At 35.7% G+C, this 72,089-nt stretch overlaps 1 protein-coding gene, 1 long non-coding RNA gene and 1 pseudogene across 9 annotated transcripts; all 3 read right to left on the bottom strand.

The window, feature by feature from the left end:
* Nucleotides 1–10,251: 10,251 nt before the first annotated feature.
* LOC18424461 (actin-related protein 3 pseudogene) lies at nucleotides 10,252–11,625 on the bottom strand (annotated as a pseudogene).
* Nucleotides 11,626–14,622: 2,997 nt separating this feature from the next.
* LOC18424460 (general transcription and DNA repair factor IIH helicase/translocase subunit XPB1) lies at nucleotides 14,623–56,955 on the bottom strand. Of its 8 annotated transcripts, none has more exons than XM_088846525.1 (22): nucleotides 56,845–56,955; nucleotides 56,701–56,739; nucleotides 56,543–56,586; nucleotides 56,305–56,374; nucleotides 56,030–56,198; nucleotides 55,674–55,896; nucleotides 55,511–55,570; nucleotides 52,703–52,849; nucleotides 52,486–52,566; nucleotides 46,010–46,097; nucleotides 42,367–42,704; nucleotides 42,018–42,093; nucleotides 41,727–41,920; nucleotides 37,174–37,337; nucleotides 36,996–37,068; nucleotides 27,667–27,780; nucleotides 25,443–25,523; nucleotides 25,289–25,348; nucleotides 15,969–16,052; nucleotides 15,736–15,878; nucleotides 15,502–15,635; nucleotides 14,623–15,395 (listed from the first exon to the last, which is right to left on the bottom strand). In XM_088846525.1, the coding sequence occupies exons 2-21, from the start codon at nucleotides 56,711–56,713 to the stop codon at nucleotides 15,539–15,541; spliced, it is 2,319 nt and encodes a 772-aa protein (XP_088702651.1). In that variant the 5' UTR covers nucleotides 56,714–56,739; nucleotides 56,845–56,955; the 3' UTR covers nucleotides 14,623–15,395; nucleotides 15,502–15,538. The 8 variants fall into 8 exon arrangements, with proteins under 8 accessions (XP_088702651.1, XP_088702650.1, XP_020517155.1 ...); XM_088846524.1 differs by having other exon boundaries at nucleotides 14,623–15,377; XM_020661496.2 differs by lacking the exon at nucleotides 56,845–56,955 and having other exon boundaries at nucleotides 14,623–15,419; nucleotides 56,701–56,766.
* LOC148780414 (uncharacterized) lies at nucleotides 47,199–47,678 on the bottom strand. The gene is made up of 2 exons (XR_016040560.1): nucleotides 47,568–47,678; nucleotides 47,199–47,474 (listed from the first exon to the last, which is right to left on the bottom strand). It is a non-coding gene; the product is annotated as an uncharacterized LOC148780414 (long non-coding RNA).
* Nucleotides 56,956–72,089: the final 15,134 nt, after the last annotated feature.

Below are 72,089 nucleotides of genomic sequence, written 5' to 3'. Positions count from 1 at the left end.
GCAGGGGCAGCTGACATCAAATGTTTGAAGCAATGCTCGCAGACTTGGGCTCCCAGCAAAAGAGAAGAGAACCCCTACTCTATCTTTGTCCTTTTCCAAACTATCGATAACGTTTTGAAAATATCAAAATCAACATAACTCGGATATTTCAAAATTGCAGAAATATTGATGGAGATCAAGAGCAGGATGATTCAAATTTTTTATTTTATTTTTAAAATTTCATAGATGTGAGGTATATTTTTTATTTTTATTAAGGTTAATTTTTTAAGAAATTGTAACTAGGGTTATTCCCCTTTCAGTACGGACTTTGGACCATGACACACGATAAAGTATAACGTTCTAAGAACTCAAAATTGATTTTCTTTATCAAATTAATCACAAAGTGCATCAAGGTTAAAGTGAAATTTTCGAGCCATAAAAATTCCCTTTACTAGGTCTTTGGCCCATGGAAACGAGTATATAATTTGGTCTAATGTATGGGCCTTGCAAGATGGAGAACATGGAAGAAAAATAAAGACAATAAAATTTAAGTGGCCAATATCTCAATTAATATTTCTATCAATTTTCACTTCATTAAGGTAGCACTTCAAAAAATCTCTTAAAATACCCAAGTTGTTAGAATAAGTGGGAGTATAATGAAGAATGGAGAGAGAAGTAGAGAGAATACAATATTTACATGGTTCGGGCCGAAGCTTTACGTCCATGGATCCAAAGCCCAACTGGCTACATCTTCACTATTTTAGATAGATATTTATATCAACAAGTAACTCTATATATATAGAGGAAAATCACATAATTACAAGAGATATAGAGGACAATCAAACAGATACAAAGACTAGAGCAAATTTCCAAGCCGAAAAACAAGGCAGAATGGACAACTTAGTGGTTAAAAACCAAGCTAACTTAATAAGTTACATTCTTTTTACATAACAATTACAAGCATTTCTAGGCTTGTATAACCACTGTAAATAAACTCAAATACCAACCCCTTATGGGGCAATTACATATAAAGCAAGATTAGCTTATGAATTACACTTTCATAGCACAAATTACATAAATTATGTCCCAAAGCTTAAATACATCATGCAACTAATCTAAACAAAATTTTAAAGAATAATATCAACTAAAAAGGAAATTAAAATGCCAAATTAAAATAGGGAAGCCATGTTTCGAACCCCTTATGTCAGGGCCAGGGCCCTATAAGGACTTAATATTATCCCTTCAGATTGTACAAAAGTGGTTCAATCTTACAAGAGTGTCTAATCCAAATGGAAAAAAATTACACACCTTAAAATCACTTCTTAAGATCTCAACACACTGGCATTATTATCCAAAACATAATGCAAAAATTTTGAATCAAATCGGATAAAGAACAAGAGAGTTATGGCCAAACTACACACAATGATCCCTCGAACCACCAAACAATCTTGTATGGAAAGATTATGAATCCCCATAGGTAAAAATGTGATGAAAAAGTTTTGAAAATAGAGTGACACTCTGAGACTAAATTATTTGATGGGTTTGAAGCAAAATAATTAAATAATATTATATATGATCATGGATTCCCATGCATATAGACTATAACTCATGAAGGACCACACTATAAATAAGCATGATGAAAAAGACGATCAAATGGGGATGATAAATGCATACTATGGACTTAAGCATAAGAAATAAGGGCTATCATCAATATCACTATTATTGGAACTCTAAAAGCTCTCACTCTTCAACTTTCTCTCACAAAACCTTAGAAGAAGGAAGAGAGCAACAATTTTTCAAAATGGTTCAAGAGTTGAGCTAGTTAAAGTTTGAGATTTTATAATGTGCTTATAACATGGGTGTAATTTTGGATTCAATCAGCACCCTTGATGCACTAATCCAAAAGCACAAAAGAAGCTAATGTACCTAGCCACCCATCCACATCCAACCACTAGGATAAAGGGATGGGATTTCACACCATTATCACTCACCCTAACCCTAAGTTATGCCACTTTACCATTTTGTCCTTGGCCCATGTTTTTGTTCCAATTGTATCCAATATGGCATTACAAAAATACCCTTAGTTTTTTTAATAATGTATTAGAGTAGATAACCATAAAGACTAAAGGGCAAAGAAATTGGCAAAGCTCACACATGTTGAGATATTCTTCTTTACTAAAGCCAATCACTTTGTAGATCTAAAATTTCAAACCAATCAATTTAAAGATAATGTCTCATTCACACATGTGTGTGAAGATATTTTTCAACTCAAATTTGAAAATGTATTTTCTATTTAATATCAAATAAATAAATTAATTGAACTTCACATATACCATGCATGACTCATATGTGAGTTAATTAAGACATGTGATAAAAAAGAGGCCTTAATTTATAACATTATATAACAAAATATAATAATATATAACAAGACACCATAACACAACCCCTTATAAAATAAGCAACCAAATGCCAATCTAGTCCCCCACCTAGGGATCAGTGCCCAGCTGGAGATGATCCTAGAGTGAGGTGTGGGGTGCCATGTGGCAGCCCTATGGCAACTCGAATACTACATGGCACTACCAGGTTAGGACTGAAGTGGAATTTGTGCCAAACAATATGAAAACCCTTATTTGTTTAGCAAATAAAATTTCAAAAAATTCTCTAAAATTCACAATAAATATTTAAAGTATTTTTTAGAAATTATTAGGTTTTTCTCATCATTATAAAATCGGACGAAAGGTATAGTAAGATCTTAGGCTAATAACTATAGGTATCAATGTACTCCCTTAGGCTAGTCCCGAATGATGTTCCATCGAGTCTCAGATCGACCCAATAAACTTAAGGGACACATAATTGGCCATATCAAAGCCGCTGAGCTAGAACTTCCGATCATTCGGCTCTCAATGGATTACAGGTGTACCGCTGTGGGACATGATCCAACTTAATTACAGTGATCCTCTCAAAACACATGTACACTGGCTCTTCCAAACTCGGATAATGCATTTGGAAGAGTGGCTTCCGAACGAAATGAAAATGTACATATTATGCAATGGTCTCGTGTCAAGATACGGACTTATGTCCTATAAGTCTTGACCATTCCATACAAGACGAATACTTAATAAGTACTTGGGTTTTATTTTTCTCATTTGGATTCTTCAAGCCCTGGCCGATTGCAGCTAAACACGAGGCTAACCTATAAAATCGTGACTAGGAGGTGATCCTTACACCTCCTTGAGAAATTGTTTTCTCAACACGTGAATTCTCGATGCCTCATGCGTACTCAGGGTAAAAGATTCTAGACTCCATTTCGCAAGACGTCAAGATTTCAATCTCTCAATAGCTCCCACTGAATGAGAGACTACTGGAATTTAGGCCTTGATAGGCCATATTTTCGACATTCTCCCACTTAGCCTTTTGGAGCCTGAATTCGTATATATCTTTGTCGCTCTCTCTAATTATCGTTCACAATAAATCAAAGCATGCATTTTTATCCATGGACTTATTATTCATAAGCAATAGACAAAGTAATAACAACTATGTCAACCTCCTTAAACTCATCCCATGCACATGCCTCATAAAATCATTTGCCCCCAAGCCTTTGGTTAATGGATTTGCATAAATAGCCTCAACTGAAATGTAACCAACTTCTACCTCACCAGCTGTTATCTCTTCTTTTACTCTATGATACTGAGCTTTAATGTGCCTTGACTTGGTGTGAAACCTTGGTTCAACTACCATTACTATTGTAGCTTGATTGTCACACATGATTGTAATCGTTCCATGTTTTAGAGGGTTGAAGTTAAGATGATTCAAGTACTTCTTAATCCAAATGGCTTCTAAAGTTGCGGAACTTAAAGGCATATACTCGGCTTCTATGGTAGATAGGGCTACAGTGTCGTACTTCTTGGTCTGCCAAGAAATGGCACGTCCCTCATAAAGAAATAGATAACCCGAAGTGGATATCGAGTCATTCGGGTCTCCTTGATAGTCGGAGTCTGTGTATCTCAAAACTTTAAGCTTACTCACATTGCCATAGGTTAATCCATAATCAAATGTTCCTTTCAAATACCTCATGATTCTTTTCACGGCTTTCCAATGTTCTAATCCAGGATCACTTGGGAATCAACCAATCAAGCTTTGACCAAAAGCTAGATCGGGTCTAGTTCCTATGGTTAAATACATTAGTGATCCTACAGCTCTTCGATATGGGATCCTTTCCATCTCATTTCTCTCAAGATCATTGTTTGGTTTCATATTGACATTAAATTTTCCTCTCATTTCCATAGGTGTATCTATAGGCTTGGATTCACTCATACCAAATCTCTCAAGAACTTTCTTGCAATATGTAGATTGAGATAATTGAATAGTACGGGCTGCTCTATCTCTTATAATATAAATCCCTAACACATATGAAGCCTCTCTCATATCTTTCATATCAAAATTACTTGATAGAATTGCCTTTGTATCCCTTATATGATATAGGGTGCTACTAGCTATTAGAATGTCATCCACATATAAAGTCATAAAAGTAATGTCAGTCCCATTGGTCTTATGGTATACACAATGGTCATCCTCATTTGGTTTAAATCCATATCTAATCAGGGTTTGGTGGAACTTAAAGAACCATCTTTTTGAAACTTGTTTGAGACCATAAAGTGATTTGTTAAGTTTGTACACGAACTTTTCCTTTCCTTTCACAACAAAACCCTCGGGTTGGTTCATGTATATATCATCTTCTAGGTCACCATTTAAGAAGGCAGATTTCACATCCATTTGATGCATTTCTAGGTCAAGGTAGGCTGCTATGTATATGATCATCCTAATTGAAGGCATTTTGGCAACAGATGAGTAGGTGTCAAAATAATCTACCCCTTCACTTTGAGTAAAACCTTTTGCTACAAGTCTGGCCTTGTATTTTTCAATACATCCTTCGAAGTTAAGTTTCTTTTTGAATATCCACTTACATCCAATGGATCTAAGGTTAGGTGGTAATCGGACTAACTCTCATACATGGTTCTTTATGATTGAATTTATCTCATCTTGCATGGCTTCCTTCCATAACTTATTATCCAGAGAAGACATAGCATGTAGGTAAAAATAAGGTTCATCATCGGGTTCTACACTAATCCTCTCATAGTCCTCCCCAAGGTAAGTGAAAAAGGTAGGTGGTCTCTTCATTATCTCACTTCGCCTAAATGGCATGGTTTCAATTTCTTTGTTAGGATGAAGCTTATAGAAGTCTACTCTTTTTTGGATTGATTCTCTCTCAAGGAATTCATCTTCAAGGAAATGGGCATCAAGGCTTTCAATCACTTACGATTCAAGAGGTTATAAAACCTAAAACCCTTCCCATTTGATTTCCACCCATATAAAGATTATGGGTACCGGGTTTGACATCATAAAACCTTCTAAAGCCCTTCATAGAATTTGTCATATGGATAGTAGCCCCCGAGTCAAGAACCCATACATCTGCCTCCTCATTAGCAATCAAAGTCTCATAGACCACGCAAATTCTCTATTTCCTTGGTCCTCCACCGGTATTAGCTTGAGGCTTACCGGTATTGGGCTTAGGAGCAAAATGAAGGTTTTGTGGAGGAGGAAGATACCTACAAAACTTTTGGGTATGCCTGTATTTCTTACATCTAAAGCATTGCACCTTCAAATAATCTTGGCTTGAGGGCCAAACCGACCTCCCACCTACCATCATGGGTGTGGGTGGTGGTTTAGGCCTAAAAGGCATGGAGCTAGCATGATTTGGTGGGTAGGTATGGGTTTTAGGAAGGTAAGGGCTAAATGGATAAGGGGAGTAGGATTTTCCCTTTTGCATCTCCTTCCCTTTCAATTTGCCTTTTCCCTTTCTTTTCTTGTTTTTAGCATTATCATTCTCACTCATTCCCACATTACATGTATTCACCATAGAAGAGTTAGGAAGAGAAGAAGAGATAGGAGTAATGAGTAAGGGAGTAGACGAAGATGAGGGTTGGTGAGATTTTACCATATGGACCATAGAAGATGGTCCATCCATTGTTATCCTTCTTTGTTCTTCCCCTTCCATGAAAAATGCAATCTCCTCCACTGTTGTAGGCGCATCTTTGGTCATCAAATTGGCAATAAAGGTCTCCCATGAGGGAGAGATTGAAAGCACAAACATCGTCTTTTGTGTCACCTCATCATATGAGTGACCGGCTCTTTTATTCTCTCTTATATAACTCTTGAACTCTTTTAGATGATCGCCCACTTTGGTGTGATCATCTATTTTACAACACATGAGATTCCTCATTCTAATGATCCTTTGAGCTTCATTCAGTGTATCGTATTTCTTTTCCATGCTCTCCATAATATCTTTGACACATATGGAATTCTCGTACTTCTTAACAAAGGAATCACTCATGGTTGCAAAAATAATATTCATGGCACTTTGGTTTTTGTTATGCCATATCTTATATGCATCCTTAACAACTTGAGGAGCATTGATTGTGGGCGGATTAGGTTGTCTAGAAGTCAATAATGGCAATCGACTATCTTCATGAAACCCATAACCAATTTTCCTCCTCCTTAAGCAATTCGGTGAGTATTGAACGGGCTGTTATGGGTTCCTATTTGACACTCTATAATTCCTCTAAAGACCCTAAAAGAGGATGTAAATGAGCCTAGCTCTGATACCAATTGAAAGTAGATACAAAGACTAAAACAAATTTTCAAACCGAAAAACAAGGCAAAATGGACACCTTCAACAAGCCACTTGCTAAAAACCAAGCTAAGTTAATAAGTTACAATCCTTTTACATAACAATTACAACCATTTCTAGCCTTGTATAACTATTGTAAATAAACTCCAAAATCAACCCCTTATGAGGTAATTACAAATAAAGCAAGACTAGCTTATGAATTACACTTTCATAGTACAAATTACATAAACTATGTCCCAAAGCTTAAATACATCATGTAACTAATCTAAACAAAATTCTAAAGAATAAAATCAACTAAACAAAGAATTAGAATGGCAAATTAAAGTAGGGAAGCCATGTTTTGAACCCCTTGTGCCAGGGCCATGCAATCGGGTCCTGTAAGGACTTAGTTTTGTCCCTTCGGATTGTACAAAAGTAGTTCAATCTTACAAGAGTGTCTAATCTAAATGGGAAGAAATTACACACCTTAAAATCACTTCTTAATATCTCAACACACTGACATTATCATCCAAAACATAATGCGAAAGGTTTGAATCGAATCGGATAAAGAACAAAATAGCTACGCCCAAACTACGCACGGTGGCCCTCGGACCACTAAAACAGTCTTGTATGGAAAGATTATGAACTCCCATAGGTAAAAACACCATAAAAAAGTTCTGAAAATAGAGTGACACTCTGCGACTAAATTATTTGATGGGTTTGAAGCAAAGTAATTGAAGGATACTATGCATGATCATGGATTCTCATGCATATATGCAATAACTCATAAAGGACCACACTATGAATAAGCATGATGAAAAAGATGATCAAATGGGGATTCTAAGATCAATGAAACTTTTCTAAATTAAAAACTCCAACAACTATAGATGCCAAGGATATGATCTTATGAGAAAAGAAAATTCAATGGAGTTTACCTTGATAAATGCACACTATGGACTTAAGCATATGAAAGGAGGACCACCATCAAAATCACCATTATTTGAACTCTAAAAGCTCTATCTTTTCGATTTTCTCTCACAAAACCTTAGAAGAAGGAGGGGAGCAATAATTTTTCAAAATGATTCAAGAGTTGAGATAGTTAAGGTTTGAGATCTCATGATGTGCTTTTATAACATGGGTGTAACTTTAGATTCAATCAATACCCTTGATGCACTAATCCAAATGCATATGAGAGGCTAATGTACCTAGCTACCTATCTCCATCCAACCACTAGGATGAAGGGATGAGATTTCACACCATTATCACTCACCTTAACCCTAATTTATGCCACTTTACCATTTTGTCCTTGGCTTATGTTTTTATTCTAATTGTATCCAATATGGCCTTTCAAACATACCCTTAGTTTTTTTAATAATGTATTAGAGTAGATAACCACAAAGGCTAAAGAGCAAAGAAGTAATTGGCAAAGCTCACACATGTGGAGATATTCTTCTTTATCAAAGCCAATCACTTTGTAGATCTAAAATTTCAAAACAATTAATTTAAAGACAATGTCCCCTTCACACATGTGTGTGAAGATACTTTTCAACTCAAATTTGAAAATGTATTTTCTCTTTAATATCAAATAAATTAATTAATTAAACTTCATACATGCCATGCATGACCCATGTGTGAGGTAATTAAGACATGTGATAAAAAATGGGCCTTAATTTATAACATTATATAATAAAATATAACAATATATAACAAGACACCATAACACAACCTTTTATAAAACAAGCAACCAAATGCCAATCTAGTCCCCCGCCTAGGGATCAGTACCCAGTTGGGCGATGATCCTAGAGTGAGGTGTGGGGTGCCATGTGGCAGCCCTATGGCCACTCGGACGCCACATGGCACTACTATGTCAGGACTAAAGTGAAATTTGAGCCAAACAATAAGAAAACCTTTTTTTTTTAGCAAATAAAATTCTGAAAAATTGTCGAAAATTCATAATAAATAATTAAAGTATTTTTTAGCAATTATTAGGTTTTTCTCATCATTATAAAATTGAAAAAAAGGTATAGTGAGATCTCAGGCTAATAACTATAAGAATCAGAGCACTCTATTGGGCTAGTCCCGAATGATGTTCCGCCAAGTCTCAGGTCGACCCAATAGACCTATGTTCCACAGTCTAAAGCAATGACACATAATTGACCATATCAAAGCCGTTGATAAAACAAGCAACCAAATGCCAATCTAGTCCCCTGCCTAGGGATCAGTACCCAGTTGGGCGATGATCCTAGAGTGAGGTGTGGGGTGCCATGTGGCAGCCCTATGGCCACTCGGACGCCACATGACCCTACTAGGTCAGGACTAAAGTGAAATTTGAGCCAAACAATAAGAAAACCTTTTTTTTTTTAGCAAATAAAATTTTGAAAAATTCTCGAAAATTCATAATAAATAATTAAAGTATTTTTTAGCAATTATTAGGTTTTTCTCATCATTATAAAATCGAAAAAAAGGTATAGTGAGATCTCAGGCTAATAACTATAAGAATCAGAGCACTCCATTGGGCTAGTCCCGAATGATGTTCCGCCGAGTCTCAGGTCGACCCAATAGACCTATGTTCCACAGTCTAAAGCAATGACACATAATTGACCATATCAAAGCCGTTGTGCCAGAACTTCAGATCATTCAGCTCTCAATGGATTACAAGTGTACCCCTGTGGGACATGATCCAACTCAATTACAGGAATCCTTTCAAAGCACATGTGCACTGACTCTTCCAAACTCGGATAATGCATTTGGAAGAGTGGCTTCCCATATGAAATAAAAATGTACATGACATATAATGGTCTCGTGTCATAATACGGACTTATGTCCCACAAGTCTTGACCATTCCATACATGGCGAATACTCAATAAGTACTTGAGTTCTATTTTTCTCATTTGGATTCTCCAAGCCATGGCCGATTGCAACTACACATGATGCTAACCTATAAAATCTTAACTAGGAGGTGTCCCTCACACCTCCTTGATAAATTTATTTCTCAACACGTGAACTCTCGATGCCTCATACGTACTCGGGGTAAAAGAATTTGGGCTCCATTTCGTAAGACGCCAAGATTTCAATATCTCAATAGCTCCCACTGAATGAGAGACTACTGAAATTTAAGCCTTGATAGGCCATATTTCCAACAGCTCTATCACCAAACTAATTTGATAACCAAGTAACCCGTACATCCATAATGATGTATATCAATATGTACCTGAGATATCCATATCCTAACACTCCCCGTTAAACTCAAGATGCTTTGACACAAAGCAGCTGGAATTTGAACAATATTAAATTGTCAAAAACGAGTAGTGATCGTCAGATTGGTTGAACAACATAAACGAGTAGTGATCGTCAGATTGCTTGAACAACATAAACGAGTAGTGATCTTCAGATTGATCAGATTGCTTGAACAACAGGCACACATTGCAGTGGCGGATCAACAAGCCTCAGGAACATCTAGGATCGAGTAATGAAAAACTCGTTCAATAGATAGGATCGAATAACGAAAAGAAATTCGATCATCTCACAGGATGAAGCAACGAAAAACTTCATCATCCAACATGATTGAATAACGAAAAACTCAATAATTGAAATATAGGCATCTAGAACAAATAGGATCGAGTAAACTCCATCATCACTCAAGATAGAGTAACGAAAAACTCCATCATCAAATAGGATCAAGTAACAGAAAACTTTATCATCAACCAGGATCGATAAATTCGATCGTTGCACAAGATGGAGTAATGGAAAACTCCATCATCAAACAGGATTAAGCAATGGAAAACTTGATCATCAACCAAAATCGAGAAATTTGATCATCAAATAACAGGCACTTGGAAGAGCCAACAGGAATTTGCGGATCATCAACTAAGATCGAGAAATTCGATCATCAAACAGGAGGCACTTGGAAGAGCCAACAGGAATCAGCAGTTACATTAGAGATGTTGACTTCATCTCTACTCATCTCATCTCCATATCTCTTATGCTTTCCCCCTCGAGTTCGGTGTTGATGCGAAAAACGCTCAACTTGCAAAATACATTTTTTTTTTTTTTTGAATCAATAGGAATAAATCTATGATGATTGAAGAAGGATCTATTGAGGAGCGGCCTCAGAGAAAGTGCTCAAGGCTTAAACCATACCAGTGATGGCTCCACCACCACCAAACACTGCCCTTTTTTTTTTTTCCAAGCATAGTCTTTATGGACACCTCTATTTTGATATAATATGGTCCCTATGGACCACGTCTTTCCCCCCTTTTTATTTCTCCAAGAAAAGATTTACTTTCTCTCTCTTCTGGTTTTCTACTTTTTCCCTCTTCTGGTTTCATACTCTCTCTCTCTACTTCTCTAGAGATGGAGCTTCGTTTGGCCAGAACCTGTAGTGATAAACTCCCCCAAGCCAAACTGCAAACCGCTGGATGGGATGGCTTACAACGTTGACTTCAATTGCCTGAGATTTTGTGTCTCCGCCAAGTTGAGCATCAGATGCAGCAACGCAAGCATCAACAATCTCCTTTATATCTCGCTGCACCCTTCTATGGAAGTCTTTAAACATTGTAGACCCTCCAGATAATACTATGTTATTGTATAAAGCCCTCCTTGTATCAATGGGAGATGATTGGATGCACTTGTCCATAGTAGAAGGTAAAAAGGGGTGACGAAATCATTGCTATAGATCTTCAATGGTGTATCTTAGGGCTAAAAAATACCTCGGGACCCAAAAAAACATTCATAGCCAATGTCACATGACTATGGTACTCAAGTCTTTGTTTTTTTGATTCCAGTCCACTGCTTAATGTACTTGACGGTTCTTTGTCATGTTTGCCAAACTCTTTGACAATGTCAGAAAAAGTATAACAATACATCTTTTTAATGTTCTGTGCAACTTCCAAGGAGTTGTCTGGTGGGATATGCTCTCCTTCTTTCCGCAAGAGTTGCTGAATGAAGAGAGTAACATCTTTCCAGGCAATTGGAATAGATTTGATATAGAGTCATAAAAAAATTCCATCGGGACAGAATCTTGCTTTAATACCATGTTAAAATTTGTGGGAGTATAATAGAGATTGGAGAGAGAAGTAGAGAAAACACAATATTTACGTGGTTCAAGCCGAAATTTTACGTCACGGATTCAAAGCCCAACTGGCTACATCTTCATTATTTTTTATAGATGTTTACATCAACAAGTATCTCTCTATATATAAGACAATCACACAATTACATAAGATAAATATAGTATGATAACTTGATGACAGAGGTAAATAGTAAGAAGCCTTATCGTCAAACTAACTTGATGACCAAGTAACACATTATCCATAATGATGTATATCAATATGAATCTGAGATATCCATATCCTAACACAAGTTACCCTCCTCAGAGTTGAAAACCATGAACAAAAAGGGGCACTTCTACTTTCCCTCAACACGTTGTTTGGTTTGGTCCTCCTAAATGACAAAATTACTAAAAATATCTCTACTTGTTCAGAGTTTTCAACTCTGAACATCTACAATTTGGCTATTTTTGAGGTATTGTGAAGAGATACATGAGTAAAATAAAAAATAAAATAAACCCTCCAATTATAATTGGAACGTTTCGGCCTTACGATATTCTTTTAAGAAGTCATTGCCCCTTAAATGATGTTTTCCTAAAAATTTGTTGAATAAATATGTTAATGGTTATTGAATACATAATGAAGATGAGCATCAAATAGACGTCAACAAAATACTTTTTAAATTTGTTATCTTTCCCTATGTGCTAAACAAGTATACGGCTAAAATGGTCATATATTCATGTACGAACCATTTGTGTGGTGCCACACTAGTCACCAAAAAAAAAAAAAAACAATCAGAGCCAAGTCTATTATTTTAGAGAAATTATCATTTACGGGATTGAAATCCCTTCCAAAATCATTAAAGGGGGTCAAGTTATCTTAATTGATATTTGAGGGGCTCTTCTTTCATTTCAGTTTCACATAGGTATCTCTTACAAAAAAAACCTTGAAAGATTCTCAAATTCCCTTTGCTCGTGGTTTACAAACTTGAACAATTAAGGGCATTTCAATAATTTGACCTCCAAAAAGATCCCAATTAAATAACAAAAATATCTTTACTTGTTCAACATCATAAATAAATAACACATTGTTCAATGTTACAATTAAGAAATAATAAGTACTTACATCATTTGATATAATGTGTTTCTTATTTGTAACTCTAACCAAGGAATTGTATTTTAACTATTAGGTTGGGGCATATTGGGTGACAAATTACTCAAATGCCTTTGTTGTTCAAGCTTCCAAATCATGAACAATGCCAAATATTGAGAATTTCTAAAATTTCTTAAGAGAAAGTACCTATGTAAAATGAAAATGAAAAGGGGATGCTTCTAATGTTAGTTGAAATCGTTTGACCCCTTTAATGAATTTGTAATCAACAAAAAGTTTAAACCTGAAATGGCAAAAACTTTTACCAACTATAAGGTTTTCATGCATATTTAGCAAAATTTAATTCGAATAACAGTCGCCCTTGGAACTTTCATCAAACTACGCATTGTCCTTGCAACCTGAGGAAGCTTCGAAATTACAATTGTATCTTGGCTTGCATCCAAATCCTAAAATGATTTTAAATACCCATACAAAAAACATATAATTGTGTAAGAATATATTAAATACTTTTCTGCCAAGGTTTCAGATCACCTATGTACCATGATTTCACCAATGCCCGATTATAGCACGCCAGATTTGTTAAAAACTACAAATGTACAAGCCTTTAGCCTCTGGTATGTTACCAAACATAACACATCAGACACCAATTTTAAACCGTAAGATTTTTTGTAACAGCAACAATCTCTCGCGTTGGAATATATTTCCAAAAGAAATTAAAAAAAATGACGAACATAAAACCAATTTGTCAAACAAAATAAAAAAGCTTCTTAGAGACGAACACATGAAAACATATAACATGAGAATTTACGACGTATAGAAGGGAAACTTTTGTAAATATCTCTTTTTTGCAGGATGAAAATGTCCCATTTTTTCATGGTTTACTCTCGTCCTTTTTTTGGGTTTTTTTTTTTTTAATTTCCCTAAAAACTGTGAAGTTCCAAACTGGTTTTATTTTGGAGCGACATTTCTGTTTGGAACCCACATTTTTGGAAACTACGCAGTTTGAAACTTCAAGTTCCCAGCCCTTTTTTCACTCAAAACACATGCCGAACTTTATTTAAAATTCACTGAAACTTTAGCTGCCCAGGAACAAGATGTTCAAACCGCTTATTCCCTCAAAAAATACACATTTGTTCTCGATTCAGGACTTCGTTCGATTTAGGTTCCAAGCTGCTTGATTTTCAAAAAGTTGTTCAAAAGTTCGAAGTATCTAACCCAGGGCGTCTATGAAAAATGCTAGAAGTAAAAAAAGAAGACATGATTGAATATAGTTTATGAGAAGCACACGAATCAAATCTATCTACAGGTACCAAACTCTTCCTTAAGGTTGGCAATAGGTCGTAAACCTGAAATGTTACAGCACGGACGTACAAACCCATATAGAAGCACGCAAATCAAATCTATCTACAGGCACCAAGCTCTTTTGTAAGGTTGGCAATGGATTGTTAACCCAAAAAAACTACATGGGTGACAAAATGCAGCATGAGAGTTGGGCTACAGCCAGGTAAGAACAGGCCCTGCCCCGTTCTTTTTTAATTTTTGTTAAGAGTCCATTTGGCACCTCAAGCCCAGAAAAGGCCTAGGTCAGAGCTCCTTCGGTCCAGTCTTGGCCAGGCTAAGCTCAGACAGCCCATTGCCAATCCTACCTTTCTGCAGCTAGTCCTGCTTAAGAAACACATACAACCATAAGCCATAAAAGATGCATATGCAGTGAAGCGTTATGCTTGGAGCAATTGCCTTAAATCAGCCATTGAACCAGACGAATTGCTTACACTCATCCACTACATCATAGTCATCATAGTGTCAACACACAGCATACACCCCAAATCTTCCAACAAAATAGCTTTTTCGAAAGGCTTACAATATGTTAATCACGTTTTAAGCTATTGCTATAAATATGGGTTTCTCACAGAGGCTTCCAAAATGCCACTACAACATTACAATTTAAGTTGTGTATACGACAGAATCCCTACACTTTCTGGAGCACACACAAAGAGAAGGCACATGAAGTGTCATCTTTTAATAACTCAACGCCATATTCGAAAAGAAAGTCCATGGGATAATAATCAAATACTTGAAGCAGTCTAAGGCAACTTTGGCTAAAACAGCCACCACCCCTCAGTGATGCTGGCCTCTATGATTCCTAAGCTAGGTAGAGTTGTGGGGGTAAAGAAAGTAGCAGAGGGAGGGAGGAGATGCACAAAAGAACCCACCTATAACCCCTCACGCCCTTTTTGCTGCTGAAGAGAGGTGAGGAAGTCAGAACACTAACCGAGTTCCCTTGACCAGTGAAGCGAGGGGGCAGGCATGCACATAAAGGAAGAAGGCGAGAGAGAGAAAGAGATGTGGCGAGGGGCAATAGCAACTCCTATACATACTCTTACACATCAGGCTCCTCATAATTTAGCCTCTCTTTCCACTCTTTTGGGTCCCTCTCTAACCATTGAGATAGATCAATCGATGCATCGCATAGGTACTGAATAGTATGTGAACATATGCGCATGCATGTGCCTGTGTGGTGGATTTCCATGTCCACTTGATTTCACAAGAAACTCATTTTCTGTCCCATACACCTGAAATCCATAAAATGGCTGAAACGGAAAATAAGTACTGCCCTGTCCCAATTTTCAGAATCATATTAGATACAAAATTGTAAAAGATGTGAAAAGTCAACAAATCCAAAGATGTGAAGATTACCTGCTTAGTTTACCAGTTGATCAAGCGTAGTAGTAGCTTAACCAAACCGTTTCTTAAACAGTACATGTCGCTTATTAGGATCTTTTGGCTTGCCTTTGCCTTGGACCTGCCCTGGCTGTTTGCCATGCCCAGTTCTGCAAAATGAGGTGTGCCTCAGTGTTGTTTACATTTTACTTAATTTGCCTCTCATAATAATGAAATCAAAGAATAATAAATGCATGGAGTATGTGGTACCTGTATTCCATGTACACCCTCCCATTTGCACCGGACATAGCACTCATCGATCCAACAGATCGTCGAGCCTTTTGGAGAGCTATGTCGTCTGTATCTTCTTCTAGCTGCTCTAAACCAACAGCATCATCCCCTGCACTAAGCACCTGCAACATAATGTCTTTTTTAAAGTCCAATTTTATAGACAGATCGAAGAAGAGTTTAGAAAGTGGTAACTAGCCAGAATGAGAAAGCACCTTAGTGAGGAGTGCAAGTTGATCTTCAAGATGGTAGTAACCGAGTTCAGCTCCTGAACAAGGTGGAGGTAAGCTTGTGATTATCTGTTGACAATTTTGACAATACCTTAGTAAGCCTTCAACGAAACATTACAGGGTTCTTGGATAGTCAAGTTGTATCACTGTTGGAAAAACCGGGTGATCTAACCGCTAACCGCCCGGCTAGATCGAAACTGGCCGGTTCCGGTTTTGGGCAGTTTTGATGATGGACCGATATTTAAAAAAAAAATTAAAAAAAATGTATATAAATTCCCAAAAATAAGGAATTTGGTTTGTAATGTATTTTTTAATATTTTTTACATTATGGTAAAGATTAAAAATTGTTTTGGTCATTAATACTCACTTTAATATTTTCTTATCCTTTTTAGAAAACATTTTGGTCATTAAAATCCATTTTTTTTATTAACTTTCAACCTCATTTGAATGTGTTTTGTTTTAATCATTCTTTATATACTTTTCATATTTTAGTAGTTCTTTTTTTTTTTGTATCTTTTTTATTTTTTCAACACTTTTTTTATCACCTGGGACTTGCCCAGTTAGAACGGTTGAATTAGCCGGTTTACCAGTTAGGCTGGTTAAACCGCTTACGGTCCTTTGTCCGGTTAATCGTTTCGGTTCAATTTTGCGAACACTGAGTTGTATATGAGGTGCATCAGTACAAGGATCTGTCTGTTTCCTTAATTTTTTTGAAACCGTTTTCTGTTTTTCTTAATTTCCATAAAATATTCGTTGTAAGAACTATTATTCTTGAGCAATGCAGCATACTGAAACAGCCACAAGCATGTGGCGCCAATTTCAAATAGATTCCATGAATCACGGTTCAAACCCTCTAGTTGATGCTATACAATTTTACCAATCAGTGTTCAAAGACAGTCAAGTCACCTCAGACTTGGCTAAGTAAGTTAGCCTCAGCACCCTGCCGAGGTGAGTTCATGTGCAAACCTCGCCCTTCTTAAAATCTCTTAAAAAATTACAAATTTTATTGAACAATTAATTTTATAATATAGAAATATGTTTCTATATGATTTTTAGGGTTTTTTATGATGATTTTCAAACTTCTCTATTTATTTATTTTTTATGATATATTTGCGAACCCTCTAGTTGATTCATACCTTAAAAATATTTTTTTAGGGTTTTTTATCTTTTTACTTTTTTTTTGAAATATTTCAAGGTATAAATCAATTTTGCAATAATCCATCTTTTATAAAGTTATCTTTTATAGACTTTTAATGAATTCTATTACTTATTTTAGTTTTAAATGATTATTTATTATTTTGGTAATTTTTTTATCTTTGTTTTGGATTTTTGGGCCTATTTGGTACTGTACAAACCGAGTAACTTAGGGAAAGGTTTGGCTATGTAGAATTCCATGGTATAAATTCAAAAATTTATTTATTACTAACTGGAATTTCTATTTACAATTGCCACAATACAATATAGAAGTAGAAAAAATAAATCTACTGCAATCTACGGTCTTTTACTTTTATTGCCAAAATAAAACTTTATTTAAGGCTGAGTTCAAAACTTCAAATTTAAATTCTAATATAAATAGGATTTCTGGAACTAACTACAATCAAGAACTTCTAATATAAAATTAATAAGGAAATGTACGCAATGAGACCATTTATTTTTTATACAAGAAAGTCACAATCATTATTGACCATTGGATTTGAAATTGGGCACAATGTCTGAAATAAAAACTTTCAAATGTTGTGACATATCTATTGGATTTCACAACCAATGGCTAAAAATGATTGTAACCTCCTTGTACTAAAAATAAATGGTCTCATAGTATATAATCCCAATTAATAAATTAGGTTACGAAGACCTACTAAACTTTCCCTAAGGTCACCCCTTAGGACTAAGTGCGCCCCACAACCGATTACCACATCGATGGCACACCTCTTGAACCTTTGCATGCTGAATTCTATAGACTGGGAAGCTCCTTAGGAAATACCCTCCAGAGAACTGGGGTTTGAGAGCATGACATAGGTCTAGGGTTTTTCTAAAACCTCTTAGAGGATGCCATTATGTAGAACCACCCTGCAACAATGTGGTTTGAGCCAATGCACCATATACTATTTAGTTGCCTATTAGATCTATTAACCAATATGTCATTTACTACGTATTTACAAAAAGAATGGTTTATATTGTATATAACTTAATTTTTTTTCATTTTCTTTTAAAAAAAGAGTTGGTCAAATAATATTATTTAAATTATGGCAAAGATTAAAAAAAATTGTGGTCATTAATACTCACTTTTATATTTTCCCATCATTTTCAAAAAAATTTAAAAATATTCCTAGGCACAAATCGATTAGTTAAAATCCATTTTTTTCAATAATTTTCAACTTCATTTGAGTGTATTTTGTTTTAATCACATTCTTTATATGCTTTTCATATTTTAGTAGATTTTTGTATCTTTTTTATTTTTTTCAACACTATTTGATCGTTTGAGACTTGCCCGGTTAGAGCAGTTGCATCGGCCAGTTTACCGGTTAGACCCGTTAAATCGCTTCCGGGCCCATGTCTAGTTAACCGTTCCAGTTTGATTTTGCAAACACTGAATAAAATAAAGGATTTCATATTCACCACGTGTACATACAAGTGCTAACACTCTCTGCTCACTGTTATTGTTGGATTTATGACCTTTCAAGGTCTTAAAGCTTAAATTCTCTCGCTCAGTGGGAGTGAGCGAGAGAAGATGATCCTAGGTCCTCGACGCATTGGGGCCTAGAATCATATACACTAAGTACATGACGCAATGAGAGACATCGATGAGAGAGACAGATTACTTGAAGAGGTGTGAAGGTCACCTCTGAGTTAGGGCTATAACTAGAGTATGCCTCATGTGCAGTGTGTTGGCCAAGGGTAAGAGAACCAAAAAGAGAACATATAACCTTAGTATCTCCATTAGTAATGGCCTTGTGTAGGATGGTCATGACTTAAGGGACTTGAGTCCATACCCTGACACGAGACTACCCTATGGCATGTGCACTAACAGTTGCACGAGAAGACACCCTTCTAATGTACTAAGAACAGGTAGTGGCACATGTAGATTGAGAGGACCCCTGTATGTGAGCACTCCCACGTCCCTAGGACTGCATCTGTAATCCACTGTGAACCGGGAGTTGGAAAGCTTGATTGAGGTGATATTGATGAAGCCGAATCATGTGTCCCTGCAATAGACTGTGGAGCATAGGCTCGTTGGGTCGTTTCAAGACAAGTGGACCGCAATTCTGGACTAGCCAAGGGAAGTACTCCAATTCTTGGATTCAGCCTAGAGATCTCATTTACTAATTGTCTGATTTTATTATGATAAGAAAATGAGTATATCTGATGGAGAATCATTCAGAGAATTTTTTAGAACTTTTGAGAATTGTATGAAATTTTTCAGAGCCAAAAAATAGGGTTTTATAAATTGTTTGGGGCAAATTCTTAAGGACTAGTGAGGTTGTCCACATGACACCCAAGTGGCCATAGGGTGGCCACTTGGCACCCCATAGACCAATCTTACTGCTGACCCCTGCATGACATCAAAACAAGGGGGTTTGTCCTTAGTTGGAATTTGGTGAATTATTCATTTAAGTTATAAGGTTTTTAATACAAGCATGTTTTTTTTTTTTAACTTGTTTTTAATACAAGTATGTTTTATAATATGTGTTGTTTTATTTATCCCATAGAGTTTTTGCCACACATGTGAGAAGGAACACATATGCCCAAAGTTAAGTAATTATGAAATTATGATTTAAACCCTCAATGTTAAATGGAAATCCCTTGATCCACCTTTTTAGATTGGCTTGATTCTATTGACTAAGCCCATGTGAATTCCATGAAATGGCATTGTGATTGGCTTGTCTATGAGATATTATCCTAGTTAGAATATCTTTTCTAATTACCATAAGGGCATGCTCCTACTCCTGTGGTGTTTTAATATTTTCGTAAAGTCTTATAGATAATTATTGAATGAGTAAATGACATATGAGGAAACTTTTTATAGGACAATGACAATTTTGTAAAATGGCTTCATCTAGAATTTTATAGAGTGAAAATGGTGTGCAAATCACATCTATTGATCTTGATGACTAGGCATGAATACGTAGCTAGGATCGTAGCCCTCTCATGTGCCATAGATGAATAGCACCGAGAGCTTAAATTCATTCACTCACTAATCTCTCACTGCCACAACTCTATATAAACCCTTACTCACCCCCATTCTCAACACACTTGTGAGCCATCTTAGAAAGAGAGAGAGAGCAACCTACACACCCCTCTTATTGAGTTATTTCCTTTCCTCCATTAAGCTTCTTCCACTTTCCTTTGGTGTAGCATCATGACGATGGTGGTCCAAAGTGCCTAGTCCTCATGATTTAAGGTAATCATCTCTACCATTTCCTTCCTATTTTGAGCTTGTCTAGTCTTTGGATCATTCTATTAGCCACATTTTCTTCAAGCTTTGAGAACTTGTTTTTTTTTTTTTTTTAAGATTCTGAACACTCTATTCATGAGAATCAATTAGTATTTTGTGATCATTTGAGTATCATTTGCTGAAGTGTGGTTTTGGAGAAAATTGTTTGAGAAATTGCCCTATAATACATTACTACATGGTCATTCATGTGCTCTATATGAGCTGTTTTTATTTGGCTTCACCAAATGTTTTATGCTTTAAAAGTTGGATCTTTTCTCTCCTTTTGAATAAATGACCATTAGCTTCCCATTTGTGTGAGTGAGAAAGCCCTTGTGACTTGAGTCCTCCGTTATCCATGAAACAAAACTAAGTCCCTAAAAGATTCGTTTTGTGATCTAGGCACAAAGGGTTTAATCATTGACTTCCCTTGCATACTTTTCACTCTTTTTACTGTGAGTTTGAGTTTGTAAAAGTTTCAAGCCGGTGAGAATTGAGTATGATGTGTTGATGTGATGTATTTGTTGATGACAAAGTTATGTGTGCAGTCCATGTGAAAGTCTATGCGTAAAGTAACATAATTTGTAATTTCATGCATAAAGTGTTTAAGCAAATGACTTGGAGATTCCATTAGGTTTTAATTTTTATTTTTTAAATGATATTTGGTTAATTATTGTTGTACTTTTGAGGGTGTAACAGTGAGCAAAGAGTATTTTCACTTGTATATGCATGTGTTAATTGTAAAATTTTAATTCCATTTCCAAGTTAAGTGCCGTCAAAAAAACCCTATTCTCTATATCACTTCAGTTACACCCTCAAAAGTACAATCACAATTACTTAAATAACACTTGAAAAACAAAAATTACAATTCAGTGGATCTCTAAGTCCTTTACTCGAACACTTTGCACATGAAAATGCAAACTACATCAATTTTCACGTAGACTTACACATGGATTGCACACCTAATTTCCCATCAACATATACATCACAAAAACAGATCATACTCAATTCTTTATGGCATAAAACTTTCACAAACTCAAACTTACAGCAAAACGAGTGCAAATTTACGCAAGGAAAACTAATGGTCAAACCCCTTGTGCTCAGATCACATAGCAAATCTTTTAGGGATTTAGTTTTGTTCTCATCGATGATAGCTTGGATGCCTCAAGTCACAAGGGCCAACATCACTCACACAAATGGAAAGCTTATGCTAACTGATCTACCGCTCGACTATGCTAAAAAATGAGAGATTGATGAACTTTTGAAGGACAAAACAGTGTGGTAAAGCCAAAGTCCAAATGGCTCACATAGAGCACATGAATATGACCAAGGAAATAGTGTATATTGGTGCAATTTCTCAAATACTTTACTCAAAACCTATACTCCAACAAATGATACTCAAATGGAAATACTCACTGATTTTTATAAAAGAGATGCTCAAAAATCTCGGAAAAACCAAGTGCATGAATCATGGAGAAAATGGTGACCAATGGATAGATCTAAGGACTAGACCATGCATATTAGGTAGCATATATGCACGATTCAAAAAGGTAATGAAGGATCAACAAATACTCAAGAAAATATGATGAAGATATTACTGTAATTGAAGATTTACAGCAAGCAAAGTATAAGAAAGGCTCAAAATAGGAAGGAAAATGGTGGAGATCCTTACCTTTGATCATGGAGGATTAGACACTTTAGAACATAGCATCCACCACCCTAGTTATGGCTTCACAAAGGAAAGAGGGAAGGAGCTCCGAGGAAGAGGGAAGAGGTCAAAGTGGGCAGAGAGGCCTACTCTCTCTCTCTCTCTCTCTCTCTCAAGTTGTGTAGAGAATGGGGGTGAACAAGGGTTAGAGTTGTGAAATTACCCAAAAAGAAAAAAAAAAAAAGGGTTAAGAGTTGCGAGAATGTGATATGTGAATGAATAAATTAATCCCTTAATGCTATTCATCTATGGCACATGAAAGAGCTATAATACTAGTCACACATCCATGTCTAGCCATCAAGATCAATGAATGTGATTTGCACAGTAATCTTGATGTGATTTGCACACCATTATCATTCTGTAAAACCCTAGATCAAGTCATTTTACCATATTTTCCTCGTCTTCTAAAAAGTTTCTGCATATGTCATTTGCTCATTCCAATATACTCCATAAGCCTTTATAGAGCAAAAGGGTAAGGGCAATGCCCTTATGGTAATTTGGAAAATCTATTTTCGAAATTATTCAAACTAGGATAATTCCCATAAATAAGCCAATTACAATGTGTCATTTCATGGAATTCACATAGGATTTACATGGGCTTAATCAATAGGATCATGCCACCTAAAAAGATGGATCAAGAGAGTATTTCCATTAAATACATAGGGATTAGATCAAAATATCATAGCTAGCCCTCAACGCTAGGCTCATGTGATCCAACAACACACATGTGTGGTAAAAATCCATAGGACAAGTAAAACAATTAAGTTACAAAATACAATTTTATTTAAAACCTTATAACTTAAGTGAACAAAACACAATATTTTAAATGAGGACCACCCCGTTGAATTTGACATCATGCTGATGTCAGCATGATGGTAGGGTCATGAGTGCCACGTCCTATGGCCACTTGGGTGCCACATGGGGCCCCCCACTAGTAGTCCTTTGGAATTTGCACCAAATAAATTTTCAATCTTCATTTCTTGCTACGAAAAATTCTGAAAAAAATTCTCTAAACTATTTTCCACCCAAATGCTCATTTCTCATTATAATAAAATCGAACAATAATGAGCTCTCTAGGCTAAAATCAAACTATCGGAGTACTCCACTGGGCAAGTCCGGAACGATGGTTTACTTATCTCTGAATGACCCAACAAATCCATGCTCCACAGTTTTTGACAGGGACACATAATCCAACTTCATCAAAGTAACCCCAATCAAGGTCCCAACATCCCCGGATCGCAGTGGATTATAGGTACACCCTTGAGGGTATAGGGGTGCTCATATACAGAGGTCCTCTCAAGGCATACTCTAAATATAGCCCTGACTCATAAATGACCCTCACACTTCCACAAGTAATCTCCCTCTCTCTCATCGATATTTCTCATTGCCTCATGTATTCGGAGTACTGATTCTGAGGCCCCAATGCATCAAACACCCAGGATCATCTTTTCACTCACGCCCCCAGAGCGAGAGAATCTTAGCTTTAAGGCCTTGAAAGGCTATAAATCCATCAGGAACGAGATTAAAATAATGTGGAATCGTGATTCCTAACTTCCAAGAATCAATATATGAAGTGATTCCCTAACAAAAATGTAGAATCGCAATTCCGAACTGGAATCGCTACTAAGGTGGACGATTCCACGAACTATAGTTCAAGGTAAGATAACATCTATTTTTGCAATTGTGATAACCAACACACAGGAGCCTTGTTTGGAATCTATCATATTTCTAGAACTCAAAATGTGATTTTCCATATTATTAAAAGTGCTGTCCAACTTGATTAAAAGCTTATTCCTACTGCACCAGGTGAACTTTCCAAAGAATGATGATGTCAACAATCATTTACAGAATAAAGCTTCTGCTCCTTCACAAACTATATATCCAAAGTTTTAAAAAACACATCAGTGACCTGGATTGCCCCTCTGGATTTCTGGTCCAGTTCGGCAAATCCAAGATCTGCCGGTTCAACGATCGGACAGGCCGGTTCAACGACAAAAAAATAATAACAAAAAAGGTGGAGCCGGTTCGTACCGATTCTCTAACAGGCTGTCCGATAACCGGTGGGGCCCACTTGGAATTGGCCGGTTTATGGGGGAAACCAGTCTATTCCCAATATTTTACAGGATTTAGATTGGACCAACCAATTCCCGATCAGAAACGGCCGGTTTCGATCTGGATCACCGATTTGTTAAACCTTGGTTATATCCATACATGCTGCAAGCTTGTTGTAAGACAAACAGGGGTGTCGAAGCATAGGTGTTTGCTTCAATAGGTAACATCATAAATTCACGTATCAAATGGATTTCAAATGGCTTCAACTTTAGTTACCACCAATTCCCTGGCAAAGTCTCTAGGAGTAGGGCATAAATGGGTGGATAGATAATTCCTGGAAGTTTCTAATTGTGAGCAAGATTCCGATTACTTTTTTGTAGACTTTATAACAAATAGGAAGCATCACAATATTGTTGCTTATTATAACAAAACAAGTACTCAAGTTTCTTCTAATTGTGAGAAAGATTCTGACTACTTTTTTGTAGATTTTATAACAAACAGGAAGCATCACAATATCGTTGCTTATTTATAGCAAAACAAGCACTCATTAACAACCACATCCTATCAGTTGACTTGTAGGAATTCTGCAAACAAAAGTAGATTTCCTAAATATTCAATTTTAAGCCTACATTAAAGACAGACTTGTGAAGGACTAAAGGAAAACAGATGCCACAATTGGTTTCTTTGCAAATCATTGGCAGTCTATCAAAGAAACATACCAATCAATTTAACCAACGTTCAGATATTTCTGGACTCCTTAAGGTGCAAAGTAAACCAAAACCATGCTTTTTCTCACAAACTTTAATATTTTGGAAGCACACTTTGGAGTCAAACCACAGTTTTCTATATGAAAGATTCTAATGAATACATTTGCCTTATATGGAATACAGAGCAAAATAAGGCATACTTAGAACAAAAACAAAGGTTCAAATTAATCAACGAATGAGCATAAAAATCTCCTATATAAGAAAAAGAGCTTTCAAAATGAACAAATAATCAGAATGTATTTGCCAGGCACGAAGTTTATTCATGGAAAAAACTTTCACCATCTTACTAATCTGATTAAGCAGAGACCCAACTCTATTTAGTTCAATCAGGAAAAGCCAGGGACTGCACCTTAAAGCTATAACCTTGATCAATCAAGAATTGTTGCCTTTTAGTTGAGTAATACATCTCCTGCAACCACCAGAAGAATAAGTACATGCCCAAATAACATAAAGATAAGTTTGTTATAAAAAAACTGGGAAAAGAAAAATAGAGTATATCGTACCTGTGTATCAGTGGATACCAACGAATAGAAAAAAGCATTGTATTCTTCTTTACCCCCAGCCATTCTATCTTGAAGTCGGCCCTATGACCACAATCAAATCACCAATACACTTGGTCCATAAAAAGTGTAAAATGGCTCATACAGTTCAAAGTTGTGAGTTGCAGATATTATCACAAAAGGCACAACAACATATCAACTGTAGCTTTCGATATACCAGCTGGTAATGATTAACAACACTGGCACATTCTGGACAGATTAAGAAGACATGTGAATTGTATGCAATATGTATGATCTGTTTATTCATCTTTCATAAACATTTAGACATGTTTGAAGTTTTTAAATAGTTTTATAGCTGTCCACGAAATATCATATTCGTCATTTCATGCATGCTAAACATGAATACAAGATGTAATAACCCAAATTCAATCGATGATACATTTCTTTCTAACACATTTCCTCACTTGAACACCATAGCAGCGTTTGAGAGTTTCTCAATCATAACATAGTCCCCATAAATTGAGAATTTGTACAGTAAGTGTTTCTTCTTACAGGTGCAAAATACAACTCTGGGAAACCACATGAATTTCTCTCTCTACTTAATGGTAATTGTGCATTTACTATCAAGTCCATTATACTGTATACTCAGACAAACAAATGAAGACGAATGAAAATATAGGCCTGTATAGTGCTCATTCCAAACCCCATAACATGGTATTAGATAGGCTGAACCTAAAATAATAAGGACTACCCCTCAAACTAAAGATCGATAAAAGAATGATTTGGGCTTAAAAATGTACTGCAGTAGGTCACAGGTATGTCCAACCTGTTCCATCTATCCAACCAACTTAACAAACTTGGAGCCACGATCCCCATCAATGGTGTGCAGAAAGTTTGGACATATTTCTTTGTGTGGTCTGTTTACCCTAAGCAAAATGCCACTTCCACACAACCTAGTTCTTGATAACAGCTGTTCTTACCTTCTTCACTGCTAGACGAAGAAATACCTATGTCAAAGTGTTATGATAAATATACAAAGTTATCTCATTTCTCAAAGATATTTACAGAATGTCTAGTGTTGATTCTGTGAATTTTTTTTAGATGCCTCCTAAAAAAGCACATGTAATTTGTTACTAGAACTATGAATGTACGTTGAAACATCCAAATATCCAAGAGAAAGGATGAATGGACCCCACATGTATGTTCAATTCGGTGGTTAGAAAGAATCATCGAGGAATGACTGAGTCTCATCCAAGTATTGTAAAGCCTCTAGAGAATCTATTAATTTACAATCATTTATTTTTTGGGGTAAAGACCAGGCAAGGTTTTCTTGAGACGCAGTAAAGTCAAATCTAGTACACTTAAGTCGGTGCTAAACCAGTTCCAATCTAACTTGTTTTTAAACATGGTCTTATTATATGCTCTACTTCTTTGCTTTAACATCTTCTAGTTAATTTCCTCAAAAAAACATCTTCTAATTAATGAATGGAAGCATTAAGAAGTTTGGTGTTTGTTGTTATCTTTGCATGCCAATTGGTGAATAGCAGCACTATCAAATAAAATATAGCATTATTTCATAAGCTATATTAAACTTCCAAATCTAAAACCCTATTCAATAATAAAGGGACAAATAAAATATAGCATCATTTTCATAAGCTATATCAAACTTCCAATCTAAAAACCAATTCAATAATAATAGAACAAAGATGCTTGTTTTCATACATCACACATTAAGGTATAGTGCTCGTTTCTAAGTTCTTTTTTCTAACCAGAAATGAGTTTTCTAGAAAATTAACAGGAATGAATGCTCTCTGCTGGATAAGTAATAACATATCCACTAAAATATCATCTCAATTGCATATCCATAAACTGATTAATTCTTTTTCTTGACTTCAGGGTTAGGTAATGGTTGTGTAAACATGAGGATATTACAGCATGTAAACCCAAATTGATCCAGGACTCGATCCAAGAAAAGAAATGATGAATTCCTCATAGGTTTGCTCCAACCAACTCATGTGACTTACACACACTGGAAGAACTAACCGTGAGATGCTCAGGATTAGGATAACAAGTCTTGCGTTCACAAATCAAAGATCAGTGATAACTACTTGCTCAAGCAGGGGAGTACAATTTCAGCACCCACATACCCCTCTTGATATTCATTTGCTCAATCCCCAGAAAAAAAAAGTTGTACTTCAACCACAATTCGGAATATTAAATTACGTACTTTTGCCCTGAGGATACGACCAAGACGTTGGGCTTCTTGCCGCCGAGAACCAGCATGAGATGAGATCTGTATAATCACATTGGCCTCAGGAATATCAATTGAATTATCACCGACCTGTCAAGAAGAAAAAACCTTTAAACTATGAAACCACCTAATTTAAGTACCACTGGGGAAAAAAAAAGTGTGATCTTGTCATAGATACTGAGGCATGACACGCCTAAAGGACTTTAGGCGACATCTTAAATTCCAATGAGTAGAGAGAACTTCAAGTTTATCCAGGTAAACAAAATAAGTTCATGTATCCAATTGGATATATCCTAGTAGAAAAGTTAACTCATAATTCTCGCAATACATCAAAATAGATGCAACTCAAGTTCCCATCATGTTGTATGGAGAAGCTCCAAGAAATAGTACAACCTTGGACTCTGAATCAGTCCTTAGATCAAATCATGGATCAGAAAAGTAGAAAGTCATGGCTGTTATAACTGCAGCTGGCCTGGCAGTTAGTTATTGTAATGGTGACTGGCATATTATTTAAAATGCCCATGATGACAGACAGACAGTTTAAAATGCCCGCTATGAATAAATTTTGCGAAGCAATGGCCAGTTAAGTACGTTTAAAATGTTGAAATGCTATACCCATTATAATACCCAGTACTTCTGTTACTTCTATAAAGGAACTATTACATCTACTAGAATAGAAGGGACTTTCCATCAGTTATAACACCATTATTGTTTAAAAATAAATAAGGATTAGTTAATGGGTACAGTTAGCATAGTCCCATGGGACAAAAACATATATGTTCTCATGGAGTGAAGACCATGTTTGGGGAATTTGGACCTGAGATTTTGGAGTTCATCTTTGATTCACCATGTGGACATTGGCCCTCCTCCCCCAACGCTATCCACATCTCACCCCCCGGTTTTCCCAAAATCAAACAAAAACAACATAAAAAAAAACCTTTTCTTCTTTAAAACCAAATCCCCAACCCTCCAAAATGAAAATAAGAAACCAAGAAAGAAAAAATTGAGTTTTTATACCCGATCATCCATCAAATGGCCAGTCAAGAATTGCTCTTGCAGGGGAATCAATTTGGAGAATTTTTTGAATGCCAAAATCGATTGTCTTTTAAGAAAGAAATGATTTTTAAAGATGAACAAAACAGTTGCAGAGTTTTGGGCCAAACAAAAATCCCCTAAAATGCTGCTTTGGCCACCACGAGAACAAACATATAGTATGGTATAATGGTACCATAAAATATTTTTCCTTAATAAAAGAATATAATAACATTATATGCAATATTTTCCAAGCAATGTCCAATACAAGCTTATTTTTAATTTTTATTTATCTTTATTTTCAGTTATAATGATAAGCTTTTGCCTGTTATAACCGTATTAAGGGACTTTTTAATGCATTACATTGACTGAAGGATTAATCTACTGGCGAGGAAACCAAATTTAATAATCAAGAGCAAGAAAACAAAGTACTATCAAAGACACCAAGAACTTGCATAGGTTACTACACAAGATTTTTCACCAAGGGTTGAGACATGTATATAGTATGTGCCTATGTGGCATCGCATAATGTGCCAAAAGCTCTAGTGTAATTATTCATGCATTATCTGTTTATTAGTCATAATGGGTCCATACATACTAGTACATAGGGGGTTTCAGTGACTTAAAAGTCAGCCCATCTTGGCCCTAAGGGACACCATGAAGCTGGCTGAGGCCACAGGTACCCTGCCTTCATGAAATAGGCTATCCTGTGTAGGGCCTCTCTAGGAGCCCAAGATGGGTGCCCCTGACAGGCTGCACGAGGGTAGAAATAGGTCCCTTAGGGGAGGACAGAAAAAGTCATTCTCCCCAAAGAAATTACTTTTGTTTAAGAAAATTATTTGAGGGGTTGGGTCCCAATTAATTGGGAAACGGCTATGATGATAATGACGATGATTTGAGGGGTTGGGTTTTTTTTTGGTTTTTTTGTTTTCTTTTGCATTGGGATGGGGGGTGGGGTGTGTTGGATGTTTAAAGAAAACCCCATCAAAGACAAGATTTGAAATTTTTCCGAGATTAAAATTACGTCGGCTTCTCTCATTAACTTGCAAAATAAAAACCGATTGAATGTGAGACTCAACTAGATTTTAGAGAATGTATTTTTTAGATCAAAGCTCATCAATTCCAGCCATCTGTGATTAGTTTTCTTCATTTTAATCATGGGTTTGTGGATGTTCATACTTTTCAATGTCAGATGATTTTTTTGTTCTTTTTTTAATATTGGGTTTTGGTTTTGTGTTTACTTTTCCAAGTTAAGGTTTGGGTTTTTTGGCATTTTCAAGAGTGGGCTTGGGTATGGGATTTTTGACATTGCTTTTGGATTGGGTTTTAGTTTTCATGATTTTTCCTAGCTTCGAATTTCAATTTTGCACCTTTGGGTTCAGTAAATATTTTCTAGAATGAGTTTAAGCTTCTTGATGACTTTTTTCAAGATAAGGTTTCAGTTTAGCCATTTTTTCAATATTGGGCTTTGGTTTTAAGTTTCTTTTTTTTCTTCTTTTTTTTGTAGTTTCATATTTCAGTTTTTGACATTTTTGTACATTTATTTTTGTATGAGTTTCAGTTCCTTGATGACTTTTTCAATATTGGACTTTGGTTTTGTGTATTGTTTTGAGCTTTGGTTTGGGTTTGCTGACTTTATTCAATAATGAGTTTTAGTTTTGTGACTTTCTTTTCAAGTTTGGGTTTGCTCTTGTGATTTTTTTTTTATTTTTTTATTTTTGATGTTGTTAACATTGTATTGATGGAAAAGAGAGATTAAAAAAGGGGCCAACTGGCAAGAACACAAAATGTCACCGAGACTGGTGACCAAAAGAAAAGAAGAACACGACAAAGTAAAAAGCCACCTAGCGCAGTAGGGGCGGAACAAGACCTGACCCAAGAACACCAAAAGCCACAAACTTATGGTTAACCCAAAATTAGACCTGAAGCTGCTCACAAATTTAAAACGGTTACCCCAAAATTAGACTAAAAGTCACAAACTTGTGAAAAAAATAAATTCAACTAGGGGTTTTGATTTGTTGAATTTTTTCAAGGTTGCGTTTCAATTTATTGCATCTATCATGTATTCATGATTGACTTTTGGATTTATGATTTTTCAGATTTGGGGATTAGTTTACTTCTTTTGATAGGCAGGCGACAATGTCATCTGCTAGTTCAAATAAACAAGCTCATCGGGGTTGAAAATATCCTAATGCAAACAATAAGGGAGCAATAAAATTTGTGCCAAATAGTTAAATAGTCAACATACATTGAGTAAAGAAACATTTCGATGGATTTAAAGGTGATGCAGCCACATGCAAGATTGTAGTGATCGATGTTAGGAGGTACACGTTGGCCCATTTGGATGTGGACTAAAGGAAGACAAGAAGAAAAAATATGAGGAGCTGTCAGGTCAGTGTATGTGTTTGGGGAGAAAGAAGATGACAACTATAGTGGTGAATATGCAGATCCTATGGTGGGTTCAACTTGAGTCAGTAGGCAAGACCGCAAGAGGGGGTTTGGACAGAAGAAACTTCACACAAAGGGGGCATATGGATTGTTATGTTATCGTTGATCCCAAGGTTGATGAGAGACAAGAAGCGGACTGCTACAGAGAATCATCCAAGGAGGATAAGGATTGGGTATACCAATAAATAGACCAATGGATCGCATTTATTTCATTCTCGCTTGCTTGAAGAGCTTTCAAGGCATCTTGGAAGCAACAGTAACTTGAGTTAAGAGGCCCTCCACCTTACGAGTTCAGAGAGCCCTTGCTTAAGGAGGGGGTGAAGCTCACAAATGAGTATCTAAAGACATACGGATGCAAGGGTGAAGCACAGGGTGAAGCAAAGAAAAAGTCGCAAGGGAGAAAACCAAATAATATATTGATTGGAATATTAAAGAGGAAGCCTACAGGCCTACACTAGTTAAACTAGAAGTAGCTTCTCAAAACTCAATTATCTATTACAAATTCTCTACATAGACCCTTATGCTTAGAGACAAAGAAATCCTAATCTTGAAGTCTTAATTGAAATAAAACTTGCAATGACATATTTGCATCTAATAAAATAAAATATTCCATAAGCAATCTACATTTTTAAACAACTCCAAAAATCCTAAACACAAAAAATCCTAGAATGCCTAAAATAACTTAAAAACCCTAAAAATACGCCATAATTAAAATTAAAATATACATCCTTTAAATCAAACAAAAATTAAGACTAAGAATAGTTTTCTCCTGTATTAGACTCCCCTAGTTGGAGAAAACTCATACATCGAGTTTTGAAGTAGGCTAAGATGAGTTTTGCATTAGTCCCACAACCTTCATCAATCAGAAAATTATGCTTCGAATCGTTGGACCTGTGAGCCGTTAGCCCAATCAATAGAAATAATTATGCATTGAGGTTGGGGCATTGAAATCATTGACACGCACATAAAAACTTTCGAGAACACCTTGAGGAGAGGGTCAGTTTATGATGACACAGTTTGTTCAGCTACATAAGCTTTTTGGATTTCCTTCAATTTAGTCACTTAAACCTGTCGATATTGATTTGGTTCTGCCTAGAACAAATCAAGGGTGCATGTTCGAGATGAACACTAGTTTGGATGGCCGAACCAACAACTTCACCTATTGGTTCTACTTGGAGCCTTTCATCCTTTTCATCGACAAAATCTTGTTCCTCATTGTAGATCAGCTCCAACAAGATCTAATCTCCATCTGAGCATGTGTCGGAGATTGGTAGCAAATATCAATCTACAGCATGCTGATTTTGGAAACAACTTGATGAAAATAAAGATTCTCTATGATCGGTCTCCTCAATATCACGAACCAAATTACACTCACAAGCAACAAGATTACCTTTGGTTGTGAGTCAATTTATGCTCATTAAAATCAAGAATGTCCACCTTCAAATCGAAAACCCTAGAGTGATATATTTACATCTAATAAAATAAAATATTCCATAAGCAATCTACATTTTTAAACAACTCCAAAAATCCTAAACACAAAAATCCTAGAATGCCTAAAATAATTTAAAAACCCTAAAAATACGCCATAATTAAAATTAAAATATACATCCTTTAAATCAAACAAAAATTAAGACTAAGAATAGTTTTCTCTTGTATTAGACTCCCCTAGTTGGAGAAAACTCATACATCGAGTTTTGAAGTAGGCTAAGATGAGTTTTGCATTAGTCCTACAACCTTCATCAATCAGAAAATTATGCTTCGAATCGTTGGACCTGTGGGCCGTTAGCCCAATCAATACAAATAATTATGCAGTGAGGTTGGGGCATTGAAATCATTGACACGCACATAAAAACTTTCGAGAACACCTCGAGGAGAGGGTCACTTTATGATGATAGAGTTTGTTCAGCTACATAAGCTTTTTGGATTTCCTTCAATTTAGTCACTTAAACCTGTCGATATTGATTTGGTTCTGCCTAGAACAAATCAAGGGTGCATGTTCGAGATGAGCACTAGTTTGGATGGCCGAACCAACAACTTCACCTATTGGTTCTACTTGGAGCCTTTCATCCTTTTCATCGACAAAATCTTGTTCCTCATTGGAGATCAGCTCCAACAAGATCTAATCTCCATCTGAACATGTGTCAAAGATTGGTGGCAAATATCAATCTACAGCATGCTGATTTTGGAAACAACTTGATGAAAATAAAGATTCTCTATGATCGGTCTCCTCAATATCACGAACCAAATTACACTCACAAGCAACAAGATTACCTTTGGCTGTGAGTCAATTTATGCTCATTAAAATCAAGAATGTCCACCTTCAAATCGAAAACCCTAGAGTGATTACCCACCCGCCCCCCCCCCACCCCCCCCCCCTGGTCTAGATCTTCTATCACTTTCCTCTTGACTCAACTCCTCACGCATAGCACGGCAGTGAAAGGGATTATAGTTGACATCTTCTAGGGCAGAAAGATCACCATCTTACCTAAAAGTGAGTGAGTTGTTATGCAAGCTGATAAACCTGCCTTATGAGATTTCAATCTCTTTATCTTTGGCATTTTAGGGTAGGATGTATAAGAGCTCCTCTTCCACGTCCCTAATTGCTACCATGGATTCGTTGAAGTCACAAACCCTGTGCAGAAAATCAGCAAACCCTAGGCTGAAATCGGCAAGTTCTAGGCTTGATAAAAAATTTCCGCCCTTGCTTATCACAAATCCTTTGCTCTAATACCAATTGATGCAAAAAACAATTTACAAGGAAGAAAATCAAATAATCTATTGATTTAAAAATTAGAGAGGAAGCCTACAAGTCAGGTTTCTATGGCTCTGGACTGGTTAAATCACAAATAACTTCTCAAAACTCAACCCTCGACTTTAAATTTTCTACATAGACCACTATTTATAACGTAAGACCTTACTAAGAGACCACGAAATCCTAATTGTAATTGAACAGAAGTCCTAGTTAAAATAAATTTGTAATGACATTTTTAACCCTAATAAAACAAAATATTCCATAAGAACTACTTTTCTAAACGATTCCTAAAATCCTATAAATTTGAAAAACCCTAGAATCCCCAAAAAACCTAAAAAACCTAAAGGTAAAGCCTAATATTAAAGTTTGGCCCTTTTGCATCCTCTAAAAAACTACAACCCGGTGTGGGGCCCACACCTCATTGTGGAAGGGGACTCTAAGAATGTCCTCTCCTGGGCTAGCTATCCTAGCCCTCCACCGTGGTACTTTATTCCTATATTTGATGAGATACATAACATTTGCAAGGCTATGGACGTCTCCAGGATGCATACTTGGAGGACGTCCAACGACACCGCAGATCGGCTGGCGCAAGAGGAAGCTAGAAGGAAGGGACAAGAAGTGCAACCTGGGTCCACCTTTTTTGACGCAGGACTAGGGGCATACAACCTCCACGTCTCAGCCTGATTTTTTGCACAGCAGTCTCATTTTAGCACAGGAGTTTTTTTGAAAGCTTTTTGTATATCTTTGTACAAGGGCGATCTATAAGTCCTCTTTCCTGTTTTTTAACTACACTGTAAAACCCAGCTACCGGGCATTGTTATAAGCCACTGTACAAATCTGGTCATATGATTTTTTACCGAGTCCCCAGCTGTGGGTGACTTCAGAACTCTATTTTTGTAATCTCTTACAATATTAATACAAGTTAACCTTTCCTCAAAAAAAAAAAAATTAAAATTCAAATGTAAGTCCTTTATATTTAAACAAAAATTTGAAATAGCAATACTTTTGTCCTTTATCACAAGGTCACCATGATGATTGATTCATGGATCAATAGGAGGAGAAAAGTATTATGAACATTCTGATGAAATGTCTAACAGGTAAAATATATTTGAAGTCGTTGATGCATTAATAGAAACATACAATGCAGTGTCCATTTTCAGCATAGCGGACCTGTGTAGAGGAGGTAGGGGAGCAACCTATCATTCGGGTGGTCAAAGGCACGACGATAGCCAATATGGCAGCTGCCACAGTACAAAAGGAGAAGAGGCCGCATACTTGTTGGACAGCCTATATGGCGCATTGTATTGACCTCATCCCTAAGGCGATTAGTAAGTTAGAAAATTGCAGGACAACAAAGAAAGCAAAGGTCTTCACTGTTTGCATACATCAGAAAACACAAGTCCTTGCCATGAAGAGGAAGTTCACAGCGAAGAGGAATTGGTGAGGCTAGAGAGTGACGAGGTTTGCCACTTTCTACCTGACACTTCAGTTTATCGGGGCCTAGAAAGGCAAGTTCAGGGTCATGTTTGTTTCGGAACAATGGACCAATAGAATGTTGGCCAAACATACAAAAGAGAAGCGGATGTCGCTGTTGTTTTGCACCCTCGATTTTGGAAATGGGGCAGTCTACTAGCTCCAAGTATTCGAATTTGAACCTTCCAAGTGTTCCGCTTGGTGGATAGTGAGAAGATACACCTACGGGTGGGTCGTTTCACAAGCAATGGAGTTTGTCAAGGAAGAGATAGCAAGGAAATCTGGGTATGATGAGGAAATGTAATCAAAGCATTGATCAGCAGCTCGACAAACAGCGGCGCAGACCATCAAGGTGCATTGCAAACATTTAGGCCAGCGCCTCAGTTTTGAGGTGCCCTAGGCTTACATATATGTATACATGTATACATAATATACTAATGCATGTAGAACTAATTACTATAATGCATCCAATAATTCATATAACATTAAGTACGTACAGTGCATGTAATAATATTGAAGTATGTGTCTACGTGTAATTTAACAAAAGGACTAACTTTTGTTGCCCGATCTCCGATCCTCGATGTTTTGGATGAATATCGACCCTTTGATCTCCTAAAATCTCCGATTTAAACATGTCTTAATATTTCACAATGAATCCAATCCAAAAAATAGTGGATTTGAAATGATTTCTCCAAGTTCATAGCTTTGTGTATCTTAAAAAGAGTTAAAAAATATGATTTTATTTTTTATGTTTTTCTCACCAAAAATGGAGTTATTAAGCAATCTAGTGTTTGGAATAACACCCCCGATGTCTTTCCCCCTCCCCCCACCCCTATCTTAAAGGGGAGTGAAAGACCAAATTGCCCACGGCAGGCATTTTCTCACTTGCAAAGAAAAATGAATATTCATATAATAATAACTTTCAGAAAGGCTTAAGAGAGAACTTTTTGCTTTTGGAATTTTTTATAGACTTTTTCAACACAGTTGTTTCTGCCTCAACAGAAATTGGTCTTTCCTTAACATAAATCATGCGCATACACATTCCCTAAACACATAAATCGGATTCTTTCAGAAAATGAATCTAAGTAGTACAAACCAGGAATATCACCATAAATGAACTGCTATTAAATCAACAGTTCGCAACTTCAAGATGATTTTGCCTATGTAACTTTACATTACCAAGTCCTGAAACAATTGGAAAGATAAGAGTGCAAAAAAAAGTCACTACAAAGTCACATATCTGCTAGTTGCTCGCTGTCCTAACTAGTTTGCTAGTACAATTCTTTGAAAGTACAGGAGAAAAGCACTATCAGTCAGTGTTCAATACATATTTAGCAGGGAAATTAGGTCTAGGACTCAGGTAAAAGATCCAACATGGGGTTTCAAGGGCAAATCAGTTTCTCATTCATATTTCAATGAGGACATAGCATTCAAGAGATAAATAAAGAGAAATTCTGACCACAAAAAGTAGAAAAAAAAAACACAACCCATACATGTGACAGGAAAAACGTGTTAAGATCTGGATTGTCAGTAAATGCAAAAGATAATAAGAATGCCTGATAAAAAAAGTTACAGTTACAAATAAACACAAAGACCTTACCTTTGACAGGAAAACAGTGTTAACATCTGGACTGCTTTTAAATGCTGAAAGAATTCTTGTCCTTTCTGTGTGGCTGATGAAAAAGAAAAAGCAAACACATTTCTTACCACTGCAAACACTCAAAAAATACAGCACTAGTAGTTACTTCAAACAAAAGCCCCTGTAGCCCTGAGTTAACCTGGTAGCACCATAGATCATGGGTTTACGAAGCTTCATCGCGTACTCAGTTAATGCAAACAAATTGTCAGCAAAAACAATTATTTTATCTCCACGCTGTTGCTCATGGAAACGAATCAGAAATTCACATGCTCTAAATTTGTTGGGATTCATCACATACAATGCCTGGAACAGCAACAAATAATTAAACGACATAAGAATAACCAAGCACAAGAAAAACTTTCATCAGGTGAAAAGAGGTATACCATGTTAAGGAACAAGATCTAGAAGGGATGGAAAAGGATCTCCTATACCATGCAAATCCAGACCAAAAAACACCAATGTCACTGAATTGCTATTCCACTGCCAATAGTTGTAACATTTTCAGTATAGATATTATTAGAAATTGGAACATCACATCCATTTTATCTAATACATAGTTGTGGGAAACACCTGAGATTCCAAATCGTTTCACGAATTGACAATTGTGGAATCATGTCTAGCTAGAAGGTTCCTGCTTTTGGAATCAACGTCCGTACAAGGGGGAATGGCGGGAAACGAGATTCCTACTTTATAGGAATCGAGATTCAAACCAAGTGGAATCGAGATCCCTACATATATGAAATCAAGATTCTGTCCTCTTTGGAATTGAGTTTCTGACCTAAGTGGCATCGATCAATATGGAATAGAGATTCTTTAATACATGGAATTGAAATTACGATAAATTTAGAATCGAGTTTCTGATTCGATGCTTCACTTAGGTTTTAAATGTTTATTTTATAGTTCATGACCCTATGTTTGGTTTCTAATTTGATGGAGAGAGTATATGCGGAATCCAGATTCGACAAATGTAGAATCGAGATTCAACAATTGCATAATGGAGAATCAATAAATATCAGAAATGATATTCTATAAGTGTTGGAATCGAGATTCCTAAAAACAATTTCACATAATCCGTGAAGATTCCTTGTCAGAATTGCGGAATCAGGAATCCGAATGGGAATATCGCGACCTTAGGTGAGAGATTTTGGTAACTATGATATAAGATATAGACAGATAGTTGATATGTAGTTAATAGCCAAAGTTTGGCAATCCTCACAACCAAATCCAAGGGCACATTAGGCTAATGCTCAAGAGTTTACCTTGAATATGGTAAAGACCAAAATAATCATTGTCTTGAGCCCCTAGGTTGGATATTCATATCCATGACTCACTGCGTGCTTTCCTCTTGATGATAAAAGGTAGAAAATATCCATGCTAAAAAAATAAAAAACCGAACTGTCATGGAACATCAATCATCTCATTTGCTATGTGAAGACTGACAAAAAGTAAGAACATTCTCCATCTCTTACGACTATTGGATGCACAATTGAGGAAGGAACTGTTGGGATTATGTGGCCTTTAAAGGGCTTCAGAGCCTGTAATGAATGATATTATAATGATATCATACTCCAGTGAGAGGTCTATAAGTGCAAGGGCCAAATCCTCGAAATAAATACCCCAAGACCATATGATAGCCACATATATTGAAAATGATCGAAGGGATCAACGTGTACATATGCTGAAGCAAGGAACCCTTGCACCAAAATGGTAGGAATGCACATGTCCACCAAGACATGACTTGCTTTAAGGGGGCACACGTTAACAGCCCTACACCCATGGTACCAATTATTTTTTTATTAATTTTATTTTTAATTTAGAAATTTGCTTTTCATAAAATGAATATTTTTATTTTATCAACATGTATAAAAAATCATTTTGCTAAAAATTTAGTGCAAATAATTTTTTTGGGAAGGAAAGGGGCCATACACATGTCACATGGGACCCAATTACCAGGACCCACATGTGGAACCATTTTCCCTTTACTTGGAACATGGGGCCCTCCCCCTCCTTACTCTCCATACATCTTACTCTCTCTCCTAGGCTAACTTGGTGGGTAAGAGTAATGGATTTTGGGAGAAGATTTTAGAAAGAGGATATGGGATGTCCCATTCAAGGAAGCCTTATATTCCTCTTCAATTAAATTTGGTAAGAGGAGATGGTTCCAAAAGGTGGATGGAATATTTAGGAGAGAATAATTTTGGGGCAAGTTTGTTCGGAAGCAAAATTTCTTTATAACATTTAAAAAGTGTTCTAAAAAAATTATTATTTGCTGGATTTTCCAAGGAAACTAAGATAAGAGCACTAGATCCTTGTTACATTACGATGCCTAATTTAGGGAATGGATGGCTACTATTAAAAGCTTCTATGCGACCCATTGATCATCGCAGATCAACGATCCAGATTGCTCCTTCCTAAAGATGGCAAAACCCTAGCCCTAGCACTTCTATAAATAGGGATCTTCTCCTATCCTTCGAACACACAACTGAGATAGCCTGTCTCTCTCTTTTTTCTCCCTAGACATCCATGCCACACTCTTTCTCTCTCTCCATGCTGCACACATCCTAGCCCTAGCCTCTCTCTTTGCTGGCCCATAAGTGACCCAAAGGTGTCTTCTAGCTTGGTGCTTCACATCTATATTGTCTCCCATTCTCTAGATACCCAAGTTGAGATTTTTGTCATCCTTTGGTTCCTATTTGGAGAAGATTACAGCAAGGACCGCGATCGGACAGCCATTGTTTAGAGTTTTTAGATTAGTTACTGATTGGGAAAGAAATATTGTTAAAAAATAGCCGTCTTTTCAGTAAAAACACAAAACTGGGTTCTGCTTGTTGAAAGCATATCTATCCAGAGTGACATTTCTTCAGAAAACGTCATGGAGGCCAAGTCAGAAGATAAAGAATAAAGCTCAAAGTAGGAATCTAAAATATTCCAAATATTTTTAAAATGATGCAAGAAGAGAATGTTTTGCTTTGGGAATGACTGCTATGGTTCGACTGGTCCAGAAAGTTGTCTACTACAAGCAGACTCCAGTGTTTGGAATCAAAGGGAAAAGCATCCCACTAGGACCCAATGAATTGGTAGGTTTGATGTGGGTTTAGTTTGATATCACCTTAGAATTAAATTAACTGCAAATAAGGAGAAAAATTTCAGCACCAAGTATACATCGTTACCAAATGAAATACTTCTTATCTACTAAGAAACAATCCAAATTGTTTCTCTCACATAGCCAATTACAAATCCAAGATTATCTTGAAAACTATAGTGATTAGGCAGATGACTTGTATTTAAACTCACTTGTTTATGGATGTTTGCCTAGGCTCAACACAATGATGTCATGGTCGTGTATTTAAAAGAAAAAAAATATGAAGAATCTAAATACCCACCCTAACAAGCTCATTCAAACTTCAACTATAACCATGTTTTCCTTAATGTAAGGACAATCACAGAGATTATTCTTTAACGACAACAGTAAGTGCAAGCTTAATTGAATTGTTGCACAAATGCTCAAAAATGTAGATTATATCGATGTTATTGGATCATGTAGATTATATCAGCATGGTTTTTTTTATGGTTAACTTTCTAATCAATAATCAGCACTTCACAAAGACTTCACATAAGACCATTTCAGATAATCAGACCATGTTTTTCTTAACGTGAGGATGATCAAACAGATTATTCTTTAACGACAAGAATTAGTGCAAGCTTAACTCAATTATAGCACAAATGCTCAAAGAGGTCGATTATGCCCATATTATTCGAATCATTGATCAGCATGCTTTTTAACTGTCTAACAACTAATCAGCACTGCACAAAGACTTTGCACAATACCATCTCAGAGGATCAGACGTGGGTCAAAACCTGATTCCATGAACCTAATTAACAAGTTTGAGAACTAGAATTGCATAAATGCCATAAAAATACTGAGACCTCCTCTATGACCACTATAGAATGCCTTTTGCAATCGCAAACTCATGGGTGTCAACAAATATTCATTAAAGTATAACACATCCTAACAAGTTCATCCAATTTCACCAATAACCATGCCTTCTCTAAAGAAGTGACGACCGATAAGGTACATTTATACATTAGAGACAAAATTGAATTCCATGGTGCAAATTCAACCAAATTGTGCCACATAGGACAATCATATTTTTCAGACGTTGACAAATATGCTGAGATAGACCAAAAGCTCTCATCTCAGACCAGTAGCAGAAACTAGATTCTATCGAAAAAATAAACAAGCCAGGTTCCAACTGATAACAGAAAGACACGAATACCACTGCTTAAGGAAAACCTGAATAGTTACGAAGCCAAGCAACATGTAGCAGCAAACATATCAGCCAACCTAAAAGCCTTAGTCTCCCTCTAGTACCATATTAAAATATAAAACCGTACTACATCGTTTTTGCATCAAATACCAGGACCTTGACTTCCACCAGTGCAAAGCAAGTGAAACAACCCGTAAATAGAAAAATGGAAGGCATCTAAAATTTCAGTGGTACTTAAGACAAGCAAAGAAATTCAATTTCAAAGGCAGACAAAGTTGCAGCTGGTTAGTATCTGCTCAGAACTGCAAAATCAGTAGCTTTACAAATCACGGAAGCATACCGGTGTCGCACCCTGTTAAAAATCAATCATATGAAAACAAAAAATTTAGAAATGTACATGATCTTCTTTATGGAAAGAGAATACCTGTTTCTTTTTGGAATTTTCCTTCTTCAAATATTCTGCAAAGAATTCCTTTGTCATTGGACACCAAACCTCAGCACACTGCACATTAGCAATAAATCCTCCTTTGACCAAATCCAACCAGTTTGCTTCATATAGTTTGGGACCAATAAGGAAGTTCAAATCTGTGATACGTTCATCCTCTCTCACCAGTGTGGCTACAATATTGAAAAATCTCATTTTAGCACGAATTTGTAAACAGCAACCTCCAGAAAATGAGCAAAGCAGTTTTAAAAAATAAAAAATGATACAAACCAGTGAGCCCAAGTTTACAGTGCGATTTGGTGATGCTTAAGACCTTACGAAACATATGTGCTGGAACCACATGCACCTGTAATGCCAGTGCAGGGACAACAAGAGACAATAAAAAATAATCAGTTGTATGATTTATATAGTTCAGTACATGGTTTACAAGTTATAATAGTCAAATATTCTCTCCCAAAAGATAATCAAATACATGATGTCAGCATCAATCGATAAATTGCGTATATGTGTGCACGATGTCAGTAACTGAACAAGATCGCAAGGAAACTCAGTAGTCTAGAGTTTAGTAGCCATTATACAGGACAACTTGAAAAAGCAGTCATAAAAAACTAAAGATCACCTCATCCATCAGAAGCAAACCCCACTCTCTTTTCCGAATTTCCTCGATAATTTTCTCTGACTCTTCAGAACGTTTACCACCAAAAGCAACCATGTTATAAGTTGTCACAACCACACCAGCATTGCCACGAAATGTTTCCTTGCTATCAGAAGTAAAACGGCAAATTTGATCATCTCTAATAGTAGACCAAAGCTTAAACTGAAATGCCCACTGATCTACGGAAACAGCATTTGTTGCCAAGCAGAGGCAGCTCTTTTTAATCCGACAAGCTGCAGAAACACCAACAAGAGATTTCCCTGCTCCACAAGGGAGGACAATAATGCCAGATCTAGCTCTACCTGCAATAGAAAATACACAAGAACACTATTACAAAATATCATTCTCACACTGAGTTCACAGGGAGCAATATGTCACAAAGATAAGTCTTTTCATAGGAAACTGAAGAATAAAATATCACAACTATGTGAGAAATAGTCTGATTCCGCATAAAAACATCTGATTCCATTGGACTCAAATCAGCTGACAAAATCTAGGCAACTGAACTGTGGTAATGAACTGCTTTTGACTTTTAATGATTGGGAAGGGTCTTGTTTTCAACTCGATTCTTTCAAAAATGATTTCAATAGTTTCAGTGCGAAATCTACATGGAGATGGGAGTGAAAGTCCTCAAGATAAACACCTTCCTATACATTCTACTCGAAAACAGAACCTTAGTTACCCAGATCTCCCAACAACGGTGGCAATTCCCCTAAGAGAACTAAAAAAATCCCATATCGCAGGAACCATGACCCCTATCCAATATGGGTTAGTCAATGCACCCATATTCTTTATAAGTTTAAAGGAAGAAAGCAATACAAGCATGTCAAAACAAAAAAGAAAGCAAGAAACATATCAAAAAAAGAAAGCAATAAATGCTAGAGAAAAAGTAGAAAAGAAAAGAAAAAGAAAAAGCTACAATTATCAAAAACATGTTCCATAAATTTTTTCAAAGAGGAGATTCTTAAATCTGGTCAATCAATTGCATTTTGTAAGGGGCTGGTGGGTCTAACTTTTGTCACAAATGGTACAGGATTTTGACCCTGCATCTTTCCCAAAACTGTATGCAAGAGAGAGAATGATCTCTATCTCCCGCTCTCTTTATTTCTAAAGATATTTAGTTGAAACTTCATACTTTAGAAAAGTAAGAAGAGTGATATATGCAGAAAGGGGCTGGACTTGTCTATGATTTGACCAAAATAGCATCATTACTACTCAAAAATTTTAACTCCGCCAAGGCCGGTCCTAAGCCGGTCATGCCAGTCCCAAGCCCGGATAAAAGAGGAGGATTGTATTATGACGGGAAGCTAACGTAAAACTTTCCGACATCTTTTCATGAATTCTGAACCTATATTACACGCTCAAGCTAGGACATTCCCTATAGGCGACCCGCTGTAATGAGAAGAGATAGGGTGACTTATGGTCTGACTAAGGGTATGGACCTTGATAGAGCAGAATGGCGGAACAAGATTCAAGTAGCCAATGCCAAATAATTGGGATAAGGCTAGGATGATGATGATGATGATTACTCCAAAAGTTTATTTAAGTATTTATTTTTAAGTAAAAAAATACATTTTCTGATATATTAATTTTCCACTTTTTTGGATTTCTCCATTTCAAATATATTGATTGTGTTGGAACTTCCAAGCTAAGTTGCAAGCAACGATCTCCTGTTTCCACTCTCGCAGCCGCTACCGCCTCCAAAAACTATGAATAGATCTTGCTCAGTATTGAATAATTGCATTTGCGTCTACCAAGCTGAAAAATAAAAGGATCTGATGTTCTGAACAACATAAACATGTACAAGTGTGAAAGGCAACTTAGTTTCCTAGACATCTATAGGAAAGGCTAAATTGGATACACAGTCCACATAAATAACATTTGATAAACGTAGTTCTCCTCAAGTTGCTACATTGGTACTCTTACAAATTTGATCCGCACTAGTACAGTGACATACTTTGGCATCCACTAAAGCTCTAAGATACATTACATCATGTCAAGTCCCAAGAACCACACAAATACTCATCTAGAGTAGAGAATATCATAAGCCACAATCTTGTTATAAGTAAGAATCCACTACCACTAAAACAACTTTTTTTTTTGGGTAAAGAAACAAAAACAACATTCTGGTTCTCACAAGTCTGTCAGCCCTTCTGTCTAGCAAATCAGTGACATTCTAATGGACATGTATTCCATTTTTGTTCAAGCTCATCTAGTTCTTTTTAAAGAAGTCATCTCTCCTAATCCAAGAGAGATACCTTTAACTCATGAGAACTTGGGTTTTCATCCTTGGATTAGACCGGCCAAAGGCTTCAACTGTCATTTGAAAGCGAAAAAGCAGCAATACAGAGAGCTATGCCTACTGAAAACTAGTACATTTCATAACAACAAACTTCATCCGACTTCTTCTGGTATTCGCTTCTAATGCTAGTTTTCTTTTCCTTTTTTTTTTTTTTTGGGTTTACCTTCATCTCTATAGCCTCTTTGTGATTAAGGTACTAGTGGGAGCATTCGAAAGGTCTTGTCATCAATACATGAAATGAAGTAACAGTATCTAGCTGTCAACATGCAATTCCATGGCATTCATTATGGAAGCAATATCAATAGAGATGGGCACAGATTGGGGATTGGGGATACGTTCAGCATCTCCCAAAACCAAAGACATGATACAAGCATACAAACCAGGGAGTAGTGATCCATATGTAACAAAGCTTATTATGTGAGCTTATGTGATACATATATTATCATACGTAGTACATAGTGTAATGATAAAGCACATAATTTTCGTAATATTTTGGACATGGCATATTTTTATATATACTACATTGAAATGTTAACATATTCATATTATTCGTAACAAACATCACAAGCATTGATCTACCATAGCACATTTATTTATATTACATTTTTATATGTATATTGTTTTATACTTACTGCATAATATCCTAGGACTATCCATTAATGTAACCGTGTAGCATTATGTAACTTTATACATAACTTCAAAACTATTTGAAGACAAATTTATGAAAATATGAAACAAATAAAAACCTGCACAAAAGTGAACTCCAAACAAAACAACTATAGAACTAAATTTTTAAAACTAGATTAATCTTATATCATCATAAAAAGTTCCTTCCATATTACTAGCAAAAACCCCTTTTCATATTAATATCAGAAAAACTAAATTTTTGAAACTACATTAATCTTATATCATCATAAAAAGTTTTTTCCATATTACTAGCAAAACCCCTTTTCATATTAAGATCAGAAAAACATTGAAAATACAATACCAGTTAACAAATAAAGAAAAATAATGGATGGAGCATTATTATATGAGAGAGACTGATAGCCGCATGACACAAAAGAAAGAGCAAGCAATCAAACAGGGGCATCCCATGTTCTAAAATGATCGGTAAGTAATGGATCAAGTGATCCTAAGCACTTCATTTTGCCAAGAGAGAAACAGTACGATATTCTCACTTCCTCTGTCTCATTCCATGTTATCAACATACGTTTGACAACTTCCTCAATATTTAAAAATACTTACTTGTGCTCTTAGCCAACAGAACATAATAGTTAGAAGACTAGTGCAAATGATAGGATGTACCATTTCCAAACATCTTGCTGAGACTCTTCTCTTGGTAAGGTCGGGGTTGTGCATGGGGCTTCAACTCCATGTTCAAGTCAGGATTCACCTGCATTTTCTCAACAATATTATAAATCCAGCATCAAGAAGAATGACTTTCAAGTCGCAAGAATTCTACAAGATCAAGTGATAAGTATCTCACAAGAAATAACATTACTTTGGCTACGTTAAAAAAAAATAGTGCTCACACAATCAAGCGACACACATATAGAATATTCTCACTCAAAGATCTTCATTTAATATTATGACATTTGGAGGACGTTAATACAAGAAAATACAACTGAGGCAGTGCACATAGAAGCGAAGTATTTCCACACCATGTTTCTCCCATTGAACCAATCATTTTAAAATTCCTGGATGACATTTCACTACAGGTTTAACACCTCATACTAAAGTTTATCAAGTTTATCAAGTTTAAGGAAAGACAGATCCTCCAATCATGAGGAAATGAAACAGGTCAGGTGTAAGATCTCATTGACTTCTACTGCTTCTTTCAAGATGGTGATTTCCAGACTGAGAGACTATAAAATCCTAGCTAGAAACATATCCGTAATCATGCGTAGTTTCATAAAGGCTCAGATTGCTTTTGCTAAAACAAAATCCAAGGATGTTAGAAACTTGGAATTTTCAAACTTAAATGATTCTCCAATCTTTTGTTCTAATTCCTTTCCAAAAGCTTTGGGGGGTCTAATTTTGGAGTTCTAAAGACCACTTTGGTTGGCCAGCATTACAGGTACCAGTGGAGGGAGTAAGACATTTGGTAAAAGACCTTGAAAACGGCCAGTGGATTCAATTGCATTCCCAATCCTAATGTCAGAAGAAAAAGAAATAGGAAGGCCAACATTAACAGTGGGTTTGAAAAAGATGATCCAAATCTGGTATTCTAGCACACCGTGCAGTTCAAAGAAAGGGAATAGGCCAATTTGGGCTGGATGGGAAGGTACCAATCTTTCCTATTAGTGCAAGGCTCCAAGCCATTACTAAGGTTGCACACTATTTCAAACAGATGGACAAATGGAAGGAATAATATTGAAATTTCTTAGTTTAATAATCTACAATGGTTATAGGAAAAATTCACACTTCGGAGCAAGTGAACAATGTGCAGCTACTGCTACAATGTTAGATGTCATAGAGACATAGACCAACTCAAAAACAAAAAGAATTAAATAAATGCATAAAGATGTCAAATGTTACAGTACCAACTTATAGTTTAACATATTACACAGTCACCTTTTCCCAATAAAGATGTCGAATGTTACAATGCCCAGTGTTCTTCTTACTATAGTGAAACATATTGCAGAAGAGAATGTTTGGAAGTGGAATAAGAAACTTAACAACCAAAGATCTCTCTATTCTCCTCCTTAACCCCAACAAATGTTCGTTTTGAACTAGCCATGAGTGATCCCTTTCATGCAAGCTTTGAATCCTGTTGAGTGAAGAAGAATGGAATCTGGCATAAGGAAGCCTATCAACTAAAAAACACTAATAACAGGCAGCCAACCTAATATCAAATCCACACCTGTTCCAGCTTTATTGGCCACACATCTGCTTGTCCAGTATGTGACTCCCAATAGTTTGTAAAACCTCCTTCTTACTTGTGTTAATGCCTCATTTGAATTAACAACCGCCTCTGCACATCATGGTACTTCAAGATTATTTTTTCTTTATTTATTGTTCTTATTGAATATTATGTAATTTTAAAAACTGGAAAATGATTTTAGGCACATGTTAAATATGAAAAGCAAGTGGCATGTGCACATGTGTGAGCCCTTCTAGAAGGGTCATAGGGTTTGATATTTCAATCTAAACCCTAAGAGCATGTGCTAATTGTGTACTTAACCAACTTGCACATGTGGCATCTTTTGGTTGGCCTTGCTTTTTCAAAATGGAGGAAAAATTTTAAATTTGATTTTTGCTGGAATTATGCCTAATTACCTCAAGGGTATGCCCTCCAACTAGGTTTTAAATTCAATTATTTGGAAAGAACAAGGGTATTTTTATACAAGGGGAATTTGGAGTGTTTTAAAAAGGAGGATAAAGGTGTTTAAATCCATGCCACACATCAAGATGGCATGATGATGGATGGTGGGCAAGGATCAAGTCTCTCTTTGTAGCCATAGGATGATGACATGGAAGGCCTAGATTCATCTATCTATAAGCATCCATACACTTGGTGGCTAAAAGCCTATAAATACGCCCTTACGCATTCATTCCTACACAATTGAGTTCATAGTTTCTCTAAGTGGCACGCTTCTCTCTCTATCTCCTAGTGTGGTATGCCCAAGCCAATTCCTCTCTTTCTCTCTCTTCCTCCGTGAGATCAAACTTGAGTTACGTGAGAGATCAATTCGTGAGAGAAAGATCCATTGATGGCTCCATTGGTGATCAATTCAAGCTCAATTAAAGCCATGGATGATCTAGCAACCAAGAAGTTCTTCAATTGAGTAAGATCTAATCCTTCTTCCATTGATTTTGAAGTTTTCTTGCTATAAAATTAAAATTTAATGCAAGGTCTTTTTATCTTTAAGTGCCAGTTTGGATGCACCCAAAATTGGAATATTTTTGGATTGCAATCCAAAAATCTTGTGAAACGGACTTTGAACCATTTGGATAACTGCAAGATTTTGCTAGATTTTTAGGTTGAAAGAAAAAAAAACTCTAGTGTCAAGGCAAAAGCTATCGTTCAAAAAAATTCAAGTTTGAATTGAAGTTTTCGGATGAAAGTGCAGCTTTCACTCACCCGTGCAACCCCCACACCCAGCTTTCTCGCTATTTACCCATGACCCAACTCCCTTGCTCTCTCTCTCTCTCTCTCTCTAATTGCAAACCCAAAAACCCAAGTCTCTCTAGCACCCTGCTACCCACCTCTCTCTCTCTCTCTCTCTCTCTCTCTCTCTCTCTCTCTCTCTCTCTCTCTCTCTCTCTAAGAATCTCCTCTGGTGCTGCTAATGGTTTAGTGGCACCAAGCATCTGTATCGACTGAAGTCCATGACATGCTCGTTCAATGGTTCTTCTGGTTCTACCTCCATTTCTCCTTCAGTTAATAATCAGAGTCCACATTTCCTCCCAACCCGAAGCCATGAAAGCAGAAACCCTAGTTTTCTAGCCAAAAAAAAAGGTCTTTTGCAGAGAACACCAGTGTTCATCAAAAATAACATGAACCCCAAATTTGCAAAGACGGACAAGTTCTCGCAAAAAACCCTAGGGTTCATCAGAATCAACGGAAACCCTACATTTGGAGCGAGGGTAAGCTTAATACACTGAACCAAAATATGCAGAGAGAGAAAAGAGATCAGGAGAGGTAAGAGGGGAGGAGGGAGAGACCATTTGGTAAGGCGCAGGATTTGTGACAAAGTAATACCAATCCATAGTAGGAGCTAAAATAAAATACTCGACTTTATAAGAATAGAAAAGAGGCTTTGTATTTCTTTCAATTGGCATGTGAAAAATTTGCAATTTTTATGGATAACAAATTCCTTATATTTAACATCCAAACTGGCCCTAAAGTTCTTGATTCATAATTCCATGATCTAAGACTGATTTATATAGTTGATGGCTTCATCCATGCTTGATTGATCTAGTTTCCATGAGATTTCTTTTGTCGTTTATGGTGTTTAATTGAGTGATATATTTCTGAGATTTTGACATTAGGATCAGTCAATTAAAACTCCTAATTGATGGATCGAAATGGTGATTTCACATCCATACAGTTGATGGCTTCATCCATGCTTGATTGATCTAGTTTCCATGAGTCTTCTTTGTGAATTAGGACTGATATTCCTCTCGGATTTTGACATCAAGATCAGTCAATTATATCTCATATTTGATGGATCTAAATGGTGATTTTATAAGGTGAGACTATGGTGAAATTTCCTCGTCATACTTGTGAAATTTGAAACCGGTTGTTAGATCTAGTCGCTCCTTCTCCCCCACGTGGCCACTATTTGTTTTACCATTTTGATCTTTGAAAATACCTTCTATGTTTTCGAGTGTATATCAGTAGATGATTGGCTTTCCACCTTTGATACATTGAACTTGCCCAGAATTTAAGATATGTCATCACATGTCACCCTATGACACATGGTGAGACCTACTGCCACCCGAGATCTCCGATTGGCTTCCCATGATCATGTTGCATGGTTTACTTTAGTATTTGTGCATTTGTGACTTGGAGATCACGATTTGATGAGTTTTATGGTGTATAATTTGGCATTGTAAATTTGTATGGTGCTGAATTTTTAAAAAACATCTCATACAACTATCGTAAATTGATCTCCTTTGTGTAGTCTTGAGTTGTCTTGGACAAGAGACCCAAATTGAGTTGTATCCTCTTTACATTGAGTGTGTAAGAAGTGTTTGATGACTGAAAGTTCATTGATGTGGCTGTAATTGAGGATCGTAATGCCATTTGTGCTGTAACTCGTAAGAATTTTGAGTTGTATAGTCAAGATTATCATACATTGTCAAGTATAAGTTCTTGTCTTTCGGTTTCTATACACTCTTAGTACTTTGCATCCCTAAATAATTACCTATGGCAGTTGGTGATTAGGAAGAAATCCGGCCTCGACAAATCTGGTTGGCTCCCTAGATCCATGCCCAACCGTGCTTTGGGGGCTTGGAAAAGCATCGCTAGGAGTCGATATTCCTTTATGAGTTTCAAAACATTCGGCCCAGGAAGGCACTTCAGAACTCATTGGGGGGACTTTGGTGAGGGAACCCTATTTTCAGAAGGGCGCTCACTAATGAAGAATCCAAAGAACTAGCCAGCCTCATGTTGCAACTTGTCCCTGTTACCTGAGAGAGGCAGGTGGTCTCCCTCTCCCAGTGGCAACTTCACTGTCCCGTCCTTCTTCAAGGCCTCCAACAAGAGCTCCCACCCCTTCTCAAACCGACAGTGTGGAATATCCATATCCCCCATAAGATTCAAGCTTTCAATTCGATGCTACTGTCAGATAGCGCTCTGGCGATGAACCACCGACAGCACAGGTACTTGTAAATGCCAAATTGATGGGTCATTCATCTGCAAGATGAGGAAAATATTGGCCATCTATTCTTACACTGCATGGCAGCTTCAAATCTACAGTCCTAGCTCCTTTCTTGCGGTTGATCTTAGTCCACATCGCAATCCATCAAACAAAATTCCACTCTTCCACACCCCCCCTCGCCACTAGGGAAGCATGGGAGGGCTGGTCTATTCTTGCCGAGGTCCAATATGGACAGAGAGAAGCTCTGAGATTTTCAAAGTAAAAGCTTCCAGCCTTATATCCATGCATGACCGCATAAAAACACTCACAACCTTCGAGGGCCAAGGACTACAAAAGTCTATACACCTCATTAGCTTCAACCTTTGTGAATAACCGGATGGACATCAATGGTTGCTAGCCTGGCAACTGGGCCTAGTTGGTTACAGAGGGTATCCTACAAGGTCACCAACGAAAACCTCTATTTTTCTACTCTGAGTATATTGGCTTAGTCGATTCAACCATGACAAATCATCGCCCTCCTCGAAGGACTGAAAAGAACCATCATTTTTTGTATCCAATACGATAACCTCATAGTAGACGGGGACTCTCAAAACATCATTTGGTGAGCGTCCAGAGAAGCAACTTGCTCATGGAGACATGCTACTCAGTTTGATACATTCTCTCCATGTAAGAACATCCAGGTCTTGTCCACCCACATGTTGAGGAAGGTCAACCAGACTGCTGACCTTTTAGCAAAAGAAGGAGCTGCTATGGGCCCGATAGTACCACCAGTTCACACCGAAGACGACCAATCCCCCCTGTCTAACCTCCTTTCTTTCTACTCTCTTCCCAATCTCCAATTTCTGTCTAATCCATTTTGTCTCTACTCTCTTCCACCTCCCTACTCTATCTTCATTTTATCTCCACCCCTCATATATTCACAACTTTTTGGCACTGTGACTGTACAGAATATACTCATGTAACCACAACAGCCCCCCCTCCCGCCCACCCCCCCCCCCCCCCCCCATCCACCTTCTCTCCTCCTTTTCTCTTCCTTTTCTACTTCTACAACAAGGGACATGTACATACCCCAATTTTGTTATTACTCGTGCCTGAGCACCTGACATATGGGTGACAGCTTTTTGACTAAAGATCTGATGTAACATTTATGATATATTAATACAGTCACATATTTCTCAAAAAGAAAAAGAAAAGGAGCATGCACCAAAACAAATAGAACCTCTGAATAATTTTTCTTTGGGAGACACGAATCTCTAAATATTATAGTTTTTTCAGCCAATTATCACAAATTCCAAGATATAAAAACATTTCAACCATTAAAAATGATTAGAAAGTTTCATCCTAAATGACAGGACAGCAGCCACCGCTCAACAGAAACTAGTGTGTCCAAGAATTCAAAAATTTCAATATTCAAATAAATTTTGAGTATATCATAGACAAGCCAAAACTTACAGTGTCATTTCTGAAGTCATATTCCTCCAGCATTGGAAAATTCAAAGCATTAGGTAAACAACGTTGCTTCACCTGTTCAACCTGAGAATTAAAAAAAAAATCAATTTCAAAGCGAAATTCATGGAAACATGACAAGGTCACTCATATGAAATTTGACCAAAACTACTGAGGTACTTGAACCATGTGCCTAAGAGTAAGACTCAGTCAAGAAGTGCACCTGAGCAGGATCAATTTCAAAGGAATGGGTTTCCTTCTCTTCAGCTGCTGCTGCCACATCTACTTCATCAAGCAACTCCTGATGACCACCTTCTATTTCACCCATTGTTTTGCTAACTGTAAATGCATCCCCATGCAATGTAGATGCCTACAATATGCTACAACAGATAAGCTAAAAGATCCTGAAAAAAACAAAAAGCTTCACTCCTATAGCAATTATGATTAGCATGGAACAGCAATCTTAACAGCTGCCGATCAAAGATAGATGCATCAAAAAACTATAGAAAATGCAAGTTGGTCATGTTCACATCGATATGAAAAATATATATGGACATGATGTAACCCATCAAAGGTCAAGGAAGACCAATAGAGAAATATTGATCACTCATTTACAGATATAAACAAGATGTTTATCAACAGGGGGGAAAAATGAAACGTTCGATATGGAAAGAATGGCATGCTCTGATATAAACCCCAAAATGCAAATTCTGTCCACATGCCACGGCATCCACATTTTCCATTTGCATGCATAAATGTATGCAGGGGTCTGAATTTCAAGGTGTACTACATTATACTGTAGAGTATATCCCACATGATCACACTAACAACATAGGTACTTTACATCCAATGACCCACCTTTGATTTGAAGAATTGTTTGACAATTGTCCTCAGGGACCCCAAATCAGAATTACATTCAGTTAGATTCCTATTCTGCCACTAATGCTATCAAAGCATGGAAACAAAAGCAATCTAATAAAGCATCATAATGTATTTAGCCATCAATTGCCACAAATGTTGTTTCAGACATTCCAGCTATGTAATATTCTTTTTCGGAGTCGATGCTTCACATAGTCCCAGAGAAGGTTAGAAGGTTGGAATCTAGATTCCATATCACAAAATTTGTGATTCGTAGTTGTACAACAATATGATTCAACACGTGCGAGATGTTGATTCCAATTTTTTAGGAATCGCGAATCCATGTTGTTTAGAAGCGAGTGCCAGATCGTCAAAAGGCAAAGTTCTTCAATGCACCGAACAATGTTTCTATCAACATCAAATAAGTTCTAACGACACGCAATCAAGATTCAAATGCAAATGTTGAATGAAATAAGCTCACAAATTGTATGTTGCAGAAGAAGCTCCAAGAACCGATTCTATGTTACCAGAGGAGTTCCACAAACCCCTTACGTATCATGTTACAATTTTATACGGTTAAATACCCATGATTTGGGTTTCAAGACTGTGATGTTGTGAGAGCCAAAAAGCCTTAATAAACTTCCTAGATGAATCCATGTACAATAATCTTTGCCAAGTCACCCAATAGATTTATCAATCTATAAATCACAAAGTGGGAGGCAGTCCAACCTCAAGGTACGGCGTTTGGGTGGCAACCCCACCTCAAGGTAAGACGTTCATATAGAATGCTTGCAGTAACCAAATGCTTATTATTGGTCAGTACTACACCAAATAAAGGATTCTGTGGGGCATGTTAAAAGGGTGATCAATAAATATACTTATTAATGATCATTCATTAAACTAAGTAAAATGCTTATCACTCATTGTCTTATTGTATATTTGGTAGGGCATGGACTCAGACCCCTAAAAGAAAAAAAAAAAGGAAATGGATTAACGGTGATCAAAATTCATAGCCACTTGCGGTCTTTGGATTTTGAGAAAAATACAACATCTTGATCTTTCAAGCTAATACCAAGCTATGGTATCTGCTTGGTTTACATAGATAATTTGGGTCAAGCTATCATATCATCTATGTAAAACGTTAAATCTTTTCTAGCAAAATACTTCTCTCTTATACCGGAGTGGATTGGTACACGATTCCTAAATTGTGGGAATCTCGATTCCCAATTGATGGGGACAATGATTCCAGTAATGTAGCAATCACAATTCCTATTTCGTTGAATTGCTATTTCGGAAGTCATTGAACTATGTGGGGTTATGTGCAATTCCTGAAAGGTAGGAGATTTAATTCCAATAGGGATTTGAATCATACAAATAAGAAGCACGGCTCTTATTTTATTCGATCACAATTCCTATTACTGAGAATCACGCCTCCGATGGTTTCATTGTACGGATGGCGATTACAAGATTATAAATCATTGAGCACATGCAATTCCGTGAATTTGCTTCCTGAAATGAATTGGAATCACAGGCGTTTCCAACAACCATGCCCTAGATCCCTTCCAAACAGTTCTTGAAAACTATATCGTCCAACATCTAAGCCAGTATATTTAAACATGACAAAGGCATCGAGAGGAATCTTAATAAGAACTTGTATATTGTATTTCTTTAGGAATGCAAAAGACCACAAATTGTAACACAATTTTCTGTTACAACATAATGATAGATCAATGGACATTCAAAAGTACATTACATATAAACATGTGTGAAAATGAGCATTATACTATTTTTCTGAAGTACAAGCCATCTATGTCAGCATCTAATCCACATTTCCATGCAAAGATGATTATGCCAGAACAAAAAAAAAATGAAGGATAGCTGATGAGGGATTTCAACACAAATGGAAAGCGAGTTGAGCCCAAAACAAAGTTATAAATGGCCACCTAAATGATCAGTTAACTTGAGAAACTAAGAAACCAGAGAGAGGCTAAATGGATCAGTTAACTTGAGAAACTAAGAAACAAGAGAGGAGAGAGGAGGGGGGGGGCAGACAGAGATGGGGGGGGGAGGGGGAGAGAGAGAGGGAGGGGGAGACAGAGAGGGAGAGGGAGAGGGGAGGGGGGAGACAGAGAGAGATAGAGAGAGAGAGACTCATCCATAGAAATAGGATTACCTGGTCAGAGGAAATTCTTGCCCCAGCAATAGTACCATCCCTGAGAAGGGTCTTCAAAACCTACAAGTTTGGCCTTTGTCAGCAATATGCACTCACAAGTCACATCAATCACAAATTGCCTCCAAAACACAAAAGAAATACAACGATGGAATCCCAGTAATACCTCAGGAAATGGCGATTCAACAAAGTAACGATTTTTCTTGAGGACCAGCTTCACTTTTCCATAATTTGCAGTGGAACCATGGATGAAATCGATCATCTCTCTAGGAAGTTTTGTCTTCGACAATTTGTTCAGAACTGATATTATGGTTTCGGTTTCGAGCCCCACAGATACAGCAGCATACAATGAATGGGGCGTCAGGTTGTATTCATGCATTGATTCTGGCCTGCACATGGTCGAAGGAAGCAACACTCACCCAATCAGAAAACAAACAAGAGAGAGTGGAATTATGTTTTTATAAGCTCCGAGAGAAGCTGAACATCCAAAAAACAAAAACTCAGAGAGGAGCTGAGCTATACCTACATACAGGTTCGGCAATTGCAATGAGGAAATCGTAAGCTTGTTTGTACAATGGAGAGAAGGTCTCGAGAAAAATTCGCCCATCTGCGCAAGCCCACAAAGGTCTATTGGAGTGATCAAGCTTTAGTTCCAGTTTAGTGAAGTCCCTCTTCTTTCCTTCTTGTAGGCCTGCAAAATCGTTCTAATGCTGAATTTCCAGACCAAGAAAACCTAGAAAATCCTGCTAACAGGGATTTCGAAGTTCCTAGTTATGGAGAAGAGAGAGAGAGCATACCATCCCGAGAACTATCTTCAGCATCGGCAAAATCTGTGTCCTCGTCAATGCCAAAATCTTTGAAATCATCCTATGAAGAACACAAACGATCATTAAAAACATTAAGCAATTGAATCAAGGTAAGAATAGCAATCGATGGAAATGGAAAGGAATCAAGGCAAGAAAATTGCAGAAGCTTTGAATTCTTGAAATTGAAAAAACAAACGAAAACAGCGAAGGCTTCAAATTTTTAGGCTACCTTTGAAGACACCTTCAGTCTCTTGATCTGCCGACCTTTCTCGCCTGCAAATTACAGAAATTTACTCAAATCAGAGAATGAGAAAAATAAAGCGAGTAATTGCTAGAGAGAAAAAAATCATTTGCAGCCCTAATTCAAAGGTCTCTGAAGAACCCTACCTTGTCCCCCCATCGCCCTTTAGGCTGAAGCGTAAGACTCTGCAGCAGGAAGTGTGAGAAATGCTCGGGTAGAGAGAAAAACAGACAACGTTTAAATGGCGTAACGACACTACAGGGGAAAGCCCAATTTTGATTAGAGAATACCTTGGCGGTTCCATGGACATCACTGGATGGTGGGTGGCAACGGGTCGGTAGACCGGACCCGAAGTTATCGGACCGCACCTGACTGGACTTGGCCCAGACTACCCATCCTGATTAGATCCGACCTATAAATAAATAAAAAATATTTAAATGTTATGTTTATATATATGTATTATTTAAATATTATTATTAGTTAAATATATATTTAAGTATTATAATTAATATATAGTTATATATATTTAAATATTATTAAAATATTATTTAAAAACTAATGCCATTTGAGTACGGTCCAGGTCGAGTCTACATGGATTTAGACACGGACTTGAATAGTATTCTGATCCAAATCTTGAACCCAAATCCAACCCGCTAAGTCCACCTATACTCGGACCCGTGTTAAGTCGGGTAATCAGGTCCGAGGTCTGATCTGAGTCTATTGCCACCCCTAGCTCCAGTGCTTGCTGGAGGTGCGCCTTACTTTGATTATTCAAGTCTGCAATGTTATGCAAACCTCACCCTTTTTAAAAATTAAAAAAAAAAAATGGCCTTTTAAAAAGGGAAAAAGTTTATATAGAGCTGAGGTTCTAAACAATCAAATTCGAGCCCACCTCAAAAATTTCACTAGAAGATATTGTTTTGATGCCCAAATATCATCAAATTCATCATCTCGATATCAAGATTCATGGACATGATAACAAAATGGATTTCAAGTTTTGGAAATAGTGTATTTTATAACGCACTTTTGGACGGTCAAATTTCAAGATTTTCAAGTTTTCATAGATCTCTCGATCTACATTATTTTTAAAGTTTTAAACTTTATAAATAAAGATGAAAATATATTTTAAGGCTATCAAAAAGATTTTCGGTATTAAAACCATATTTCTTGACACTATTTGAAGGTAGGTTCCAATTTGATTGTTTAGAGCCTAAGCTCTATACAAACCACACCATTTAAAAAATTATAAAAAGCATGAAGTTTGCATAAGGTTGCAAACTTGAATAATCAAAGTAAGGAGTGCCTCTAAACTTTGTCATAAAGATGTAATTTTGGTGTCAAAAGTTTTTAGGTTGACCCAATAATTAATTATAAAATTTAATCTCCAAAAATAGTTCAAATAATGGAGATCTATAAATGTATGAAAATCTTGAAAATGGACCTTCTAGATAATGGGTTGCAAGATGTACTATTTTTTTAATATTTTTTTAATATATTTTTTCCTTATATCCATACATCGTGACGTCAATATGATTAATTAAATGAATTTTCAATGTGCCGTTTGTATAGAGCCGGGGCTCTAAACAATCAATGTAGAGCCCCCTTCATATAGTATCAAGAAATGTGGTTTCAATACTGAAAATCTTGATGACAGCCTTAAAATATAGTTTCATCTTTAATTATTAAATTTAAAGCTTTGAAAATAGTGCAGATCAAGCAAATCTATGAAAACTTGAAAATCTTAAAAATTGACAGTTAAAAAATATGTTACAAGATGTACTATTTTCAAAACTTGAAATCCATTTTTTTATCATGTCCATGTATATTGATGTCGAGATGATCAATTTGAGGATATTTGGGCATCAAAACCAGCGTTCACAAAATCAAACCGAAACAGTTAACCGGACATGGCCTTGGAAGCGGTTTAACCGGCCCAACCGATAAACCAGCCGATTCAACTGCTCTTACCAGGCAAGTCTCGAGCGGTCAAAAAAATGTTGAAAAAAATAAAAAATACAAACAAAAATCTACTAAAGTATGAAAAACATGAAAAGAATGATTAAAACAAAACACAATCAAATGAAGTTGAAAATTAATGAAAAAATGGATTTTAACCCATTTTATATTTTTCAATGGCTATTTTTAAAAATTTTTAAAAAAGATGGAAAAATATAAAAGTCAGTATTAATGAACAAAGCAATTTTTAATCTTTACCATAATGTAAAGAATATTTTTTAAAAAAAATTTACAAATCAAATTCTTTATTTTTGAGAATTTATATTCATTTTTTTGAATTTTTTTTTTAAAAATACCTGTTGATCACCCTAACCGCCCAAAACCGGAACCTGCCCCAGTTCCGATCTAACCGGGGAGTTAGCGGTTAGATTGGGCTATTTTGCGAACAATGATCAAAACAACCTCTTCTAGTGAATTTTGTTGAGGTGGGCTCTAATTTGATTGTTTAGAGCCTTGGCTCTATATAAACTTTTTTCATTTTCAACATCCGAAGAGCTTTTTTTTGTTTTTTTTTTGAGACAATTACATATATATCTGTTATGCTTTACATTATTACGGTTACACCTAATAGTTTATGTTATTACTCATTTGTCTGCTTTTTATCTTTCATAACACCTTTTTTAAAACACGACACTTTTGCCCTTTTTCGAATGTTCAACATCTGAATTTATGAAAATTTCGGATGTTCAACATCTGAAAACAGCAAGCTAGAACAGTCACGTACAAATTTCGAATGTTGAATATCCGAAAGTTTGAGAATTTCGGATGTTGAACATTCGAATTTTTGCGCGTCAAGACTTCCCTCACATGGGCAGAAACTTATATATTTTTATTTTTGTAAAGTTGGGAAAAACCGATCATTGAAAGAACATACCCCTTTTTATTGTCCCTTAATATAGTAACCCACAAAGTTGAAGAAATTGACTCACTATTTGGACGTGATTGGTACCGTTTTTACTCTTTCTTTATACTGATGATTAATTAAAATTTAGTTATCTGTTATTATTTAGAATATTTAATTTTGTTAATAACATTTGTTGTGTATTTGACATTAATACTTGAAATTTGTTTAATATAGATGAAGTTGTTTTTTTATATAATTATTTGTTGTTTGTATTATGTTGATACATTGTATTCTTTTTTTTGGCAAAATAATTGTTAAACTTGTTTGTTTGTAATAAAATTTGTTGTTTATTTTGTGTTTATGTGAGTATTACTCACACACTATTTTAATTTATTATGTAATACTCAGATTTTATGAACCCTAAAGTACTTGGCCAATTTTTGGTAATTTTTTTGTAAAACTAATTTTGCTATTCATGTAATACATGAATATTGAAAATCGCTACTGACAATTTTAGTAGTACACTATTTTAATGTATTATGGAATACTCAGATTTTATGAACCCTAAATTAGTTAGAAATATATCAATTTTAGCTATTTTTTTTATTGATTTTTTATAACCGTAACTTTTCTATTCATTTAATCCATTAGTATTGACGATGGTTACTGAGGGAGTGCACCTGGTATTCTGATATGGGGGGTCATTTAAGAGGAATGTTGGACCTGTTATTTATAAAGAATGAAAATTGAAAGTCACCAAGTATAATAGGAATAGTTCCTTGGAGGAACTAAAAAGTCATTTTACAAATTTAATCAAGTGTGATCCAAACCAATTAGCTGTTATGTACCACAACACAAGTATATCTAGCTTTATGAAGAGGTCACCAAATACTGAAGTATTGTTGATGCTGTTTTGGAAGGCTGCTCGTAAAGCGACTATTGGTGGGTTTGAAAAAATAATGTTTGATATACAGTGTGCCGACCCATAAGCATATGATTGGATTAAGAATATTCCACCCAAATTTTGGCCAGATGTCTATTTTTCAGGGTCTAGATACAATCATCTTACATCAAACATGGCCGAGTCTTTCAATGCTTGGATTTTATGGGCTCGAGAGAAGCCAATCATTACAATGTGTGAAAAAATAAAGATACAGTTGATGACCTGGTTTGAAGAGAAGAGAGAATTAGGTACTTGGAGCACCATGTTAGTACCGAAGGCCCAAGAATTACTTGACACGTAAAAGATGAAAGCTCGATTTTTGCACAAAAATATATCCACCATGGACATGCTTTTGAGATCCACTATTTTGGGAAGAAGTACACTGTCGATTTAATGCAGTGGACATACAGTTGTAGAAAATGGCAACTCAGTGGCATTCTGTGTGCCCAAGCTATTGCGGCCATTAACCATATGCATATGGATCCCACTGTGTACTGCCTTAAGTATTTTACAATGCAATACTTTAGAAGGGCATTTGAAACTCCCTTGGCACCTATCCCGGATGATATTGAGTTGACAGGTATTTACAACTGGACAGTGTTGCCACCAAGGACTACACGTCTTCCCAGTAGGTCAAAAAGCAATGAAGAATATCCTAGACGGAACATACGATCTCTAGGCCTTTGAAGTGCAAACGATGCGATGCAGAGGGTCATAATAGGAGGACATGCAGAGAACCGATAGAGTGAACTTCATGTTAATATTGTATTCTTGTATGGAATTATGATTTTCATGAATTAATGAATTGAGTGAATATGATGTTTTTGTTGTCAAAATTGTGTAAGTGCAATCAGAATTCTTTGTTGTCATAAATCTTCTAATGGATGAGTTTGCCACTCTTTGTGTCGAGATTGATGATTTCAATATTGAAAATCTTTGTGATAGCCTTAAAATAAGAAAAACAAAATTCATATCCATACATCCAGAAATGAGTTATTCTTATGTCCATGCATCCAGAAATGATGTCCATTTTTTTATCATGTCAATGCATCTTGATGTTCATGATCAATGTGATGCCTAAACAATTTTAGATGTTCAACATCCGAAATTGACATATTTTCAGATTTTCAACATCCGAAAATGGTACCGTGAAAATCCAGGAAGTAAGTTTTTGGATGTTGAACATTCGAAATTGTTTAGACATCACATTGATCATTGACATCAAGATGCATTGACATGATAAAAAAATGGACATCATTTCTGGATGTATAAACATGAGAATTACTCATATCTGGATGTATGGATATGAATTTTATTTTCTTATTTTAAGGCTATCACAATTGTTTCCATTGCTGATTATATGATTTTGGATGCACAGTAGTTGTTATTTTCACCACCATCAATCATAAGAAGTAATGTAAATAATGTTAAATTAATAAATCCCATTAATCTTATATCGAATGTATATTGGATAGCTCTAGGCAGTGATATGATGCTAAACCCAATATACATATGCAACCATTAACAATCAAATTTTACCAAGACTCCAAGTCTTCTCAAGATGACCCATAAGCACAACAACACACATTTATATCAAGAGTAATACCGAAGATTCTGTAATATATTTAGTGAGCAGTAATAATACAAATACTATAACTTTTCATAAAAAATATGCTAGCTTTATATGACCCTCAAAATGACCCATTATAAAATTGGGATCCTCAAAATGACCCATTACAAAATACTCAAAATGACCCATTACACGCCTCGCCTTCTTTTAGGTTGATACTGTTTATTTCGTGTGTTATATCTTTTGGGTTCCTCAACTGCAAGTTGTGTGGAGGGAGATAGGTGTTCTACAGCCCGACTACTTTGATCCACTCAATGATCTTCGGCCTCGTCAGGTACAGTTTCGTCATTATATTGACGTTGTAAATGCTCCATCCTGGCTTCTACGTCACCCATATCCATAGGTACAAACTTAGACAACATTTCAAATGCGTTGTTAACGCGATTAAGAACTTCAGGGTACCACCTATGTCTAAGTGTAAGTGCCTTTGCTAACATGACTGTAGATGCCTTAACTACAGTAACCTACACAACAACATTACATAATTAGCATATTTAAACAATTGAATATAACTAATAGGTAAATAAAATACTAAAGGAATTTATAGGTCAATATAAACGTACCACTAGTCCTCATAACCTCGTGGTCTTATTATATATTGTGATTCATGAGCATGAACCACTTCTTCTTCTTTATGGATATGAGGTTGCAATATATCTTTGGGTGAGTTAGCGACATTATGTATCAAAGGATGTGACACCAAGTTGTACCAGCCCTTAGACTCCTCTGAGGCAACCCATTGTCAGTATCTTGTTGAATATCAGGAATGATGCGGTCATGGCGAGACAACCAGTTAGCAATTTTATCTACATTGATGTTTCGCCAATCTCGTTGTCCAACTTGTCTGCTTGCTCTCTTACTAACAACCAAGGGATTCTTAGAAATGCCATGTTTTGCTCCAAATTGCCGACATACTCGGTCTGGCATGTACGGCTCGGCAATATCGTAAAATATCAAAGTTGTAGGGCACATTGCAGTTTGAAATGCCTGCTGCCTATCATATGAAATAACCTCATCAGGGTTGAAATAGGGATTCCAGATTACCTGTTATATGATATACAATCAGTCAATAAAAATAATTACAAACACTTAAATACTATTAAAAGAAATCAATATCAAATTATATACTAACCTCATTAGGTTGGAGGTTATCAATTTCTTGTCTGATGGGAGGCATTAAGTTATGCGGATTGCCATGATATTTCTTCGGTGACTCCCATCTTTTGACCCTAGGCATATTTGGAGGGCTACTATGCGGTATGGGCCTTATATGCATCATATGCTCATAGGACTAGCACTGCAATAAATTGAGTATGATAAATATTAAATATATTAAGAAAGCAGTCTAAACTATTATGTTTCTGTCATATACCAAAACAAATGGTTGCATGCATGAGAGTGGCTGAACCACTAAAATGTCTTCGCTTGAAAGTGCAAGTTTTTTGAGTGAGTGATAGAGGAATGCAAGGGCTACAGCACCCCAAGCATATGTGTTGGCGCCCTCAATATCTTCGAAAAACTACAGGTACTTTGTTGGCATTGTTGAAACTGATGCATTAGTGAATATGGTTACACTGATGAGGAAGAGCAGATATGCTCGAGTATATCTATAAACTTGAATTGGGGTTGGATCTGATGGCAATTCTCTAAATTCGACTTCAGCCATGTATACCTCAGGCTTGCCAAGTTGCCATCAGGGACTATACCCAAATTATCTTCTATAAACTTTCGCAGGTCCTTGATAGGACGACATGTGACTGGGTCGCCATCCACAACCAGTCCTAATATCTGGTAGACATCAAAAAATGTTGGTGTCATCTCATCAATATGAATATTGAAATGAAAGGTGTTGGTCTCAGAACGCCACATCTTTATATTAACTGCGACCAAAGGATGATCAATTCGACCTGACCGAATGATAGCCAACGGACACAACCCAGAAGCATGAACTAATTGAACTTGTTCTCTTCTTAATTTCCATTGATTTAATTGATAACTCTTCTCATCAATTCTAATTTCTTCTTTCTCCCGAAATACAACAAATAGACAACATATTAGAATCAATATATATACATGTACTTTCCATATGATGTTTGAACCAGATTACCATTTATTGAAAATTTACAAATAAATAAAATGGACAGATGAATATATGCACATACATGTCCTTCCCATATGAAATATAAGCAATGTTCTAAATGAAGTTGCAACAAACTAGGGTCCTGAGGACCTCCTAAATATCCTCTATCGGGATGTAAACGATCCATATTCACTGAGATCCCATATGGTCACCATGTTAATCATAAGGCTACACATGTAGAAATTAACTGGATAACAAAAAAACAATAATGACATACTATTGATGAAGAAGAACATTGCTACAATCCATTGATGAAAGAAGAACAGTGCTAAAATGAAATTGCTATGCTAGTCCAACTAAGGATCGTATACTTGAAAAAACAAATCAATCAGTGAATATGGTGGCCAAATAAAGAATTGATTCTTTGAGTCAAACAAACAACTAAAAAGAATTCAAAGAGTTATTCAAAAAGCACTAAACAACTTCCATAATTAGCTACAGCGAAAAAACAGTCCCCTATCCAACTCTTAAATCCAATTTAATATCTCTACTTGAAGAACTACCATACAGACTCCTTAATTAACCAGATATGCACAATCCTCATCCACTTCTTTTATCAGTAACAATTTCAAAACCACATGAAATATTACATCAAGTCCAATTCAATGGACCTCAGCTAAACAATAACCACACCCTAGATGGATAAACAAAAAAAAAACACAGTAGTCCCCTTCCAAGTAACCATCCTTGACCAAAAACTTTAATGAGTAACAAAATTATTTCAATGGAATTCGACATTGATAAGCAACACATCATTTCATTGTAAAGACAAGAATCCAACTTTCATAAACAGCTAAATCATCCCATAAAAAACAAAGAATTCATGTTAATTCAAAAACCAATCTATTAAAAAACCACGCAGTTCAATAAAAAACTGAAGAAATCGATTTATAGATAGACGAACGGCTCCATTAAAAAATAAAAAAATCAATTTTATGTCAAACAACAATTTCAAACAAATAACAGAGAACAATGCTACTTATAATACAAGCAACAGATTAAATCCAAAATATTCAAATAAATGTAGTCATTGTTACTTGAATCATAAATCATAATTCAAATAAATTCACTGATTAAATACTTTGCAAAATATTCAAAGTAAATATACTTGAATCATAAAGCACATACATATTTTATTTTTTAAGCTACTCAATCTATCAACTACAAAAATCAACAATTTACTAACATATCACTAAATGTAACACAAATCTGTGCTTAAGATATCTAAGAGTATAAACCCCCAAATTTAAGTAATTTATAGTTATACAGAGACAACAAAATTCAAAGTTCTCAAAACCCCCAAATTATAAATATCTAATTCAATCATAGTGGAGCCACAAATTAATTCAATCTATACCAAAATCACAACAAATAATTAGTATGCTTGAGTATAAACCCTAAGCAAAATTCAGGTGGCAATCTAAATAAAAAAGCGACCCACATACCTTCACAATGTGAAATTGCTTCAAAATCCAAAAAATGCCTCTTGCCAAAGACGAGCACAGTTGAAAATCAAAATAAAAAAACTAACTGCCATTCTTTTCCAATAAGGCAGACAATATCAATCACACTCCCAAATAATGAGAAAAATGCAAATGCACTGTGAAAGAATGAAAAAAACATAGAAAATAGGGTGGATGAAGTTTACTCCCTGTCCGGCTCTTTTCAGATGTTCAACATCCGAAATTCCCAAAATTTCGGATGTTGAACATCCGAAAATTCCACATTTTTGGATGTTCAACATCTGAAAATTGAAAAGTGAATGTTTTTTTTAAATCCTGTTTTCGAATGTTGAACATCCGAAAAAGGGCAAAAGTGTTTTTTTTTTAAAAAAAGTGTTATGAATGATAAAAAACAGACAGATGAGTAATAACGGAAACTATTAGGTGTAACCGTAATAACGTAAAGTATAACGGATTTATATGTGATTTTCTATTTTTTTTAATGGATTTTTGAACTGCACCTAAATTTTACGATTTAAATTGTCGACCTCATATGAACTTTTTCCAATGGGGCGTGGTTTGCAAGGTTCCAACCTTCACACTCAATGCTAAGATCTGATGGTAAATATACAAGGAGGCTTTTCTCCTTCCTTAAAATTCCTCCTTTGTTACTTCCAACAAAGGGCCCATTATGATGAATCAAAAAAACAAACTAGAGGGCAACTGAATGTAAAGTTTCTAACTCCGATTACTACATATTTTTGTAGCCATTACTGATATCTATTTTTTTTAGGGTGCGGTTTGTATAGGCTCTAAACAATCAAAGTAAAGCTTACCTTCAAATAGTATCGATAAATGTGGCTTCAATACTGGAAATCTTTGTAATAACCTTAAAATATATTTTCATCTTTAATTATAAAAATTTAAAGCTTAAAAAATAATGTAGATCGATTAGATCTATGAATACTTGAAAATCTTGAAAATTGATGGTCTAAAAATATGTTATAACATGCACTATTTTTAAAACTTGAAATCCATTTTTTCTCATGTTTATGCATCTTGATGTCGAGATGATTAATTTGAGGATATTTTTGCATTAGAACAACCACTTCTAATGAAATTTTTGAGGTAGGCTCTAATTTGATTGTTTAGAGCCTCGGCTCTATTTAAACTTTTTTCTTTTTTTTATCCATCATAATTTTGAGTCTTCACAATAGATAAAATTTCATTCCATCGTATTTTGCAAGCTGTACAGAAAATCATGGTTTTCTTCCAAAAATAGAGTTTACTTTGATATCAGGTATTCCCATTTAGGTTTTTCCTTTGGAATTAGAATTTTACAAAGGTTGAAGTTAGGATTTTTGGGGGGAAAAAGGTTCAATTATCTATGAAATTTTTAGCAGTTTTCTCTAAAGTTATGTTTGCTTCTTATTTTTACATAACATGATATTTTATAGAAGATCAACTAATTTAAAGTACTTTAGCGTTTCCCCTCAAATTAGAGTTTTCGAGTCAAGGTTTTTCTCTAAGATTTGCTTTACAAATACTAACCTTTGATTATCTCTGAAATTTCTGGCATTTTTCTTTATAACTATATAAATCACAGTATTTTACAAAGAATTGACAGTATATCATACTTTTGTTTAATGTATATTAAATTTGATTTTTGGATACTAGAATTTATAGTATTTTAGGTTATTGCCGAGTGTATGTTAAATTTAATTCTTTTATATATTCTTCTATCTATTATTCATTAATCATTAGAAAATATCTTTTTTAAAAACGAAGTAGGGGCTATGTTGGATATGGTGATATTCGAAATCGCCCACATAAAGAAATCCCATATTATGTGGGATTGAGATTGATATTGATAAGTTTCCTAGAGGAAATAAAACTTTAATAAGATTATGACTCTTGAATATATCTCTTGGTTCTTGAGATATGTGTAACATCTATTGGAAGTTTCCCATTTACTTCGGATTTCTAACCATCTTGATAGGATAAAAGAGGAGAGAATGTGTGTGCCCCATTTGGGTCACTATATGGGAAATGTGATTTCCTCTAGAGTCTCATTCATGGTGGTGTCAAGCAAGAGAGCAGGTCTAAAAGGGTTTGCCCGAATGCGTTTTATCAAGCGTTAAAGAAGTATATTAGTTTTTATGTTATTTTATCATGAGTGATGTAGTGAGGTTGTACTTATAAGTTTGTGTAATAGGAAGTTGTAAAACTACTAGGTGGTTACAACTTACTGTTGCAAGTGGGTAGTTATTGTAGGAAATATGGTTGTAAAACTTTTATTTAAAGAGAGGTGTGTGGTAAAAAAATTGGGTTACATGTTTTAAGGTTAATATTGGGTGTCAAGATTGTAATGCCTTTGTATACCCCTAGGTCACATGTTTTAAGGTTAATCTTGTGTGTCAAGATTGTAATGCCTTTTGCACACCCCACAATGTTAAAAAATCCAGCCAGTTAGAACCGAAACCGGCCAGTTAGATCAGAAACGTTAGGATTCCGATTCCGGTTAGGGTCAGTTTCGTGTGTCTAGTAGACTAGATGATAACCTCAAAAAATTTTCAAACTAGCCATTTAGGGGTCAAACCGGACGTGTTTTTGTCTAACCGACTGCTTTTCAGCTAACCGAACTAGTTCAAGTGATATAACGGTGTTTTTTAGTAAATAACGGTAATGTATAAATAGTGGCACTATTTTGAAATAGGAGCCGTTATTTGTAGCTGGAAAACTGTGAATCTAATTTTCCACCTTTTTTTATTCGTTTTGGAGCATTTTTTGGTTTTTTTTCACGTTTTAATGCTTTAAATCACTTTATAATGAATATAAAACAAGTAATTTGGATTTAAACATTGAAAAAAAAAGAAGAGTTTCTTGAATTGAAATGGCAGATTTTTTAGCTTTTTTCAAATTTCCGCCATTCTTTCAATAATCTCCTCAATACCGAATGGTTCTTGAAGAAATTTGAGGGGTTTGATTGCTATTCGAAATATTTAGTAGATTCAAGTTTTAATTTGTTCAGAAAACCAAAGATAAAGAGTTGTTTTTTGGCCAAAAAACTGATGCTCAGAGAACTTGTGTTAGATCCAAAAAAGCAAATTTTTTATCCATTTATTGGTCGTTTTTTATCAAATTGAGTTGTGGATTTCGATCATTGAGGCTTCATATCTCAAATAAAATTGGCATGTTTATTTATGATTGAGTAAATTTTTTATGCGAATATTTTTGCACGAGGTCATGAAAATTGCATAGATCTGAAATGTCTGCCATTTTTATATATCAAATCCAAAATATCAAATAATTTTTTATGAGATCTGGTGCATTTGAAAGACGATCGAAACTGTTACAATGCATGTGTGTTGATTTGTTCGATTATCAAAACATTGAGGGTCGTTTCTTGCTAGAAATGTTGCTCGATTTTAGGGGTTTTTGAGAAATTCATTTTTCTCTTAAAAAAATTGTTTTGCTTAATAAAATTATTTTTTCGATCAATATGAGAAGTTGTTTTCTATATTGCTTAATAAAATTATATTTTTTAATAAAAATTTATGTTTTTTGATGAATATGGGAAGTACTTTTCTATTTTGCTTAACAAAATTATTTTTTTGATAAAATTATTGTGTTTTAATAAAATTATGTTTTGAAGTGGTTTTCCATTTTGTTTAATAAAATTATTTTTGCATAAAATTATGGTTTTTTGATAAAATTATGTTTTATGATAAATATGGGAAATGTTTTTCTATTTTGCTTAAAAAAATTATTTTTTGATAAAATTATTTGTTCTACTGTTCTTACTTTTTGATATAATAAATGCACAACACACTGATATTGATATGGTAGATACATATAAGAACAATAGAACATATCCGTGTGTTTTGCATTAATTTTTTCATTTTGTTGCATATCATGAGATGTACTTTTTGTGAAGTATGCCTTATTTAACTTCATCGAAAAAGTATTGTATGAATTATGCTTTATCTAACTATATGGAAGAGGTCCTTTCTATTTCCTATCTTAATTAGTTGGCGTTTTTATTTGATTTAATAGCATCAAGCTACTTTTGTTATTTGCAAAAAAGTGCATAAACTTTCATTCCTAATGTAAGAGATTTTTGTACAAAAGAAACAAGAAAGTTTTTCATGTAAGGTTTGGGATGAATATGTTAATTATTGGAAGAAGATGTTACATGACAACAAGAATATTCTAATCTAGGAAACAACAAGATTTATGTGACCTTCTTGGGATCATGTACAGGACCATAGTATTCAAATATTAATTTATAAAAAGTTGTTTCAATTTGTTTTTTGTAAGATAAATGTATATAACAAGATATTATTATACAGTTAATTTAAGTTTTTCTATTTTATTTTTTATTTTTCTGGGGGCTTTTGACCCATTTAAAAAAAAAAGAGAAAAAATCTACTTGACCGATTAATCCGGTTAACCGTCCCGATTCAAATTGCTCCCAGCCCCATGTCCAGTTAACCGTTCCGGTTTGATTTTACAAACATTAGTACCCTATGTTTTTCTTTAATGAATGTTTTTCTTTCACCTCATGTTGGTTGTTGTTCTTCTTTCTATTTGGTTGTGAGTCTTGGGCTAGTGTGACATTGTCATACTAATTGAGTAGCGGATTGTTCCGGTATTGTGCCATCTGTCTTTCTTTACATGGTATCAGAGCCACAATGGTAGTGGTGATGCGTCGTGAATCCCTCGATGAAGAAAATCAGTTATCTTTTTTAAGATGGATCTAGGTGGAGAGCGAATTATTTTAGTGTTGAGTTGGGATCTCAACTCAAGGCGATATTTCTATTTCCCAATTCTTCTTATAGAGCAAGAATCTTTATTTGAAGTTCTCTCGTTGACTTGAAATAACCTATTTGAAGGCACGAATGAAGCGACTTATCATACATGGGTTCAAGAGAGAGTATATTCCCAATGTTACGTTTAATCAAGGGTGCGCTATGCAGCCCTACTTGGTGAAATTTGAGTATAAATTTGGTGGCATGCTAAATGGCCGGATTTTCAATTTTGGGAAATGATGGAAATGATTGTGTATGCATGGTCTCTTTTCTAGAAAATCACTTTAAGTTGTAGTATTAAAATGGCTAAAGCATATTTTCTAGAAAGTATATTAGTTTTTATGTTATTATCATGAGTGATGTAGTAAGGTTGCACTTATAAGTTTGTGTAATAGGAAGTTGTAAAAGTATTAGGTGGTTAGTAGTTATTATTGCAAGTGGGTAGTTAAATTATGAAATATGGTTGTAAAAACATCTATTTAAAGAGAGGTGTGTGGTGAGAAAATTGGGACACATGTTTTAAGGTTAATCTTGGGTGTTAAGATTGTAATACCTTTGTGTACCCCTGGCTCACATGTTTTAAGGTTAATCTTAGGTGTCAAGAATGTAATGCCTTTGTGTACCTCATATTTTTCTTTAATAAATGTTTTTCTTCTAACTCATCTTGGTTGTTCTTCTTTTTTCTATTTGGTTGTGAGTCTTGGGCTAGTGTGACACTGTCATACTAATTGAGAAGTGGATTGTTTCGGTATTGTGACATCCGTCTTTTATGCAAACTTTTAGATTATTGTTTCATCATCTAAGGGGGCTATTAAATCATAACTGGTTCTTCATTTTAAGATATAGATGGCAATGTGATAGTCAGCTATAGAGTTTTCCTATTTTGAAGAGGTAGGAATTCTTCATGAACATATTGATATGGAGAAGTTGTCCAAACTGGTGGCAATCTTAATGTAAATTGATTCTCAATTTCCGTTAGTTTCTTGCATTCATGAAAATGACAATCACGCCTAGCTTCCTTTGGATTCATTTTCTTTATTTGGTAATGTTTTTGAAACATATATATTGATAAGCAGGAATGAGCTTCAAACATAAAGGGTAGTAGTAACTTAGCTAATTCAAATGTAGATAACTACTATTAACTTTGGTAACTGCTATTGGCTTATATTGTTGTGTAACCGCTAATGTCTCTTTGTGTGTGTGTGTTTTTTTTAAAAGAACTACACATATTGCATACACTAAAAAAACTCCTAAATTTAGAAAAAAAGAATGTAATATAAAATAAATATATACTAAAGCTATAAATAACACAATTCAAACTAGAGTGAACACATTAAGATAGAATGTAATACAAATATAAGGATCAACAAAGGCTATGAATAATGGGCTACAAACGAGAGTGAACACATTTAGATAAATCTGATTAGTAAAATAATTATAAAAATTCAACTACTATTGAATAATTGTGATGAACTTTAAACGGTGATGAGGTGTAGGTGAAGTACAGTAGAACTTTACCTATAGGCGTTTTGTAAATGCTTCATATATATATGGGAATGGATGCTGTCAGCTCACGGGCTAACTGCTATAGTGTCAGCCAATGGCTCAGATTGAATTTAGGTCGATCTGACGGTCACAATTTTATTTCGTATTTGAATTTTTATTTTATTTTTCTACAAATCCAAATCATTTGAAAATTTAGGCGTACA

Source organism: Amborella trichopoda, chromosome 9 (genome assembly GCF_054954075.1).
Source record: "Amborella trichopoda isolate Santa Cruz 75 chromosome 9, AtrichopodaSantaCruz75HAP2 v2.0, whole genome shotgun sequence".
Classification (NCBI taxonomy): domain Eukaryota; kingdom Viridiplantae; phylum Streptophyta; class Magnoliopsida; order Amborellales; family Amborellaceae; genus Amborella; species Amborella trichopoda.
The sequence above is the reverse complement of the archived record's forward strand: the minus strand, read 5'-3'. Positions and strand labels throughout refer to the sequence as shown.

Bases quoted from the DNA above. Each gene is read 5' to 3' on its own strand.
- LOC18424460 (XM_088846525.1), bottom strand. The intron at 42,094-42,366 runs GTGATCTTTAGT...CTGGCATTACAG, and splicing joins GTTTGCTTCTGATGGATGAG to GTGCATGTGGTTCCAGCACA. The intron at 25,349-25,442 runs GTACGATATACT...TGGTGGTTGCAG, and splicing joins TGGTATCCACTGATACACAG to GAGATGTATTACTCAACTAA.